Genomic DNA, 65,558 nt, shown 5'->3' on the forward strand with positions numbered 1-65,558 from the left:
TTGTAGATCCACAAATGTTACCATCATTTGTAGATCAGTTAACATATGCAGAAGCTTGCTAAAGCTGGCCCTAGTGAGCAAGCAGATGAGACTTCTATCTTCAAGAGGCAAACTACACCAGCCAATTAAACCTCACCAAAAAGGAATGGGTGCGTATTCAGTCACACAAGGAAGTGGATTTTGGTTTAATTCAGCTAGAATGTGTCACTCGTAAGCCTTTCATAAGGGGGTGGAAATGCACTTTGATCACGGCAGAATACTGCAGCAGTTTCCACAATGACCGGGACGGCTTGGTTCTGGGAAAACGGTTGTATTCATTCAGGAACGGATGCATGAGAAACATTGGTTTCTTTGAAAGAATTAGGAAGTAACGCGTCATTGAAAATCATCTGAGACTGATCAAGTTGCCCGAGTTTGATTATGCTCAAAACTCAAATGTAACGATCAAAGTACTTGGGCCTAGATTCAATCCGTACCGCGGAAGAGCTGTGTTATAGCGCGATTGACATACATTTCCGATTGAGCCGACATATGCAGCATTTACCACGAATGCGGTCTCCTCGAACACGGAAATATTGCCTTTAAAAAAAGGTGCATAGCCCGAAAAGGGGCGATGGGATTGAATCTAGCCCCAAATCAGTGCTTTATAGGTACTAATTAGAGTTGTAAATAATATATTCCCTCTCCACAAGGAGGGCGAGACTCACATCAAGAATATTACACATAGTGATAGTACATATATACATAGTAAGCTACAACATGAAATGTCAGGAAAAGCGAAACATTCATCACCATGAGATTTCGTCTTCTTCTACGGTAAGTTACATGTACCAGGGTGAGGTTTCACCAAGAGGAATCCCTGAGGTTAACCAGATAAACCACCGTAAATCAAGATAAAAAAAATCATGTAAAAATATGAACTTTTTTCAATCCCACCTGGTTGTCATGGTTACTTGTAGTCTAGGCGCATCCAACTCAGTTAAGAACACATTCTTATTTACAATGACGTCCTACTGGGGAAACAGTGGGTTACCTGCCTTGTCCAGGGGCAGGACAACAGATTTTTTTTACCTTGTCAGCTCGGGGATACGAACCAGCAACCTTTCGGGTTAGTGGCACAATGCTCTAACCACTAGGCTACCTGCCACCCCTTAATGGGTGACTCATTTCTTCAACCGTAGGAAGAAAGCTCTCTCTCTAAGTGTTTACCCACCTGGCTAACTCAAAGATCTTCCTTTGTGAAATCCCACCTAAATATGCATATCAGTGCCTTCAGGAAGTATTCATACCCTTTGATTTTGTCCACATTTTGTGTTACAGCCAGAATAAAACATTTATTAAATTGAGATTTGTTTGTCACTGGCTTAACCACAATACCCCAAAATGTGCAAGCGGAAATGTTTACAAATGAAAACTGAAATGTCTTGAGTCAATAAGCATTCAAACACTTGGTTTTGGCAAGCCTAAATACTTTTTAGGAGTAAAAATGTGCTTAATCATGTCACATAGTAAGTTGCATAGACTCGCTCTGTGTGCAATAAGTGTTTAACATGATTTTGAAATGACTACCTCATCTCTGTACCCCACACGTGCAGTGAATTTCAAACACAGATTCAACCACAAAGACCAGGTTTTTTTTTTCTAATACCTTGTAAAGAAGGGCACCTATTGGTAGATGGGTAAAAAAAAAAAGAGACATTGAATATCCCTTTGAGCACAGTGAAGTTATTAATTACATTCTGGATAGTGTATCATTACACCCAGTCACGAACTCAGTTGCCAGAGAGAAAGGAAACTAATCAGGGATTTCACCATGAGGCCAATGGTGACTTTAAAACAGTTACAGAGTTTAATGGCTGTGAGAGGAGAGAACTGAGGATGGATCAAACACATTGTAGTTACTCCACAATACTAACCTAATTGACAGAGTGAAAATAAGGAAGCCTGTAGATGATGCATGTTTTGGAAAATTTGTATTATGTTTGTAACAAGACACTAAACTAATTACCTGCAAAACATGAGGCTCAGCAATTACATTTTTGTCCTGAATACAAAGTGTTGGATTTGCCCCAAACATAACACATTACTGAGTACCACTCTCCATATTTTCAAGCAAAGTGGTGGCTGCATCATGTTATGGCTATGATTGTAATTGTTAAGGACTGGGGAGTTTTTCAGGATACATTTTTTTACAGAATAGAGCGAAGCACAGGCAAAATCCCAGAGAAAAACTGGTTCAGTCTGCTTTCCAGCAGACACTGGGAGATGAATTCACCTTTCAGCAGGACATTAACCTAAAACACAAGGCCAAATATACACTGGAGTTGCTTACCAATAAGACAGTGAATGTTGCAGTGAGTGGCTGAGTTAGTGTTTTGACTTAAATCTACTTGAAAATCTATGGCAAGACCTGAAAATGGATGTCTAGCAACGATCAACAACCAATTTGAGAGCTTGAAACATTTTGAAAATGAATAACGGGCAAATGTTGCACGATCCAGGTGTGGAATGTTGTTAGAGACGTACCCAGAAAGACTCACAGCTGTAGTCACTGTCAAATGGTGCTTTTACAAAGTATTGACTCAGGGGTGTGAATACTTATGTAAATTAGAAATGTCTGCATTTCATTTTATATTCGCAAACATTTCTAAAAACATGTTTTCACTTTAGTCATTATCAGGTATTGTGTGTAGATGTGTGTAAAAAAAAATATATATATATATTTAATCAATTTAGAATTCAGGCTGTAACAACAAAATGAGAAATAAGTCAAAGGGTATGAATACTTCCTGAAGGCACATATATATATATATATACACACTCCAAATTGATTCAGCTCAGAGGCACTCCCTATAGTTAGATTAGGTGGTGTTAGTTTACAATATTTATTTTTCTATGTATCTACCTATTGGAATTAACGCAATACGCCTTTAAAAAAAATAACCAGAATAATCGACCGATCATTGTAAATTCCACGGAAGACATCTTTAAAAAGCAACAAAAATACATTTCCCTGTTTGGTTCTCAGAGTAGCAGGACAACAAGGTCCAGGTGACAGTCTGTCCATCTGTCTGTCCTTTGGTAGTTGTTCAAGGATGGTCTCTAAGTAGTTTGTGTCAGAGAGGACATTGACTTCATTCATCGCTCCCTCCATCCGTCTTGTCGTTTCTAAGGCGGTCTCCCTCTCTCCATTGAGAGTCTATCAGCACTGGGTGAGCAGAGACACCTAACCTCCTCCTTCTGTCCATCCCCCCCTTGTCCTCCTGCTCCAGAAAATAAACACACGTCTGTCTGTAGGAGGAGTCTGGGTTAAAGGTCAGATCTTCTCATCAGTCATCTCCAGGAACTGGGCGTAGACGTCTCGGGAACACTCCCCCTTCGGGTTGAACAGGAACTTGTAGTAGCTGCCGTCAGCACAAATGGCTGATATGAGAGAGAGAGAGAGGGAGCGAGAGAGAGGGAGCGAGAGGGAGCGAGAGGGAGCGAGAGGGAGTGTCGCAATAAGAATATGTACATCAGCTATATCCTCAAAGTCAAAAAACTTTTTTTTCTTCTGGTTGGCACAAAAGTATGCACAAATCTAAGAACACAGTTTCCCGCTCAAAGTCTAAAATTATGTCAACAATATAACAATCAAATAAGTCGTGTCAGGTCAACAATCAAATGAGTCAACATTGAAGAAATGTCAAGCTGAATGTGTTTACAGACACTGGACAGGAAGCAGGAAGTAGCTGAAGTATGACTAATTTATGACTGCACTGGGCTCTGTTCCAGAGATGTGCCAAAGCAAACATGTACACACACACACATCTCACCTATGACAGAGTTGGGTTCTGTTCCAAAGGCACACACATCTCACCTATGACAGAGTTGGGTTCTGTTCCAAAGGCACACACACACATCTCACCTATGACAGAGTTGGGTTCTGTTCCAAAGGCACACACACACATCTCACCTATGACAGAGTTGGGTTCTGTTCCAAAGGCACACACACACATCTCACCTATGACAGAGTTGGGTTCTGTTCCAAAGGCACACACACATGGCGAATTTGATGGAACCTGGAACTTGGAGAAACTCCACTTGGAGCTGAAGTACTTAGGAAGGAAACTAGCCGAGGCTAAGCTAAGGATAAAAGGAAACAACAATGATTCAGGGATGGGTTTTGAATTTATAGGAAACAAAACAAGGATTCGGGAAGGGGTTTGGAATGGTGGCTGGTTTAAAGATTAACATTGGAAAACAAATGTGCTCACTTCAAAGTTACTCTTCCAAAAATGGTGTATATCACTGAACAGTCAATAATATAGATAGTTCTCTCAAAAAGAGCTTCATCACCACTGGCACCAAGGCAGTACTTTAATCTATGATCAATGTTGCAGTATTTGGACCTTTTAAGAGCTCCAGTCACAAAGTGCATAGAGAGGTGACAAATCAGACAGACCTGGACTGTTTGTTCCTCTTGGGGTCCTCTGCAGCGAATATGTGGACTGTACCATGGTCACTAGACAGACAGATGAGGGACGCGTCCTGGTTGAAGTTGATGCTGGGGAAAGGGGAACAGAGGGATACCAATCAGGACTAGAACAACAACAACTTACTATGACTAATATGAGGTCGTCGCACCGAACAACCTTTAGATGCACTCTGTAAGTCACTCTGGATCAGAACATCTGCTTAAATGACTCAAAATGGAAACGTTAGTTCATTTGTCACATCTAATATCAGGTGAAGAAGAGACCCAGGTGGGTTGGTTGTTCTCACCAGTAGATGTTAGCGGCCTGTGACCCCCGCCTCAACTCCTGAATCAGGTGACCTGCCATGGTGTCAAATATTCTGATCAGGGTTCCCTGGAGAGAAATAAAGAGAGATACGGTGTTGAGAGTTGGTACGCCTCGTCTACAAGCGACCATGACAACCAGTTGGGAGTTGGTATGCTTCGTTTACAAGCGACCATGACAACCAGTTGCGAGTTGGTATGCTTCGTTTACAAGCAACCATGACAACCAGTTGGGAGTTGGTTACGCCTCTTCTACAAGCAACCATGACAACCAGGTGGGAGTTGGTTACGCCTCATCTACAAGCAACCATGACAACCAGTTGGGAGTTGGATGCGCCTCGTCTACAAGCAACCATGACAACCAGTTGGGAGTTGGATGCGCCTCGTCTACAAGCAACCATGACAACCAGTTGGGAGTTGGATGCGCCTCGTCTACAAGCAACCATGACAACCAGTTGTAGAGACAAAAAGGTACCGTCTAAGCCCAGGAGTAGTGGTAAAAGGGTTAAGGGTTAATTCCACGTTAAGAGTGACACATACATTTTAAAGTAAAAATAAAAAAAAAGAGTATGTCAAACAAAAACCAATGATTGCAAAGTTAAACAAACCATACAGCTCTATGAACAAAGACTATCTACTGGCGAGAACTTGAATCCAAGATGGTGTAGCAGTCAGACACCTGTCTTCGTCTTGTCGTGTCCCGTGTATATATCTTTTTATATATCTTTTTTCTTTGCATATTTTTTTATATTTTTCTTAACCTCAACTGCAACCCGCCTCACCCAATGTGGTATGGATCTGCTATTTTCTTTACTTTAGAACCGGAACCCCCAACAGAAGCTAGCCAGCTAACTAGCTAGTAGTCAGCTAGCCACTGCTAGCGGTTATCAGCTAACCTTTAGCCTGGACAACTCCTGCCAATCTGCACAGCGCGATTCAATCCAGAGCATATCGGACTTCTTCTTCTCCATATCTCCAGATTCCTACGGCAAGCCCTGAACCTTTTCACCTGGATCATCGCAGCTAGCTAGCTGCAATCCGAGTTGCTACTCCTGGCTAACGTCTCTGTCCCGAAGCAAACACCAATTAGCCTGGAGCTAGCCCATGCTAGGCCCATCTCCCGGCTAGCTGAAGAGGTCCATCAGCCACTCCTTGGGCTACAATACCTATTTTGTCAAATGGCCTGGACCCCTTTTACTGCCGATACGGAGCCCCGCCGATTTATCACGACTGGACTACCAACGTAATCCGCCCGAGGGGGATTTTTTCAACAGGCTCCTCCGTCGCGACGTACCTTGAATGCCCATCTGCTAGCCACGGCCCACTAGCTGTCTAGAGCATATCGGACTGTTAGCTGAAGAGGTCCATCAGCCAATATCTTGGGCTAAAATACCTATTTTGCCAATTGGCCTGGACCCTTTTACTACACAGAGCCCTGCTGATCCATCACAACTGGTCTGCCGACTTAAACGCACGAGGGGGCTACGACAGACTTCTTCCGTCGCGATATCCCTCTAAGGCCCATCTGCTAGCCTGCTAGCCCCGGCCCACTAGCTGTCTGAATCGCCGTGTCTCCAGCCCGCCTAGCTATTCACTGGACCCTAGGATCACTTGGCTACGCAAGCCTCTCCCTAATGTCAATATGCCTTGTCCATTAGAATAGAGTTGAGTTGCAATCTACTGCAGAGATAGCCTGCAAAGTTCTGTCTTACTATCCAGGTCTGTGCACAAACAATTTGAGCTTCTACTTCTAAAAATCCACCTTTCCAGAAACAAGTCTCTCACCGTTGCCGCTTGCTATAGACTACCTTCTGCTCCCAGCTGTGCCCTGGACACCATATGTGAATTGATTGCCCCCCAATCTATCTTCAGAGCTCGTACTGTTAGGTGACCTAAACTGGGACATGGTTAACACCCCGGCCATCCAACAATCTAAGCTTGATGCCCTCAATTTCACACAAATGATCAAAGAACCTACCAGGTAAACACGGGCACCCTCATAGATATCATCCTAAAGAACCTGCCCTCCAAATACAAACCTCTACTGTTTTCAACCAGGATCTCAGCGATTACCACCTCATTTCCTGCGTACGTGGGTCTGCGGTCAAACGACCACCCCTCATCACTATCAAACGCTCCCTAAAACACTTCAGCGAGCAGGCCTTTCTAATCGACCTGGCCCGGGGTATCCTTGAAGGATATTGACCTCATTCTGTGAGTAGAGGACACCTGGTTATTCTTTAAAAGTGCCTTCCTCACCATCGTAAATAAGCATGCCCCGTTCAAAAAATGTAGAACCAGGAACAGATATAGCCCTTGGTTCACTCCAGACCTGACTGCCCTTGACCAGCACAAAAACATCCTGTGGCGTACTGCATTATCATCGAATAGACCCCGCAATATGCAACTTTTCAGGGAAATTAGGAACCAATATACACAGGAAGTTAGGAAAGCAAAGGCTAGCTTTTTCAAACAGCAATTAGCATCTTGTAGCACAAACTACAAAAAGTTCTGGGACACTGTAAAGTCCATGGAGAATAAGAGCACCTCGTCCTAGCTGCCCACTGTACTGAGGCTAAGAAACACTGTCACCACCAATAAATCCACAATAATTGAGAATTTCAATATGCATTTTTCTACGGCTGGCCATGCTTTCCACCTGGCTACCCCTACCCCGATCAACAGCCCTGCACCCCTCACAGCAACTCGCCCAAGCCTCCCCATTTCTCCTTCTCCCAAATCCAGATACCAGATGTTCTAAAAGAGCTGCAAAATCTGGACCCCTACAAATCAGACGGACTAGACAATCTGGACCCTCTCTTTCTAAAATTATCCACCGAAATGGTTGCATCCCCTATTACTAGCCTGTTCAAACTCTTTCGTATCATCTGAGATCCCCAAAGATTGGAAAGCTGCCGCGGTCATCCCCCTCTTCAAAGGGGAGACACTCTAGTCCCAAACTGCTACACCCCTATATCTATCCTACCCTGCCTTTCTAAGGTCTTCAAAAGCCAAGTTAACAAACAGATCACTGACCATTTCCAATCCAACCGTACCTTCTCCGCTATGCAATCTGGCTTCCGAGCTGGTCATGGTTTCCCCTCAGCCACGCTCAACGTCCTAAACGATATCATAACCGCCATCGATAAGAGGCAATACTGTGCAGCTGTATTCATCGACCTGGCCAAGGCTTCCAACTCTGTCAATCACCACATTCTTATCGGCAGACTCAACAGCCTTAGTTTCTCATATGACTGCCTCGCCTGGTTCACCAACTACAAATCAGACAGAGTTCTGTGTGTCAAATCGGAGGGCCTGTTGTCCGGACCTCTGGCAGTCTCTATGGGGGTGCCACAGGGTTCAATTCTAGGGCCGACTCTGTTCTCTGTATATATATCAATGATGTCGCTCTAGCTGCTGATAATGATTCTCTGATCCACCTCTACGCAGATGACACCATTCTGTATACTTCTGGCCCTTCTTTGGACACTGTGTTAACTAACCTCCAGACGAGCTTCAATGCCATACAACTCTCCTTCCGTGGCCTCCAACAAGTAAAACTAAATGCATGCTATTCAACAGATCGCTGCCCGCACCTGCCCACCCGTCCAGCATCACTATTCTGGACGGTTCTGACTTAGAATATGTGGACAACTAGAAATACCTAGGTGGCTGGTTAGACTGCAAACTCTCCTTCCAGACAAGCATCTCCAATCCAAAATGTAATCTATAATCGGCTTCCTATTTCGCAACAAAGCCTCTTTCACTCATGCTGCCAAACATACCCTTGTATAACTGACTATCCTACCGATCCTTGACTTCAGCAATGTCATTTACAAAATAGCCTCCAACACTCTACTCAGCAAATTGGATGCAGTCTATCACAGAGCCATCCGTTTTGTCACCAAAGCCCCATATACTACCCACCACTGCGACCTGTATGCTCTCGTTGGCTGGCCCTCGCTTCATATTCGTCGATAAACCCACTGGCTCCAGGTCATCTATAAGTCTTTGCTAGGATTCCTCTTTTGGCCGCCTTTCCTTCCAGTTCTCTGCCGCCAATTACTGGAACGAATTGCAAAAATCACTGAAACTAAAGACTCGTATCTCCCTCAATAACTTTAAGCACCAACTTTAAGCACCAGCTGTCAGAGCTTTTTGCTCCTTTGTACCCCAGCATCTCTACTTGCACATTCATCTCTGCACATCTATCATTCCAGTGTTTAATTGCTAAATTGTAATTATTTTGCCACTATTTATTTCCTTACCTCCCTTATCTTACCTTATCAAACTGTATGTTTGTTTATCCCATGTGTAACTCTGTGTTTTTGTTTGTGTCGCTCTGCTTTGCTTTATCTTGGCCAGGTCGCAGTTGTAAATGAGAACTTGTTCTCAACTGGCCTACCTGGTTAAATAAAGGGGACGTAAAGTAACAAATAAAATACTATTTCCACTCAACATTTTACAAAAAACATTTACTTGAGCAGTTCAAATGCAAAGTTTGGTAACAGAATGACGGTTGGTGTTGTTTGTGCCGTCTTTGTTTGTGCCGTCATTCTTACCAAACTTAGCATCTGCAGTGTTCTTCAAGTAAATGTGTTTTGTACAATTTGCAGTGGAAATAGTTAAAAGTAGTCCTTGCTCATAGACTTGTATGGTTTAACCTTGTAATCACTGGTTTTTGTTTGACATACATTTTAAAGTAAAAAAATCTGAGTCTCAGTCTCACTCTGTTACTGTGGAATGTCCCTTTAGTCAATGAGTATTTAAAAAAAAAAGGGTTGTATTACTTTCTCAGAGGCGGTGGCTATCCTGGTTCCCTGCAGGTTGAGGGCGATGCAGCACAGCGCCCCCTCATGGGCGGGGATGTCCACTGGAGGCTTCTCTGTGTTGGCCAGGTCTACGATCTGCACATGCCCAGAGTGGGTCCCCGGGAACGCCAGGAGAGAGTTGTTACTGTTGGGACACAGCACACACAGACCTGGGGAGAGTGTATTAAAATGGAGGGAGAGGAGAGAGAGAGAGCGAGGGAGGGAGAGATGAGAGGAGAAGCTACACATTACACCCATATAACACTGTTGTGAAGATTGTTTGTTAACTTCAATTAAGAGCATGTCTAATATTGTATTTAGCAGCCTGGTTAGGAGTCTGGAAGCTGCAGTAGACAGTAGTCGGTCCTTCTGTATTGTAGTACTGACCTTTGGGGTTATAGCAGGTCTCAAATACATGCAGCTGATGAGGGTTGTGGGTGAACGTGAACACTTTGATCATTGAGTCCAGGACCACAACGATCCTGAGGACATAAGAGAGATAGAGACATTAGGCTAAAGATTTCTGGCCCACTAACATACAGCAATCCAATGGGGAAACATTGGTAAGAAAACATTGGCTTTACTCATTTCGTATGTATATACTTTATTCTACTGTATTTTAGTCAATGCCACTCCTACATTGCTTATCATAATATTTATATATTTCTTAATTCCATTCTTTTACTTTTAGATGTGTGTGTATTGTTGTGAATTGTTAGATATTACTGTACTGTTGGAGCTAGGAACACAAGCATTTCACTACACCCGCATTAACATCTGCTAAATATGGGTATGTGACCAGTAACATCTGCTAAATATGGGTATGTGACCAGTAACATCTGCTAAATATGGGTATGTGACCAGTAACATCTGCTAAATATGGGTATGTGACAAATAAAATGTGATTTCTCCTGACACCGACATACTACCTTCTAACATTCCCCTTTAACGTTACCTAAAAAGGTGAACATCTTAAGTCATTGCTTTTCAGGCAATTCCAGCGTAGTCCTCTCTAAAAGCAACAAGGCCCTATACTGTGTTATACCATTACTGCAATGGGACCTAGTACTGTATAATTACCAACCAATTACTACTATGTAATGACTGCCAATCCAACAGGTTCTGGGCCTAAGAAGAGAGAGTGCAATCACAGCCTGCTATTACTGTACTACTACAGGCAGCAGGTAGTCTAGTGGTTAAGAGCGTTGGGTCAGTAACCGAAATGTTGCTGGTTCGATTCCACAAACCAACCAGGTGAAAAAAATCTGTTGATATGCCCGTGAGCAAGGCACTTATACAGGAACAATTAGGGTTGTCGCTCTGGATAAGAGCATCTGCTAAATGACTCAAATGTAAAAATGTAAATGCTGGTACCGTCTCCCACCCTCTCTGTCCTGTAACTAAAGCTAAATATCTAATTTGATTCCCAATACAGTGGCCTGCAGTACTTCCAACTAAATGAGTCAATGGGTGTTTCTCAAAATGCTTCCTACTGCGCTCTGAGCACGCAAACTGGAGCACGGGAGGGTTGGAGTAAGAGTCCAAATCCAAGTATGTGAGCACGGAGGGCACTTCTCTAATGCGTAATTGTACATATTTTGAAGCATGCATCAATGCAAGCTTCAATGGAATGTATGCACAGAAACATGACGCAACCCCATACAAATAACGCAAAATGTATTGAAATCAACGGCGGACATTATTGAGCAGGAGAAAATAAACTCCAACTTCGGAGTGAAATGTTGCCTATTCATATCTCATATGTTGCCTGACTATAATATTATTATTTTTTATCTTGATACATTAATACATGCTGTGTTAATTTTGACATGTTTACCTGCCTACGCAGCGTAGATCACAAGCCCATAATAAGTCAAGAATTGTTAGCTAGCTACCAACGAAGGTTTGACATGTATCTTGCATAATATTAGTTTTAGGAGATTTTGCCTGTTAAACTATCTACATTATTACAATTCACATATAGCTAGCTGATTGTTATGAAGTATACAGTACCAGTCAAACGTTTGGACACACCTACTCATTCAAGGGTTTTTCTTTATTTGTACTATTTTCTACATTGTAGAATAATAACAAAAACATCAAAACTATAAAATAACATATGGAATCATGTAGTAACCATGTAGTAAAATATATTATATATTTGAGATTCTTCAAAGTTGCCGCACTTTGACATTCTCTCAACCACCTTCATGAGGTGGTCACCTGGAATGCATTTCAATTAACATGTGTGCCTTGTTAAAAGTGAATTTGTGGAATTTCTTTCCTTCTTAATGTGTTTAAGCCAATCAGTTATGTTGTGCAAACGTAGAGGTGGTATACAGAAGATAGTCTTTTACCAAATAGGGCTGAGTCCAAATGATGGCAAGAACAGCTCAAAAAAGCAAAGAGAAACGACATTCCATCATTACTTGGAGAAACTTTAAAAGTGCAGTCGCAAAAACCATCAAGCGCTATGATGAAACTGGCTCTCATGAGGACCACCACAGGAAAGGAAGACCCGGAGTTCCCTCTGCTGCAGAGGACAAGGTCATTAGAGTTAACTGCACCTCAGATTGCAGTCCAAATAACTGCTTCACAGAGATCAAGTAACAGACACATCTCAACATCAACTGTTCAGAGACTGCGTGAATCAGGCCTTCGTGGTCAAATTGCTGCAAAGAAACCACTACTAAAAGACACCAATAAGAAGAGACTTGCTTGGGCCAAGAAACATGAGCAATGGACATTAGACCGGTGGAAATCTGTCCTTTGGTCCAAATTTGAGACTTTTGGTTCCAACCGCTGTGTCTTAGTGAGATGCAGAGTAGGTGAACGGATGATCTCTGCATGTGTGGTTCCCACCATGAAGCATGGAGGAGGAGGTGTGATGGTGTGGGGGTGCTTTGCTGGTGAAACTGTCAGTGATTAGAATTGAAGGCACACTTAATCAGCATGGCAATCACAGCGATACGCCATCCCATCTGGTTTGTGCTTAGTGGCACAATCATTTTTCAACAGGACAATGACCCAAAACACCTCCAGGCTGTGTAAGGCCTATTTGACCAAGACGGAGAGTGATGGAGTGCTGCATAAAATGACCTGGCCTCCACAATCACCCTTTCTCAATCCAATTGAGATGGTTTGGGAAGAGTTGGAACACAGAGTGAAGGAAAAGCAGCCAACAAATGCTGAGCATGTGGGAACTCCGTCAAGAATGTTGGAAAAGCATTCCTCATGAAGCTGGTTGAGAGAATGCCAAAAGTGTGCAAAGCCGTCATCAAGGCAAAAGGTGGCTACTTTGAAGATTCTCAAATATAAAATATGTTTTGATTTGTTTAACACTTTTTTGATACTATATTATTCCATATGGGTTATTTCATAGTTTTGACGTCTTCACTATTATTCTGCAATGTAGAAAATAGTAAAAATAAAGAAAAACCCTTGAATGGGTAGGTGTGTCCAAACGTTTGACTGGTACTGTATCTTGTTTTGTCGCCATTTTCCTGGCTGGAAGACGGTTCAGTGAATTGGCAAGTCAATAGTTCAATAGGGCTATCTAGCTGATAATTATGAAGTAAAACGTTTGCCTTGTGTATAACTTGTTTGGTCTCTATTGTTGCCATTGTCCTGGCTAGAAAAAGGTTCAGTGAATGGGGCGGAGCAGTGTGAGGTAATACAGTAGGGGGAGTGTGAGGTAATACCGTAGGGGGGAGTGTGAGGTAATACCGTAGGGGGGAGTGTGAGGTAATACAGTAGGGGGAGTGTGAGGTAATACCGTAGGGGGGAGTGTGAGGTAATACAGTAGGGGGAGTGTGAGGTAATACCGTAGGGGGGAGTGTGAGGTAATACAGTAGGGGGAGCGTGAGGTAATACAGTAGGGGGAGGAGCAGTGTGAGTTAATACCGTAGGGGGAGTGTGAGGTAATACAGTAGGGGGAGTGTGAGGTAATACAGTAGGGGGAGGAGCAGTGTGAGGTAATACAGTAGGGGGAGTGTGAGACAATACAGTAGGGGGAGTGTGAGGTAATACCGTAGGGGGAGTGTGAGGTAATACCGTAGGGGGAGGAGCAGTGTGAGGTAATACCGTAGGGGGAGTGTGAGGTAATACAGTAGGGGGAGTGTGAGGTAATACAGTAGGGGGAGTGTGAGGTAATACCGTAGGGGGAGTGTGAGGTAATACCGTAGGGGGAGGAGCAGTGTGAGTTAATACCGTAGGGGGAGTGTGAGGTAATACCGTAGGGGGAGTGTGAGGTAATACCGTAGGGGGAGTGTGAGGTAATACCGTAGGGGGAGTGTGAGGTAATACCGTAGGGGGAGTGTGAGGTAATACCGTAGGGGGAGTGTGAGGTAATACCGTAGGGGGAGTGTGAGGTAATACAGTAGGGGGAGTGTGAGGTAATACCGTAGGGGGAGTGTGAGGTAATACCGTAGGGGGAGTGTGAGGTAATACCGTAGGGGGAGTATGAGGTAATACAGTAGGGGGAGTGTGAGGTAATACAGTAGGGGGAGTGTGAGGTAATACAGTAGGGGGAGTGTGAGGTAATACAGTAGGGGGAGTGTGAGGTAATACAGTAGGGGGAGTGTGAGGTAATACAGTAGGGGGAGTGTGAGGTAATACAGTAGGGGGAGTGTGAGGTAATACAGTAGGGGGAGTGTGAGGTAATACAGTAGGGGGAGTGTGAGGTAATACAGTAGGGGGAGCTCGAGTGCTTCTCAAATGGAATGTTTTATGCATTCGCCACACTCTCGTCCACACAAGAACGTACTCAGGAAAACGTCTGCGGAGAATGCACTCGGGAGCACAGTAGTATGCGTATTGAGAAACGCCCAATGTGTGGTTGTGTTGGCACTCAACGCTGCTGATCGAAACACCCCGAGGGAAACACAAGTGTTCCTACCTGTCCCTTCGAAGCTTCACTGCTTTGACCTCCGTGGAGAACTCGATTTCTATAACAGTCTTTTTCTTTAGGTCATCCCAGATCATCACTAGAGGAAAACAGAGGACAGGGTGGGAATCAACAACAGTCAAGAAGACTAATGTGAGAGAGATGATGTTGTTTGTCTCTAGTTTCAGACCAAATGTAAAGAAACAACTGGATACGGTCAATCTGATGGAAAAGTCTACCACTATTGAGATAATTGCAAGGGAAACATTTCAAACAGATTTTTTAAAAAGTGTTATTTTGAGGGTTCCAAAATATATTGTTTGTTATGTTCATAGTACATAGACACAGGCAAGTTCAACACAAGCACCACACACACCGTAACCACCATACCTTTGTTAGGTGGATATTTGGGCTTCTTCCCTCCTCCGACCAGCGCTAGGTAGTTACACCTGAACAGCATCTCCACATGGCTGACCCCGCCCTCCATGAACTCTGGAAGACACACACAGAACCACCTCATTGGCCATTTTGCTGTCAATCTGGCAGGTGCCGAGTAAACCGAGCCAATGAGAATCAAGGATGTTGCCTCAAAAACCACCACAATTATCCAAAATATTATTTCCGACAAGATCTCTAAAATGTTACTAGAAAGATACACTCCTGATCAGGAGGATTTAAATAGTTTTAATATCTCAAAGGTTTTACTCGTTTTCAAGAAAGTAGCAGACAGAAAATAGCAGACAACTCATTCCATCTGCATATTAAAACAAGTCTTCCCAGCATGCACGATGCCTCACAGAAACCCAATATCCTAGCACCTGCACACATAGGTAAAGGTTGGACAATGAACAGAAAAAGTGTTTGTTTAAAATAACGCTGGTCTGGAACAAAAGCCTGCAGAAACCCAACAGGACCAGGTTATCCCTGGCCTATAGGCTCCCGAGTAGCGCGGCACAGCGGTCTAATGTATTGCATTTCAGTGCTAGAGGCTACAGACACCCTGGTTCGAATACAGGCTGTATCACAACCGGCCATGATTGGGAGTCCCATAGTGCGGTGCACAATTGGCCCAGCGTCATCCGGGTTTGGACTGGGTAGGACGTCATTGTAAATAAGAATTTATTCTAACTGACTTGCCTAGTTAAATAAAGGTTCAATTTTTAAAATATAAAATAATTTCCCTACAGTACTAAAGACAGTAAGCCGTTGTTTCCTATAGTGACTTTGGACCAGGTTATGTGCGGAGTGAGGAGTCACATGTGCAGGGCCGAGTGGCGGAATGATTAACTTTCTCATATGGCCCTCCTCATCCAACTAGAGTACCAATCCAGCCACAGACAGATCCATCTCGTCTCACACACAGCAGGAACAGGAAGGAAGTACGCTGGCTCTCGCTGTCACAATGCTGTGGCCCCGGTATGCAGCAAAAATGCCTCGATTTACTGCAAGCACTGCTACTCACCCATTGAGTTTCTTTACATATCAATAGAATGGTTACCCCATACCTTTTGATCAATAGTAAACTGTGGATAAAACACATTATGATGAATCATGACTTATTTATTTATTATAGACCATTAGGATTTTGTGTTTCATTTTTGCTGTACGGTCATTATCTTGTTTACCTTGTTTTTCTTTCTCTTTGAGTGGATCTGCATTGTACACTCTAAACCCATTCTCCATTCCACAAGCAAAGCATCCTGGGAGGAGCACAGAAAATACCATTGGTTAGAACAACCCTGATCGAAGCTTGGTCCAAACAAATTCACAGTGTATGAACAAACCCAAGATAATCACATTGTGCCGCAATGTGTGTCTGTCTTCGAAGACATCATGATTATATGGAAGGTCGACTATGGACAGACTATGGTTTCCATTCAGCCTCCTATCGGTTTCTGTTCTTTCGCTCTATCATATCAGAGTTGGAGTTTGTCCTCCTGCTCCAGTGACCAGATGCTGCCTGCGAGGAAGGCACACACACTGGGCATTGAACAGAGTGTTTGAATATTAGCTACCAGTCATTTCTTTGTTTGGAAGGAGACCCATTCATTCACTGCTCAGTGAAGAAAAGCTGGCTAGGGGCCACCTAGACCCACCCACCCTCACAACTTGAGCTGCCTAGTTAAAAACAGGTTCAATAAAAAATACCTAGCCATCTTTTGATGTAAACTATTTAGCAGTTGTCAAACTAACGTTATAACCACAGATAAAATGGGAACGTTATACCATCTTTGTTATAACCATCTGTGCTATACCGCTACTATGTAGCTAAGATAGTTAGCTTGTCAACGACAGAGACGCTAAAGATGAGGACATTTAACAACCCCTGCAAGTATATACGGTAAAGTGAAGAGTAACGTTATGTTGGCTATTTACAACATACATTTAACGAAAGTTTAGCAGATGTTTATTTGACAGCAGACAACATTAGTGGTACAAATGGAAGAGCCTAACAGATCCATAACATTTAACTCGCTCTGGTCATGATGTTACACCTAAATGTGTTACATGTAGAATTATTTTAGTTTTCTCAAATGACAATCCAATCTATGTCTAGAGAACAACTAGCCAGCTAGCTAACAAAGGCTGACAAAACGTTTAAAGTTAACCCCCGGCCTCAACACGTCGTCGGTAGCGTGGCATCGACGACAAAAACTGTCAACCAAAGACGATTTCGATGAGGAAACCATTTCTCACCATGGTCCTGGTTGAATCCCGCGTACAAGAGTCCGTTCCCATGTGCATTTGACAGTAATAAATTCATTACGTCGATCAGATAATCACAGGCGTACGTTAGCCGAATTTTAACAGAATGCTAGCTAGCGTTCCTCCTGTGCCACAGACAAGCAGCCAGGAAAAACAACACAGCCAGACACAGCTATTGGTTCCAGGACGCTCAAACGAGCACCGAGCGATCGATTGATTGATTGGGAGTGGGCGTTTCAGTACTAGTCCAAAGACTGAGAAAAAAAAACAATATACTGTATATTTGATATTTTATTTCACCTTTATTAAACAGTGAAAAATATTCAAACCTAGGTCTCTTTTTCTCTGTGTTATGATATGATAAAGTGTTGGTCCCATGTTTCATGAGCTGAAATAAAAGATCTCAGAAACTTTCCATATGCACAAAAAGCTTATTTCTCTCAAATGTTTTGCGCAAATGGGTTTACATCCTTGTTAGTGAGCATTTCTCCTTTGACAGGATAGTTCAACCACCTGAAAGGTGTGGCATATCAAGAAGCTTATTAAAAACAGCATGATCATTACACATGTGCACCTTGTGCTAAGGACAATAAAAGGTTACTCTAAACGTGCAGTTTTGTCACACAACACAATGCCACAGATGTGTCAAGTTTTGAGGGAGCGTGCAATTGGCATGCTGACAGCAGGAATGTCCACCAGAGCTGTTGCTAGAGAATTTAATGTTCATTTCTCTACCGTAAGCCGCCTCCAACGTCGTTTTAGTGAAACGTCCAACCAGCCTCACAACCCCAGACCACGTATAACCACTCCAGCCCAGGACCTCAATATCCGACTGAGTCATTTAAGGACAGATTGACATTTATAGGAGGGGGGCGCTACTTGGTACTGTTTTGGTACTTCCCTTGTGCACTCCGCTTTTCCGCGCGCTAACTATTACTATACCACAGGCCAATATCGACTACCAGTCTGTTCTATCCTGCCCTCCATCCACCATTCATAGTGACAATAGTCGTAGGTGGATAGTTTGTCCAGATCTGCAATAGGCTAACTAGCCATCATACCACACATAAAAGCAGTCAAAGATGCATAAATGTTCTATATGAATCCACAAGAACAAGGCCAGGTGCATCATTGCGCATGAAAATACAGTGGAGACTTGAAGTAGGCAGCTCAAAAATCTCCCCTATTGATTTTTGTTTAGGTACAATACAAGTATCCTACCTAGACTAGTCTACAACACCACAATACAATGAAAAATGTCAAGTGAGTACAAAATTCTGCTCTCGGCTGCAGTGAAAATGTCATTTGAATAGTGGTGCAAAAGCCCTGTGATTTGAATGTTTCATTCGATTTGGATCAGTTGTGGGTCGACTCTGGACAGTTCATAAGGTCTAGAAAGGCACAGTCGCAGACTAGTCTGGCTGTATTTTTTACTTTAGATACTGAGATGCGCTGTCTGTTTCAGATCATCATTCTCCCAAGTCATCCTGTAATAATGTGGCAACATAGGATCCCGGCAGGCCCGGTTATTCAGGAAAGCTTAAAACACTCTGCCTCCTCTGTTCCTCGCGCACCTAGAACCGAATTCTTCAAAATAGCATATTATCATTTAACTTTTAAACTGTATTACGTTTTATATGTGGCATAAACGCACCCAGTCACAATGTTTGAATATGATTAGGATACTTCAAACGTCTCCTGTAGGCATGGAAAATATACTTCCAGCATCCTCAAAATGGCTTTACATTAACCAGGTTTCCATCCAACCTTTTAATGCTAGTTAAGTACATTGGATAAAAAAAATATCTAAGACATCATGGGATGCAGTTTAATAGGCTACAGATGAAATGAGTTATTATGTACTTCACCGGGTGGTGAAAGAGCACGGTGATGAGCTTGATGCTCATTTCAATACATATCGAGGGTCTTATTCTGGTGACTTGATGATCGATGCTTCGCTACCGTTTGACAAATTAAAATAATTTAGCTTTTATCCATAATAATCTCATTATGTAGTTGGCTATACCCACAGTGTGTCTGTGAGCTGTTGGCTAGAACACACTTTATCCGCAATAAGTGAATTTGATGGAAACACAACTTTGATGGGAAAATATGCATATGATTTTATTGCAGATTTTAGAAAATTCCAGTGGAGGCTGGTGTGAGGAGCTATAGGAGGACTGGCTCATTGTAATGGCTGGAATGGAATAAATGGAACGGAGTTAAACACGTTTCCCTCTGTTTCCATTTATGCCATTCCAGCCATTACAATGAGCCCGTCCTCCTATAGCTCCTCCCACCAGGCTCTAATGGAATATTGACATAAAAACTGTCACCAATTGGGTGGAAACCTAGCTACAGACACCCTATAGGCTCAAGTGCGCTAGTCCAGTGTAACTTTGATTTTGCCTGTACGTCATGGTTCACCAGCAGCCCCAAACATCTAAAGAATAAGCTACAGACCAGCCAAAACAAGCTTGTAAGAATTGTACTTCAACCTCCCAGGCAAGTCAGCGAAGAACAAATTCTGATTTACAATGACAGCCTACTCAGGCCAAACCTGGACGACACTGGGCCAAATGTGCACCACCCTAGTGTACTCCCAATCACGGCCAGATGTGATACAGCCTGGATTCAAACCAGGGACTGTAGTGACGCCTCTTGTATTGAGATGCAGTGCCTTAGACTGCTGCGGCACTCGAGAGCCCAATGCCACAGTGTATCTCTGTAACGTGTCTGTATCGATGTAATTGCATATTTATTTATGTTAAAAAAATAGGGACCACAACGGAAATAAGTCCCCCACTTTATTGTGCAATCCTGGTCACTTTGACAAATCTTATATACAGTATGTCTTTTTTTAACTGACAAATAAAATCAATCAATTCAAACTGTGCAGCAGCCAATTGATGAATGGAAAGAGACATCTGTTACAAATCACCAAACGCTGGGCCAATTGTACAACGCTGGGCCAGTTGTACGACGCTGGGCCAATTGTACGACGCTGGGCCAATTGTACGACGCTGGGCCAATTGTACGACGCTGGGCCAATTGTACAAACGCTGGGCCAATTGTACAACGCTGGGCCAGTTGTACGACGCTGGGCCAATTGTACGACGCTGGGCCAATTGTACGACGCTGGGCCAATTGTACAAACGCTGGGCCAATTGTACAAACGCTGGGCCAATTGTACGACGCTGGGCCAATTGTGCACCGCCATATGGGACTCTCAATCATGGCCGGTTGTGATACAGCCTGGATCAATCAAAAAGTAACACAATAAATTGACATAACAATAACGAGGTGTCGTGGAATTTTCCTGTATTACCAAATCATGAGAGAGCAAACCACACACAAGTCAGAGTTATATCATAAAGTCCATATTTAATTTTATGAGCTTCACCATAGCCCTGTGACTCTCAGATCAATTCAGTGTCTATAAATTAATTATCTGAGAGTGCTTACAAAACAGTTCTTAGTATCATTTATAGCCAAGACACACCCATCTCAACTCACATGAGGGGTTCAGTGTAAATAGTCCGCCTGGCCATTTGATTAAATTAGTTGTTTAGGAGTCTTATGGCTTGGGGATAGAAGCTGTTTTAGAAGCCTTTTGGTCCTAGACTTGGCGCTCCGGTACCGCTTGCTGTGCGGTAGCAGAGAGAACAGTCTATGACTTGGGTGACTGGAGTCTTTGACAATTTTTTGGGCCTTCTTCTGACACCGCCTAGTAGGTCCTGGATGTCAGGAAGCTTGGCACCAGTGATGTACTGGGCTGTACGCACTACCCTCTGTAGTGCCTTCCGGTCAGATGCCGAGTGTTTGCCATACCAGGCGGTAATGCAATCGGTCAGGATGCTGTTGATGGTGCAGCTGTATAACTTTTTGAGGATCTGGGGACCAATGTCACATCTTTTCAGTCTCCTGAGGGGGAAAAGGTGTTGTCGTGCCCTCTTCACGACTGCCTTGGTGTGTTTGGACCATGATAGTTTGTTGGTGATCTGGACACCAAGGAACTTTAAACTCTCAACCTGCTCCACTACAGCCCCGTTGAAGTTAATGGGGGCCTTTTCCTATTGTCCTTTGACTTGCTCACAACGAGAGAGGTTCTTGTCCTGGCTCTACACTGCCAGGTCTCTGACCTCCTCCCTATAGGCGGTCTCATCGTTGTCGGTGATCAGGCCTACCAATGTTGTGTCGTCAGCAAACTTAATGATGGTGTTGGAGTCGTGCTTGACCACACAGTCGTGGGTGAACAGGGAGTACAGGAGGAGACTATGCACGCAACCCTGAGGGGCCCCAGTGTTGAGGATCAGCGTGGCAGCTGTGTTGTTGCCTATCCTTACCACCTTGGGGCGGCCCGTCAGGAAGTTCAGGATCCAGTTGCAGAGGGAGGTGTTTAGTCCCAGGGTCCTTAGCTTAGTGATGAGCTTTGTGGGCACTATGATGTTGAACGCTGAGCTGTAGTCAATGAACAGTATTTTCACAAAGTAGTTATTTTTGTCTAAGTGGGAAAGGGCACTGTGGAGTGTGATTGAGATGCGTCATTTGTGGATCTGTTGGGGTGGTATATGCAAATTGGAGTGGGTCTAGGGTTTCCGATATGATGGTGTTGATGTGAGTCATGACCAGCCATTCAACGCACTTCATGGCTACCGACGTGAGTGCTACGGGGTGGTAATAATTTAGGCAGGTTACATTCGCTTTCTTGTGCACAGGGACAATTGTGGTCTGTTTGAAACATGTAGGTATTACAGACTCGGCCAGGGAGAGGTTGAAAATGTCAGTGAAGACACTTGCCAGTTGGCCCGCGCATGCTTTGAGTACACGTCCTGGTAATCTGTCTGGCCCCGCGGCTTTGTGAATGTTGACCTGTTTAAAAAGTAATTTATATTATTAATTCAGAGGCAAGTTTATCACCACGATCTATAAGAGAATATAGATTATTTTGGCCTTTAAAAGCGCTTGCTGCAGTATGACAATATATACTTTCGCAAATAGCTAGTTAGCTAGCTGTCGCCAATGACTGACGGATGAAATAAATACAATTTTGTTTTTTTTTATTAAAAAAATAAAAAAAGAGGAAGATAACGTGCTTCTACACCTGCATTGCTTGCTGTTTGGGGTTTTAGGCTGGGTTTCTGTACAGCACTTTGAGATATCAGCTGATGTACGAAGGGCTATATAAATAAATTTGATTTGATTTGATTTGATAACCGCAACCAAGGGTATACAGACATAACTACATTGTCGGTCTCCACCAGAGATAGCTGAGGAAGTACACCAGAGACAGACATTGCTCCAGTCAGATGAAAGTTAGCTAGACAGGTCAGGTAGGTAGCTAGTTAGCTAAAATGCGACCACGTGCCCAGAATGATACGGTAGCTAGCTGGTTTGCTAACTCTCGCTAACCCATGCCATGTCCTTGGTAAAATTGTCCATCACGGTGTTGGCCTAGCGTGGCCTTCGTGAAAATATCTATGGAAATTGTAGTTTGAAAAGAATGCTTTTACACGACAGTACTAATATGAATTTGTAGGCCCTATAGTCATTCCGGCATATATATATTTTCTTAATGCACCCCAGTGGTCTATAATGGATAAGGCACTGGCCTCCTAAACCAGTGATTGTGTGTGCGAGTCCCTTTAATTTTGCTTGCACTACCCATTGGGAATGATAACAATCACATGTGGGGCATGATGTTCCATGAATCAATATCGACTGCCTCCCAAACAGCCAGCTGTCAGCTTCCTGGTTGTGTACAATGTATTTGCTATACATATAATGACGCACGAAATTCCAATAGTTCAAAATGTGTTGCAGAATGGAAAGCAAAATGTGGTTCTATGGTGTAATGGTTAGCACTCTGGACTCTGAATCCAGCGATCCGAGTTCAAATCTCGGTAGGACCTAATGTTTTATCACGATCATGACGAATTGTCACATGTATTCCACCGAACATTTGTCCGACCTAAATTTGCGCTGTGTTAATGCATGCGAGGTACTAGCTAACAAGTTTGATTTTCATAACCCGTGCATTTTCAAGACTATCCTATCAAAACTAAACGGTCTTTACCTTGGCAACCGAGAAAATATTCATAGCAAAATGTTGTTTTCAACTCTCACTGTTCAGGAATGATTCAGTCCATTACTCTACAAGGAAAATGGCCCCCTTTGTATATAAGAAACTGAAACCTCCTCAGTCAATGTCCAAGTTTTAGTTATGGAAACCGAGCATCTGACAACCATAGGAGCCCAGACAGGAAGATCATGTCAGTGACTCAACCCACTCAAGTGACGCACCCCTCCTAGGGGCTGCATGGAAGAGCACCAGTAAGCCAGTGACTCAGCCCCTGTAATAGGGTTAGAGGCAGAGAATCCCAGTGGAGAGAGGGTGAACCAGCCAGGCAGAGAAAGCAAGGGGGGTTCGTTGCTCCAGAGCCTTTCCGTTCACCTTCACACCCCTGGGCCAGACTACACTCAATCATAGGACCTACTGAAGAGATGAGTCTTCAATAAAGACTTAAAGGTTGAGACCGAGTCTGCGTCTCTCACATGGGTAGGCAGACCATTCCATAAAAATGGAGCTCTATAGGAGAAAGCCCTGCCTTCAGCTGTTTGCTTAGAAATTCTAGGGACAGTTAGGAGGCCTGTGTCTTGTGACCGAAGCGTACATAGTACGGCAGGACCAAATCGGAAAGATAGGTAGGAGCAAGCCCATGTAATGCTTTGTAGGTTTGCAGTAAAACCTTGAAATCAGCCCTTGCCTTAACAGGAAGTCAGTGTAGAGAGGCTAGCACTGGAGTAATATGATCAAAAAATGTGGTTCTAGTCAGTATATTTAGTTCGTAGATAGAATGTGAGATTCAAATATATACAGTGCCTTGCGAAAGTATTCGGCCCCCTCGAACTTTGCGACCTTTTGCCACATTTCAGGCTTCAAACATAAAGATATAAAACTGTATTTTTTTGTGAAGAATCAACAACAAGTGGGACACAATCATGAAGTGGAACAACATTTATTGGATATTTCAAACTTTTTTAACAAATCAAAAACTGAAAAATTGGGCGTGCAAAATTATTCAGCCCCCTTAAGTTAATACTTTGTAGCGCCACCTTTTGCTGCGATTACAGCTGTAAGTCGCTTGGGGTATGTCTTTATCAGTTTTGCACATCGAGAGACTGACATTTTTTCCCATTCCTCCTTGCAAAACAGCTCGAGCTCAGTGAGGTTGGATGGAGAGCATTTGTGAAGAGCAGTTTTCAGTTCTTTCCACAGATTCTCGATTGGATTCAGGTCTGGACTTTGACTTGGCCATTCTAACACCTGGATATGTTTATTTTTGAACCATTCCATTGTAGATTTTGCTTTATGTTTTGGATCATTGTCTTGTTGGAAGACAAATCTCCGTCCCAGTCTCAGGTCTTTTGCAGACTCCATCAGGTTTTCTTCCAGAATGGTCCTGTATTTGGCTCCATCCATCTTCCCATCAATTTTAACCATCTTCCCTGTCCCTGCTGAAGAAAAGCAGGCCCAAACCATGATGCTGCCACCACCATGTTTGACAGTGGGGATGGTGTGTGTTCAGGGTGATGAGCTGTGTTGCTTTTACGCCAAACATAACGTTTTGCATTGTTGCCAAAAAGTTCAATTTTGGTTTCATCTGACCAGAGCACCTTCTTCCACATGTTTAGTGTGTCTCCCAGGTGGCTTGTGGCAAACTTTAAACTACACTTTTTATGGATATCTTTAAGAAATGGCTTTCTTCTTGCCACTCTTCCATAAAGGCCAGATTTGTGCAATATACGACTGATTGTTGTCCTATGGACAGAGTCTCCCACCTCAGCTGTAGATCTCTGCAGTTCATCCAGAGTGATCATGGGCCTCTTGGCTGCATCTCTGATCAGTCTTCTCCTTGTATGAGCTGAAAGTTTAGAGGGACGGCCAGGTCTTGGTAGATTTGCAGTGGTCTGATACTCCTTCCATTTCAATATTATCGCTTGCACAGTGCTCCTTGGGATGTTTAAAGCTTGGGAAATATTTTTGTATCCAAATCCGGCTTTAAACTTCTTCACAACAGTATCTCGGACCTGCCTGGTGTGTTCCTTGTTCTTCATGATGCTCTCTGCGCTTTTAACGGACCTCTGAGACTATCACAGTGCAGGTGCATTTATACGGAGACTTGATTACACAGGTGGATTGTATTTATCATCATTAGTCATTTAGGTCAACATTAGATCATTCAGAGATCCTCACTGAACTTCTGGAGAGAGTTTGCTGCACTGAAAGTAAAGGGGCTGAATAATTTTGCACGCCCAATTTTTCAGTTTTTGATTTGTTAAAAAAGTTTGAAATATCCAATAAATGTCGTTCCACTTCATGATTGTGTCCCACTTGTTGTTGATTCTTCACAAAAAAATACAGTTTTATATCTTTATGTTTGAAGCCTGAAATGTGGCAAAAGGTCGCAAGGTTCAAGGGGGCCGAATACTTTTGCAAGGCACTGTATGAAAAAACTGCTATTTACATGGGATAAGACAAAGACAAACACACATCCGGCTGCTATGCCATCTTGGAAATAACTCGCCAATGTCCAGTCTCTAGATAACAAGGTAGACTAAATTATGGCAAGGGTTGCTTTCTAGAGAGACATCAGGGATTGTAACATACTCTGTTTCACGGAAACATGGCTCTCTCAGGATATGTTGTCCGAGTCGGTACAACCACCGGGATTCTTTATGCGTCGCGCCGACAGAAATAAACATCCGTCTGGGAAGAAGAAGGGCTGGGGTGTACGCTTCATGATTAATGACTCATGGTGTAATCGTAACAACATATAGGAACTCAAGTTTTGTTCACCTGACCTAGAATTCCTCACAATCATATGCAGACCATATTATCTCCCAAGACAATTCTCGTCGGTTATTGTCATAGTCGTGTACATCCCCCCTCAAGCCTATACCACGATGGCCCTCAACGTACTTCACTGAAATCTATGCAAACTGGAAACCATATATCCTGAGGCTGCATTTATTGTAGCTGGGGATTTTAACAAAGGAAATTTGAGAACAAGGCTACATAAATTGATTGTAGCACTCGGGCAATACACTGGATCACTGCTCTAACTTCCGCGATGCATACAAGGCCCCCCCTTCGGCAAATCTGACCACAACTCCATTTAGCTCCACCTGTCCTACAGGCAGAAACTGAAACAGGATGTACCCATGATAAGAACTTTTCAACGCTAGTCTGACCAATTCGAATCCACACTTCAAAATGGTTTTGATCACGCGGACTGGGAAATGTTCCGAGCACCCTCAGAGAATAATATCGATTTATACTATGATTCGGTGAGTGAGTTTATAAGGAAGTGCTTCGGAGATGTTGTACCAACTCTGACCATTCAAACCTACCCTAACCAGAAACTGTGGATGGATGGCGGCATTCGCCCAAAACTGAAAACGCGAACCACCGCATTTAACCATGGAAAGATGACTGGGAATACTTTCAAAAACAAACAGTTTAGTTATTTCCTCCGCAAGGCAATCAAACAAGCGAAATGTTGGTATAGGGACAAAGTGGAGAAGCAATTCAACGGCTCAGACATGAGACGTATGTGGCATGGTCTACAGGCAATCACTAACTACAAAGAGAAAACCAGCCACATCATGGACACCGACGTCTTGCTTCCAGACAAACTAAACACTTTCTTTGTCCGCTTTGAGGATAATACAGTGCCACCGACGTGGCCCGCTACCAAGGACTGCGGGCCCTCCCTCTCCTTCTCCGTGGCCGATGTGAGTAAGACATTTAAAAGTGCCAACCCTCGCAAGGCTGCCGGCCTAGAAGGCATCTCTAGCCGCATCCTCAGAGCATACGCAGACCAGCGGACATATTTAATCTCTCCCTATCCCAGTCTGCTGTCCCAACATGCTTCAAGATGGCCACCATTGTTCCTGTTCCCAAGAAGTCAAAGGTAACTCACTTATATCATCTTGAAGTGCTTTGAGAGACTAGTCAAGGATCATATCATCTCCACCTTACCTACCACCTCAGACCCACTTCAATTTGCATACCGCCATAATAGGTCTTCAGACGATGCAATTTGCCATCACACTGCACACTGTCCTATCCCATCTGGACAAGAGGAATACCTATGTAAGAATGCTGTTCATTGACTACAGCTCAGCATTCAACACCATGGTACTCTCCAAGCTCATCATTAAGCTTGAGGCCTGGTTCTTAACCCGGCCCTGTGCAATTGGGTCCTGGACTTCCTGACGGGCCGCCCCCAGGTGGTGAAGGTAGGAAACAATACCTCCACTTCGCTGATCCTCAACACTGGGGCCCCACAAGGGTGCGTGCTCAGCCCCTTCCTGTACTCCCTGTTCACCCATGACTGCGTGGCCATGCATGCCTCCAAGTCAATCATCAAGTTTGCAGATGACTCAACAGTAGTGGACTTGATTACCAACTACGAATAGACAGCCTACAGGGAGGAGGTGAGGGCACTCAGAGTGTGGTGTCAGGAAAACAACCTCTCACTCAACGTCAACAAAACAAAGGAGATGATCATGGACTTCAGGAAACAGCAGAGGGAGCTACCCCCCTATCCACATCGACGGGACAGTAGTGGAGAGGGTAGTAAGTTTTATGTTCCTCGGTGTACACATCACGGACAAACTGAAATGGTCCACCCACCTAAGGAGGCTGAAGAAATTTGGCTTTTCATCCAAAACCTTCACAAACTTTTACAGATGCACAATTGAGAGAATCCTGTCGGGCTGTATCACTGCCTGGTACTGCAACTGCACCACCCACAACTGCAAGGCTCTCCAGAGGGTGGTGCAGTTTGCACAACACATCACTGTGGGCAAACTACCTGCCTTCCAGGACACCTACAGCACCCGATGTCACAGGAAGGCCAAAAAGATCATCTAGGAGCCACTGCCCGTTCCCCCCGCTATCATCCAGAAGGCGAGGTCAGTACAGGTGCATCAAAACTAGGACCGAGAGACTGGAAAATAGCTTCTATCTCAAGGCCATCAGACTGTTAAACAGCCATCACTAACACAGAGAGGCTGCTGCCTACATACAGACTTGAAATCATTGGCCACTTTAGTAAACGGATCACTAGTCACTTTAATAATGTTTACATATCTTGCATTACTCATCTCATATGTATACTGTATTTTATATCATCTATTGCATCTTGCCTATGCCGCTCGGTCATCGCTCATCCATATATTTATATGTATATATACTTATTCCATCCCTTTACTTAGATTTCTGAGTATTATGTAGTTGTTGTGTAATTGTTAGATTACTGTTAGATATTACTGTGCTGTCGGAACGAGAAGCAGAAGCATTTCACTACACTCGCATTAACATCTGCTAACCATGTGTACGTGACCAATAAAATTAGATTTGATTATATTTGATGTAAGATATTGAATTCAGTATGTTTTTACTCTTTCTTCCACTGCAGAATAAAAACCATATCAACAAGGCAGTGAGCCTTGCTGGTGATGTCAGAGCAGAGCAGGAGCCAGCAGAGTAACCTCAGGGCCAACATTCAGAAGATATTGACATCATAGCAGAGACTATTGAGAAGCCCAATGAGTCTAATGAAAGGACATAGCCCTCAGAGCATCTAGGTAGTGAATGAGGCCTGCTTTGTGACAATTTTCTCACGTAATCAATACATTAGCATTTTTTGTTTGAAAGGATAAAACATCTATGTTGAGTTTTTGTAGATATGTTGACCTCATTTGAGTTGATTGCTGTTGCAGTTATTTTCTATAAAGTACAACTAAATGTTGTTCAATGAATGAGCAAAAAACATCGGATTCCGCGTGAACGGGAAGAAAAAATAGCAGAGGATGGTTTCGATCCATCGACCTCTGGGTTATGGGCCCAGCACGCTTCCGCTGCGCCACTCTGCTGTACAAGATTTCGTAGCGCAGTTACCATATTATACGTAGCTGAAAACGCCCACAACTGGAAAGCGAAGCGAACTGGTGCACTCGGTTCGGAAGTACTTAGCAACCCTAACTGTGCAAGAAGATGTAGAAATTATATGCGGTCGTGTACAGTATGAGAAATAAGAACATTTAACTTGTTTGCCTGTTAAGTTATGCTGAATCACGCAATTGTCAAATCTTGACACTTTCGCAATCCAATGAACGTACCTAGCTACAAATGTCACAGTAACCGTACGATTTAGCAAAAGACGACCACGAAGGGACTCGAACCCTCAATCTTCTGATTCGAAGTCAGACGCCTTATCCATTAGGCCACGCGGTCTATGTAGTTGACAACGTTTTAGAGATTTAAATTCTACTACTATACCACTACTATTTAACGTTGGATCATAGCTGATGTAATATGAAGATATAATTTAACGCTTTTTGTTGATGTCATGGCGACCTTAGCTAGCTGTGCTCATGCGCAGAAACACGCAATCGCAATTAGTCTTGTTATCAATGGCACTAATTCGATAATGTAAACGTGTCAGTTTGTCACTTTCACGAGGGTGGAGTAATAACAAGTTCGTTTACCTAAGACATTAGCTAGATAAGATTTCGAGAAAATTAAACGACGAAGGAATCATTTTTCACTTCTCTCGTTGAATTCTTAAACATCAAACCCTGTCTGTTCTACCGAGTCTGCTTGGCAAGCGTTCACGGACATCTCGCGATGTCGGGCTTCCGTTTACAAAACTCGGATTGAAAATGTGTTTTCTGCTTAGTGTCTCACCGTGCTGGAGTGAGTGTGTGCAGCTCAACACTGTAAATATAACTACACGGGTGAAATAATATAATTATACGTAAAGGGAGACGCCGTTGACCTGGTCAATAGCGCATCTTGGTGGAAGACCCGGGGATCGTCGGGGCGGGTGAATGAAAATCGGAGGAACTTGACCCCCCCTGTGTGCGTGTTTTTTTGGGGTATCTTTACGTTACTATTTATATGTTGGACAACTTTTTCTTCACTACATTGTTTTGAAAATAATGTACTTTCTACTCCATACATTTTCCCTGACACCAAAAAGTACTCGTTACATTTTGACTGCTTAGCAGGACATGCACATTGTCAATTAAAGAGAAGATCCGTAGTCATACCTTCTGCATCTGATCTAGCGGACTCACTAAACACAAATGCTTTGTTTGTAAATTATGAGTGTTGGAGTGTGCCCCGGGCTATCTGTAAATGGAAAAGAAAAAGATAATCGTGCCATCTATTTTGCTTAATATAAGGAATTTACTTCTACTTTTGATACTTAAGTACATTTTAGCAATTACATTTATTTTTTGATACTTAGTTTTTTTTTTTACCAAATACTTTTACTTAAGTAGTATTTTACTGGGTGACTAACTTTTATTCAAGTCATTTTCCATTAATCTCTTTACCTCAAGTATGACAATTGGCAACTTTGTCCACCACGGTGTCCTCCATTAATCATTCCACCAGCCAATTATTCAAATCATTAACCATCAATGTACATTTTCAGAGTAATATAACAAAATCCACAGAGACATATTTTCATTCCAATGCTTTAATTGCACAGAGCAGACATGTAAGTCAATGATACAGAGTGCCACAACAAGAGAGAGAGCTAATGTGGCTTGCCGCAATGACAAAACCTGTGATGCCAAAGGCTAATAACTAGGCTAACTCATAAAACTAATAATATGCTCATTCATCTGAATACATTTTTATTTAACTAGGCAAGTCAGTTAAGGCCAAATTCTTATTTACACTGACGGCCTACACCGGCCAATTGTGCACCACCCTATGGGACTCCCAATCATGGCTGGTTGTGATACAGCCTGGAATCAAACCAGGGTGTCTGTAGTGACATCACTAGCACTGACATGCAATGCCTTAAACCGCTGCGCCACTCAGGAGCCCAAAAGGTTGAGTAGATAAATAAATAAACAAATATGACTTGATTTTCATTCTAAAGATGCAGCCTATCAATAATGAATACAATCACATATAGGCACCTTGGCAGATAAGTGTCGTTATCATGAATCAATGCTCACAGAGACACACAATAATGGAATAAATACACAAGCAATACTAAGTAAATATCCATGTATAAATACGCAATGCGTGTTTTGTTTTTTGAAGTGCAATCAGTAAAACATTACAGTGCAGAGAAAGCCAAGGAGCCTTCAAAAAGGACATTGTCAGAATGTTCCATAAGAATGGGATGTCCCCTTATGAGTGGCTCCCTGTTAGGAAAGATTTTGTTCTCTCTTAATAGCATATAGAACATGTTCCGTTACCATTGCTATGACACAGTGTCATTATCTCCTTGCACTGAAGCACTTCAGGCCTGCGCAGGCCTTTTTTTCCCCCCCAGCCCAGCAGTAAACCTGAATGCTGGGCTGGAACAAAAGCCTGCACATGCTGCGACCCTCCAGAACCAAGAGGGAACACTGCTATGACAGACTGACAGTTAGCCTCCACAAGACGTCATGCCCTTTTTCTTCCCTCAACAACACTTGAGTGACCTTGGGAGGAAAATTAGCCTCTGCTTGTACCTGGCACATACCACTCATTATAAACTGGGTGGTTTGAACCCTGGACGCTGATTGGCTGACAGCCGTGGTATATCAGACCGTATACCACTGGTGTGACAAAACATTTATTTTTACTGCACTAATTACATTGGTAACCAGTTTATAATAGCAATAAGTTACCTTGGGGGGTTTGTGATATATGGCCAATATACCACGGCTGTATCCAGGCACTCCGCTTTGCATCGTGCATAAGAACAGCCCTTAGCTGTGGTATATTGGCCATATACCACACCACCTCGTGCCTTAATGCTTAATTATAACACTGTGGAGAAAACAATAACCCATTTCTGGTTGAAATGATTCAGTTGATTTCTCTGTAACGACTTCTCTTTTCTCAATCCATAGTTTTCACAACACCACTGATCTCACGCCAAATCCTGTGTCTGCTATAAAGGTTTGAAGCTCCAGTCGAGTTTAAGACCTCGAGTTAGATAGCTCTAAATCAAATGGCATTCGTCACATGCGTCGTAAATGACAGGTGTGGACTAACAGTGAAATGCTTATTTAACAGACCCTTGCCAACAACGCAGAGAGAAAGAACAGAAATAATAGAAAAGTAAAATACGTAATAATACAAGGTATAATCGATTATATTTCCTGTATACTGCAGGTTCATTGTTGTGTACATTTTCTCCTGCCATATGGTATGGCATTACAACGTGAGTATTTCACACACACAAGTCAAAGTAATGCAACATACACTATAACATTCATGATAATAAGGAAAAGGTGGTTGGAGTTAAGGACCATGCTGGAGTGGCTAAAGCCTAAAAATGTTTACCCCTGGCTAAACGCGGGGGTGCAACATCAGGAAGTTGCATTAGTCACTCGAGGTGGTGGTGGAAAATGGTGTTTCATAAAGAAAGTTCCACCTTAAATGAAAATGGAGTTGAGTAGGAGAATGGAGAACGTACGAACTGGTCGTCAGGGAACAAGAGTGTATTACCAGCTGGGTATATCAAGCCCAGACAATAGTGGAGTCCAAGTTGTGGGTGACAGTTATCATACCTGTGTGACCTGTGTAACGGTAGCAAAAGGCAGCTGTGTTAGATCTCACTGGCAAAGCTAGGCAGGTGCTAATAGCATTAGTAGTAGATTGGTTTAAGTGGCGTATTGTTTGATCGGTAACTATAGTAACAGAAGCAGTCCACAGGAGGTTCCTTAGGTTTGTGAAAACTGTCTTGTTTGATCTAATGGCTGGAGCGGAATCATTTGGAATGGTATCAAATACATCTAACACATGGTTTCCAGTAGTATAATGCCATTACATTTGCTCCGCTCCCGGGCATTGTTATGAGTCGTTCTCCCCTCAGCAGCCTCGTGTGAAGCAGACAGGAGACCAGACCCCATACAGAAGTACTCATGAGTGCTACACATCGGTAGAGTACGAGGCAAATTCCTCCTCTAATCTCAAGCGCTTTGAGCATGGAAAAAGCACTGCACTACCAAACCAATCCAGTATCAGAATTTATTTGCTGGACTTGCCAGACTTGCTGGCTTTGGTGGCTTTGGTAGCTTTGGTGGCTTTGATGTCCATCTTGGTCTTCTGAATACGAGAAAAGATCTCCTTGAACAGAGCTTTGTACTCTGGCGTGCTCTGGCCCAGTCGTTTATCTACCGCCTCCACCTGCTTACTGATGCTCTCCATCACCTCGGGGGTGGAGGGGGACTGGGTGGGGGAGGGCGGGGGTGCAGGGGTGGGGCCCATGGCACAGTCCTTCATGGAGGGGTCCCTGGAGACGGGCCGCGAGGTCTGCACCCCCGCGTGGCACAGGGACTCCTCGTGGCGCCGGCACTTCCTTAACAGCTCCTCATACTTCTCCAGCAGAGCGTGGTACTGCTCGTCCACCTCCCTCAGGATGGACATCCCTCTCTTACGGACGCTGTTGGCGTGGATCGCGTAGCTCCCTCTTCTCCTCCCGGTTGCGTCCCTGGCCACGATGGCGTTCAGCGCCGTGTCGCTGCAGCTCTTCCTGACAGGGCTGGAGGAAGGTAACGACTCTCCACCTAAGCCTCCTCCCCCCTCGCCCTCCTCCCCTCGCCCTCCACCCACTTCTCCTCCCTCCCCCTCCAGGGTGTCTGTCTCGGGGGTGTTGTTGAGGAGGGTCTGGGTGAAGCCCACACCGTCATCTTCGCTGCTCAGGAGGAGGGTCCTCGCCCGTCGGAGCTGCTGGAGTTCCTGGAGCTCTGCCTCTAGTTCACGAACCCGTGCCTGGCAGCTCTCTGCACCCTGTCAATCAATCAATGAGTCAATCAGTCAGTCAGATAGTCAATAAACCAATCACTCAATATTTTTTTATTCTTCCAGAAAAGAGGGAGAGTTAGGAGCCCTACTATATTTAAGTTAGGAACAAGTATCAGTATCACTCATTGGATTGAACCAACTTAGTAGAACATGTGTCAGTATCACTCATTGGATTGAACCAACTTAGTAGAACATGTGTCAGTATCACTCATTGGATTGAACAGACTTAGTAGAACATGTGTCAGTATCACTCATTGGATTGAACAGACTTAGTAGAACATGTGTCAGTATGACTCATTGGATTGAACAGACTTAGTAGAACAAGTGTCAGTATCACTCATTGGATTGAACAGACTTAGTAGAACATGTGTCAGTATGACTCATTGGATTGAACAGACTTAGTAGAACATGTGTCAGTATGACTCATTGGATTGAACAGACTTAGTAGAACATGTGTCAGTATGACTCATTGGATTGAACAGACTTAGTAGAACATGTGTCAGTATGACTCATTGGATTGAACAGACTTAGTAGAACATGTGTCAGTATGACTCATTGGATTGAACAGACTTAGTAGAACATGTGTCAGTATGACTCATTGGATTGAACAGACTTAGTAGAACATGTGTCAGTATGACTCATTGGATTGAACAGACTTAGTAGAACATGTGTCAGTATCACTCATTGGATTGAACAGACTTAGTAGAACATGTGTCAGTATCACTCATTGGATTGAACAGACTTAGTAGAACATGTGTCAGTATGACTCATTGGATTGAACAGACTTAGTAGAACAAGTATCAGTATCACTCATTGGATTGAACAGACTTAGTAGAACATGAAACCATTAAAAAAACGGAGTTACTCCTTTTGGAATGAATATTAAATGGAGTTGAAATAGGATTCTGACCAGCACACGTGACTCCAGACGAGAGAACTCCCCCAGGAGGACGTGACACTCTCTCTCCGCCCCCTCCCTGCGACCCCGCTCCGCCCTCACGGCCGAGCGCAGCGCCGACACCGCCTCTCTCAGACGCTCGTTCTCCTCCTCTGCTGGCTGGCGCTTAGTCTCTGAGGTGAAGCTGTCTGAGCGGCCCACCACGAACCCATCCTCATACCTGACGGACAGACAGAGAGCGAGAGACACACAGTTCCACACAATATCAGCTAAAATCCTAACATCGCTGAGCCTCTCATATTGAAACAAACATCTTTCCTGTAGTTTTTTTTTGTCTTGCCAACTTAACGATGTGGCACAGACAGGGGTTCACACACTAAAAGATTCTTTACTTGGTCGTGAGGATTTTCGATTACCAACACACCGTCTCGCGAAAAACAATGATGGTGATTAGATTGTTAACGTAGCTAGAACAAAGCAGCCTCAAACGTTTCCAGTCAGACATTCACACCTGCTGTGCAGAGTTGAAATATTTAGCCAACATATTTTTTTGAGTTGAATAACATGAACTTCAGAGCTGTAACGATTTGACACTTTGGTTTAAAAGGCAAGTACAAAACACCTAATACTAGTAGTCATGGTTCCTGCTGGAGAATCTACACATTCTGGGTGATGTGATACGACGTCATCATCATCATCTCGCTGGCTTCTTCTCTGGCGAGCTCTCATTGGTTATTGATGATCGCCGCACTCACACTACAAGAGCATTGCAGATTTTGTGCCGATAAAATCAAACGTCTGAGAATCTCGGGACGTCTGGTACGGCTCAAAGACGGGATCGGTAGCTCTCAGATTGTGTCTCTGACCCGCTTACATTAAACGATCTGCGGTGATGGCCGGCCGCCCGCCCCGAGTAGGCAACGACATGGGGATTTTGTCTCCGATCACAAAAACTTGTCTGGGACAGCTAAATCGGAGCGAAAATTGTGTAGAGTCCACCTGGCTTTACTTGTACCTGCCACAGACAGACAAGCTCAATATATAGTCTAGGGACCTTGAGATCCAGTAACCAATGACGTGAGTGTGACTGCTAGGAGTCCTCACTTGGGTGCGGTGCAGAGTTCCCTAAGGCAGGGGAAGGAGGCGATGGTTTTGCGTCGTTCCCTCTTCTCCCTCCGGACCCTGAGTAGCTCCAGGGAGTGGAGCTGTTCCACCTGCCCAGAGAGAGACTCCACCTGGGTCTGCAGGGTCTCGATGGTCCCAGTCAACCTGGGAGAACCAGGGAAGAGAGACATGGGGTTAGTGTGTTTGTGTACGTGCGTTTGACGATGTGCGTCCGTCCAGCTCACCTCTCGATCTTGTGTTGTGAGGCCTTGCTGTCCAGTACCAGGGTACGGTTGGTGAGCTCCAGTTCTCTGGCTGTCCCATCTAGCTGCTCGTACACCTTAGCATGCTGCTCATTCATTTCCCTCAGCACCTCCAGCTGCTTAGCCAGGTACTGCACAGAGAGAGACATACTGTATAATAAATATATATATATAAATATATGGTGGCACCTTAATTGAGGAGGACGGGGGGTCGTGGTAATGACTGGAGCAGAATGTTCTCACTTTGTCATTATGGGGTGTTGTATGTAGATTCATGCGGGAAAAAAACCAATTTAAATCCATTTTAGAATAAAGCTCTAACGTAACAAAATGTGGAGAAAGTCAAGGGGTCTGAATACTTTCCAAAAGCATACAATACAGATGGGGGCATGTTGGGGGCATGTTCCACTACCCCTAAGCCATTAGGGGGATGGATGCTTTCTGGCAATTGCTGATTAAGGGCAACACTTCTATTCCCTCCCCTGGTTACTCGAAAACCCCTTGGTCGTGAACTCCGTGAACCATTTCACTAGATTAGGATCAGCCAGCAGGGTCAAAGAGTTACTGAGGCATTAGGTAGGCCACAGCACTATGGCCAGCCATCACAGCAGAGAAGAGCCAACTTCCTACGACTCTGCTCAGTCAACAGGTAGATTGTCATCCAATCTACACCTAACTTATGGGTAGAGGTTACGTTAGAGTTTAGACAGTCAGGGAAAAGGGGGGATACCTAGTCAGTTGTCCAACTGAATGTATTCAAGTAGAATGTGTCTTCGGCATTTAACCCAAACCCTCTGAATCAGAGAGTTGCGGGGGGCTGCATTAATCAGCACCCATGGCACAGTGGGTTAACTGCCTCAGCTCAGGGATTCGATCCAGAAACCTTGTGGTTACTGGCTCAACGCTCTAACCACTAGGCTACCTGCCGCCCCAGTTGAGATGTGGGTAGAGGTTATGTTAGAGTTTAGATTGTTGAGAGGTGGGCAGGGTTTGGAACCGGTTCAGCGAACAGAAAATATTAAATGTTTTCGAGGAACAGAACCAGAACAAAAGTGATATATACTGTTCCGGAACATAACCTTAATTTTAAAAAGCATGGGAACCGGTTAATAATTTTATTTTATGTTCTGGGCATTTTTTTCCAGTCCCACAAAAACGCAACAAAGAGCCTATGCAAAGCCCTCACTGTCACTATGAAACTTATTCTAGTGTCTTCCTGAAATCTTTGCCAGTGTGTACCTTCCCCTCCCACTCCCCCCAAAGAATACATAATCTACAGTAGCTACTGGCGTTACAGGCAGAAATTAGGGAGAGAAGAATGGATTAACCTTTTCAATGCTATTTAAGGATATTACAGTTATCACGTTTCACATTTATTAACTACAGAAAGGTAAGACGTGTTTTTACTTGAATTCTGGTGCCGCTCTGCACACACAAGCTAGTTTGTTAGCTAACTCTGGCCTAGCTCACGATGGGCTGTTCACAGATGGGCTATGTACAGGTGCAGTGATCTGTGAGCTGCTCTGACAGCTGGTGCTTAAAGCTAGTGAGGGAAGTAAGAGTCTCCAGCTTCAGTGATTTTTGCAGTTCGTTCCAGTCATTGGCAGCAGAGAACTGGAAGGAAAGACGACCAATGGAGGAATTGGCTTTGGGGGTGACCAGTGAAATATACCTGCTGGAGCGCGTGCTACAGGTGGGTGCTGCTATGGTGACCAGTGAGCGGAGATAAGGCGGGGCTTTACCTAGCAGAGACTTGTAGATGACATGGAGCGAGTGGGTTTGGCGACGAGTATGACGAGAGGGCCGACCAACGAGAGCGTACAGGTCGCAGTGGTGGGTAGTGTATGGGGCTTTGGTGACAAAACGGATGGCACTGTGATAGACTGCATCCAATTTGTTGAGTAGAGTGTTGGAGGCTATTTTATAAATGACATCGCCGAAGTCGAGGATCGGTAGGATGGTCAGTTTTACGAGGGTATGTTTGGCAGCATGAGTGAAGGATGCTTTGTTGCGATATAGGAAGCGGATTCTAGATTTAATTTTGGATTGGAGATGCTTAAAGTGAGTCTGGAAGGAGAGTTTACAGTCTAACCAGACACCTAGGTATTTGTAGTTGTCCACGTATTCTGGACAGAGTAGTGAGGCTGGACGGGCAGGCAGGTGCGGGCAGTGATCGATTGAATAGCATGCATTTAGTTTTACTTGCATTTAAGAGCAGTTGGAGGCCACAGAAGGAGAGTTGTATGGAAGCTTGTCTGGAAGTTAGTTAACACAGTGTCCAAAGAGGGGCCAGAAGTATACAGAATGGTGTCGTCTGCGTAGAGGTGGATCAGCGACGTCATTGATGTATAACAGAGAAGAGAGTCAGCCCAAGAATTGAACCCTGTGGCACCCCCATAGAGACAGCCAGAGGTCCGGACAACAGGCCTTCCGATTTGACACACTGAACTCAATCAGAGAAGTAGTTGGTTAATCAGGCGAGGCAGTCATTTGATAAACCAAGGCTGTCGAGTCTGCCAATAAGAATGTGGTGCTTGACAGAGTCGAAAGCCTTGGCCAGGTCGATGAATACGGCTGCACAGTAATGTCTCTTATCGATGGCGGTTATGATGTCGTTTAGGACCTTGAGTGTGGCTGAGGTGCACTCATGACCAGCTCGGAAACCAGATTGCATAGTGGAGAAGGTACGGTGGGATTCGAAATTGTCAGTAATCTGTTTGTTAACTTGGTCTGTAGCAGTTTGGGTCTAGAGTGTCTCCCCCTTTAAAGAGGGGGATGACCGTGGCAGCTTTCCGATCTTTGGGAATCTCAAACGATACGAAAGAGAGGTTGAACAGGCTAGTAATAGGGGTTGCAACAATTTCGGCAGATCATTTTAGAAAGAGAGAGTCCAGATTGTCTAGCCCGGCTGATTTGTAGGGGTCCAGATTTTGCAGCTCTTTCAGAACATCATCTATCTGGATTTGGGTGAAGGAGAAATGGTGGAGGCTTTGGCGTGTTGCTGTGGAGGGTGCCGGGCAGTTGACCAGGGTAGGGGTAGCCAGGTGGAAAGCATGGCCAGCCGTAGAGAAATGCTTATTGAAATGCTCAATTATAGTAGATTTATCAGTGGTGACAGTGTTTCCTATCTTCAGTGCAGTGGGCAGCTTGGAGGAGGTGTTCTTAATCTCCACAGACTTTACAGTGTCCCAGAACTTTGAGTTTGTACTACAGGATGCAAATTTCTGTTTGAAAAATCTAGCCTTAGCTTTCCTAACTGCCTGTGTATATTTGTTCCTAACTTCCCTGAAAAGTTGCATATCACGGGGGCTATTCGATGCTAATGCAGAATGTCACAGGATGTTTTTGTGCTGGTCAAGGGCAGTCAAGTCTGGAGTGAACCAAGGACTATATCTATTCCAAGTTCTACATTTTTTGAACGGGGCATGCTTATTTAAGATGGTGAGGAAGGCACTTTTAAAGAATAACCAGACATCTACTGACGGGATGAGGTCAATGTCATTCCAGGATACCCGGGCCAGGTCGATTAGAACGGCCTGCTCGCAGAAGTGTTTTAGGGAGCGTTTGACAGTGATGAGGGGTGGTTGTTTGGTCACAGACCCATTACAGATGCAGGCAATGAGGCAGTGATCGCTGAGATCTTGATTGAAAACAGCAGAGGTGTATTTGGAGGGTGAGTTAGTTAGGATGATATCTATGAGGGTGCCCGTGTTTACAGATTTGGGGTTGTACCTGGTAGGTTCATTGATAATTTGTGTGAGATTGAGGGCATCAAGCTTAGATTGTAGGATGGCCGGGGTGTTAAGCATGTCCCAGTTTAGGTCACCTAGTAGCACAAGCTCAGAAGATAGATAGGGGGCAATCAATTCACATATGGTATCGAGGGCACAGCTGGGGGCAGAGGGTGGTCTATAGCAAGCGGCAACAGTGAGAAACTTGTTTCTGGAAAAGGTGCATTTTTAGAAGTAGAAGCTCGAAGAGTGAAGATCAAGGGCTAGCTCTGGTCCAACGTTAGTTAAGCCAACTCTCTGAAGTTCAAAGACATTCAAAGTTCTTTCATAGAAGCCGCTCCTCTGTAGGTATAATTATGTGGGCCTAATTCAGATAATGCATGTCATCACAAGTTGCCCAGTGCTCTCCTCACCCGCAAAATTTCAATGCATGTACATAGCTTGCCTGCTCCATGACAAGCTGCTTTAGCCATGGGTGAAGTCATTTAGTGTCGAGCTAAATGTCAAAATAAAAATAATGATTTCCGAGGTTAAAAAGGAACAGAAGGGAAATTGTTTCGGGGTTTGAACCGGTTCAAAACTGTATTTTGCTGAGGAACGGATTGAAAAAAACAAATGGTTTTGTGCAGAAAGAAACGATTAGAAAATAATTTAGGTTCCAACCCCTCGATGTGGGTAGAATTTAGACTATTGATATGCATCCATGGAGCTTTTGAGACTTGGCCCTCCTACCTCAATCTCCTGCACCTGCTCCTCATTGGTGATGTATATCTGCTGTAGAGAATCCTCCAGCTCCTTGTTCCTCTCCAACAGAGTCTTCCCAAGCTCTGCTGCCAGGTGGAGGTCTAGAGAGAGAGTTGGAGAGGGGAGAAAGAGCAAGGAGAGAGAGAAAACAAAAAGATAATTATTTTCAATGTGTCAAATAATGAACAAAAAAAACTGAGCAAACTAGAATGCTATTTGGCCCCAAACAAAGAATACACAGTGGCAGAATACTTGACCACTGTGACTGACCACCGTAGGCAGACCTGGCTCTCAAGAGAAGACAGGCTATGTGCACACTGCCCACAAAATGAGGTGAAAACTGAGCTGTACTTCCTAACTTCCTGCCAAATGTATGACCATATTAGAGACACATATTTCTCTCAAATTACACAGATCCAAAGAATTTGAAAACAAACCCAATTTTGATAAACTCCCATATCTACTGGGTGAAATACCACAGTGTGCCATCACAGCAGCAATATTTGTGACCTGTTGCCACAAGAAAAGGGCAACCAGTGAAGAACAAACACCATTGTAAATACAACCCATATTTATGTTGATTTATTTTCCCTTTTGCACTTGAACTATTTGCACATGACATTTGAAATGTCATAATTATGTTGGAACTTCTGTGAGTGTAATGTTTACTGTTCATTTTCTAAATTGGTTATTTAACGTTTGTTTATTATCTATTTAACTTGCTTTTGCAATGGAAACACGTTTTCCATGCCAATAAAGTCCTTAAATTGAAATTGAGATAGAGAGAGGGAGGGGGGGAAAGAGATGGAGGGGGGTGGATGGGAGGGGAGAGAGAGGAGATGGGATAGAGAGATTAGAGATGGGAGAGGGCCATGGGAGACAGGTTGGAGGGAGAGAAAGAGATTTTACATTTTGAGAGCAACAAGCTGTAACAAACTGTCTAAATAAGAGAGCGTCAGGAACAGGTTTTGCTGGTCCAAAGATGTGAGTGATGTCAGTGAAGATACTAAAAATAGTCTGCACTCGTCCCTATGACAGCCACAGTAGAAAGCGTTGTTCATACTGTAACATGATGATTCACTTAAGCAATAAGGCCAGAGGAGGTGTGGTATATGGCCAATATACCACGGCTAAGCGCTGTTCTTATGCATGACGCAACCTCGGAGTGCCTGGATACAGCCGTGGTATATTGGCCATCACAAACCATCGAGGTGCCTTATTGCTGTTATAAACTGTTTACCAACGTAATTAGAGCAGTAAAAATAACTTTTGTCATACCCATGGTATATGGTCTGATATACCACGGCTGTCAGCCAATCAGCATTCAGGGCTCAAACCACCCAGTTTATAATTTGGAATACATCACAGTTCTATGTTCCGCAGGCTTCTAAGAGTATCTTCAAACAGAACATTCAAACATTAAAACATTCCACCTTTGACCTCTGCACCACTCGGGAGACCTAAGGCACTGCATCATAGTGTTGCGGCATCACTACAGCCTTGTGTTCACAACCGGCTGTGACTGGGAGTCCTACAGGGCGACGCACAATTGGCCCAGCGCTGTCCGGGTTAGGGGAGGGTTTGGCTGGGGGTCTTTACTTGGCTCATCGCGCTCTAGCAACTACTTGTGGCGGGCCGGTGCCTGTTGTCAGTTGAACAGTGTTTCCTTCGATGCATTGGTGTAGCTGGCTTATGGGTTAAGTGTGCAGGTGTTAAGAAGCAGAGTGGGCTTGGCGGGTCATGTTTCATAGGACGCATGACTCGACCTTCGCCCTCTGTTGGGGATGACGAGACCTTCACCCTCTGTTGGGGATGATGAGACCTTCACCCTCTGTTGGGGATGACAAGACCTTCACCCTCTGTTGGGGATGACGAGACCTTCACCCTCTGTTGGGGATGACGAGACCTTCACCCTCTGTTGGGGATGACGAGACCTTCACCCTCTGTTGGGGATGACGAGACCTTCACCCTCTGTTGGGGATGACGAGACCTTCACCCTCTGTTGGGGATGACGAGACCTTCACCCTCTGTTGGGGATGACGAGACAAGATCGCAATTGGATATGAAAAAGGGAGTTATTTTTTTGTAAACAAAATTATCATATTCCACCTTCATTCCTCCCTGAGGTACACATAGATGAACAAGCTCATTCTGGAGAGAAAGAGAGGGAGACAAAGGGGGAGAGAGAGACAACACTAGAAAGAAAAGGTATCTCAGTCAGTGAAGATCTGCGATCTTTGACCCTTGTATCTCAGTCAGTGAAGATCTGCGATCTTTGACCCTTGTATCTCAGTCAGTGAAGATCTGCGATCTTTGACCCTTGTATCTCAGTCAGTGAAGATCTGCGATCTTTGACCCTTGTGTCTCAGTCAGTGAAGATCTGCGATGTCTGCCAAGATCATCAGAAGACAAGACACCGCTTCTCCACAGAGTCTATATATTATGCAGTGTGTCTCTCTGCAGCATGGCGGAGGGGATACTAATGTCTAAAGTAGAAAGTGACAGGATATGAAGATGCTGTCAGATTAAGCATTTTATTCACATGCAAGCAGAGTGTGCCCTCAAACAAAAGCTTGTAGACATGTACACCCTGGAACAGGAATGAAGAACACTGTTCTAGTAGTGATGCAATACAAGACACTAACAATAAGTCTAGACTAGAATACTTCTCGCTCGCTCTCATTTTATGGTAAAATGGTGCAGAGTAGGGAAAAAACCTAATTGACAGATATTCTCATCAATCAGGAGTCGAACAGAAGTGGAAGGGACTGTATTCTGCCTTCAGACTGAATCAGTCGGATTCATAGTCTTTATTTTCAGGTCTGACACAGCAGCGAGATATGTTTGGTGTTTTGGGACCTGTGGTCAAATATGAGAAGGGAAAACACACAACAACAACTCAATGGAAACACCATCACTCTCATTGTAGAGACTGAGATGACAGTAAAAACTCTGGAGGTTGAGAGTGATGAACAATGGGATCACTGATCGACACTTCAGTTATTCGATAACCAGAGTTCATTCTAATCAGAATCTGATCTTCAACGAGAGAGAACACAGTATGTTGGTTGTTTTGAAGAGTGTTCAGAAACAGAAAGAACAGACAGGAGAGATGGCAAGCTCACGCTCACACCCACACAATGCTGTTCCAGTGCTTGCTTTTCAACCATGCGGTCTCCTCTTTCTTATTATCTTGTCCTGTCCTGTCTTGTCTTGTCGTCTTCCCTCAATTAAACTAATGAGGAGAAAAGCAGGCTGCTACCAGCTCCTCTCTGACATGGGCTTTATACATAGACCTGCCTGCTGCACAGCTAATTATCTCCTGTGGGGCCTCTGCTACTACACAGGTATCTGTGAATGGGTGTTGACCCTTCCGGCACTATGCACAGCACATTCAACCCTACGTTGAATGTTACTTAACCAATTCCTATTTCACGACTGCTTAATTTCCATTCCAATTTCAATTCTATGGCCGATCCAATCCTCACGAAACAATTTAACGTTCAGGAAGAGAACACTGAGAAGTCACTCCTCAAAGGGTTAAACTCGCTAACAACGAGGAGGCTGCTTCCAGTCATAGAAATAGAATCTGATTCTAGTTCTGTGGATTCAGTGCTGTTCCACTGCTCCGTTAGAATAAGGCAGTGGGACAAGGGGGGCCGAGTCCCACAGTGGGTGTTGAGAGGGGGACCGAGTCCCACAGTGGGTGTTGAGAGGGGGACCGAGTCCCACGGTGGGTGTTGAGAGGGGGACCGAGTCCCACGGTGGGTGTTGAGAGGGGGACCGAGTCCCACGGTGGGTGTTGAGAGGGGGACCGAGTCCCACGGTGGGTGTTGAGAGGGGGACCGAGTCCCACGGTGGGTGTTGAGAGGGGGACCGAGTCCCACGGTGGGTGTTGAGAGGGGGACCGAGTCCCACGGTGGGTGTTGAGAGGGGGACCGAGTCCCACGGTGGGTGTTGAGAGGGGGACCGAGTCCCACGGTGGGTGTTGAGAGGGGGACCGAGTCCCACGGTGGGTGTTGAGAGGGGGACCGAGTCCCACGGTGGGTGTTGAGAGGGGGACCGAGTCCCACGGTGGGTGTTGAGAGGGGGACCGAGTCCCACGGTGGGTGTTGAGAGGGGGACCGAGTCCCACGGTGGGTGTTGAGAGGGGGACCGAGTCCCACGGTGGGTGTTGAGAGGGGGACCGAGTCCCACGGTGGGTGTTGAGAGGGGGACCGAGTCCCACGGTGGGTGTTGAGAGGGGGACCGAGTCCCACGGTGGGTGTTGAGAGGGGGACGAGTCCCACGGTGGGTGTTGAGAGGGGGACGAGTCCCACAGTGGGTGTTGAGAGGGGGACGAGTCCCACAGTGGGTGTTGAGAGGGGGACGAGTCCCACAGTGGGTGTTGAGAGGGGGACGAGTCCCACAGTGGGTGTTGAGAGGGGGACGAGTCCCACAGTGGGTGTTGAGAGGGGGACGAGTCCCACAGTGGGTGTTGAGAGGGGGACGAGTCCCACAGTGGGTGTTGAGAGGGGGACGAGTCCCACAGTGGGTGTTGAGAGGGGGACGAGTCCCACAGTGGGTGTTGAGAGGGGGACGAGTCCCACAGTGGGTGTTGAGAGGGGGACGAGTCCCACAGTGGGTGTTGAGAGGGGGACGAGTCCCACAGTGGGTGTTGAGAGGGGGACGAGTCCCACAGTGGGTGTTGAGAGGGGGACGAGTAGAGGGGGACGAGTCCCACAGTGGGTGTTGAGAGGGGGACGAGTAGAGGGGGACGAGTCCCACAGTGGGTGTTCAGAGGGGAATGAGAGACGAGACAGAGAGCGAGAGACAGAGAGGGACAGAGAGCGAGAGGGACAGAGAGCGAGAGGGACAGAGAGCGAGAGAGAGCAAGGTGAGCACTGCGTTTCTCTGCAACATTAAAACATCCTAATCAATACCCTCCACAGACCACTGTCTCCAAACAAGGACACCAGGAAGTCAACTTCCCCATGAAGGACGACATCACCACCCAGACCCAGTGACTGACACCTAATGGAATGGATTGTGTGCATTTCCTGCATAGGCTATCAGGCCAATTCTACGGTTTTCTTTTGTGATGTTTTAGCAAATCAAATCAAATGTATTTATATAGCCCTTCGTACATCAGCTGATATCTCAAAGTGCTGTACAGAAACCCAGCCTAAAACCCCAAACAGCAAGCAATGCAGGTGTAGAAGCACGGTGGCTAGGAAAAACTCCCTAGAAAGGCCAAAACCTAGGAAGAAACCTAGAGAGGAACCAGGCTATGTGGGGTGGCCAGTCCTCTTCTGGCTGTGCCGGGTGGAGATTATAACAGAACATGGCCAAGATGTTCAAATGTTCATAAATGACCAGCATGGTCGTATAATAATAAGGCAGAACAGTTGAAACTGGAGCAGCAACACGGTCAGGTGGACTGGGGACAGCAAGGAGTCATCATGTCAGGTAGTCCTGGGGCATGGTCCTAGCAGTGTCAGATACACTGACATATTGTCCTCAGGGGAAGATTCACACTCCTGTCACAAGCAACTGACACACACGTACACACACAAACAGTCTGGGTATCAGAGCCCCTGTCTCTGAGCCCTGTAATCAGATCAGTTGGGGCTTAGTGCTGAGGAGTCAAACATTGAAACGACACAGAACTGTTGGCTGCAGAAATACATGTTAAACAACTGTAACCTGTGTGCGTTCGCATGTGTGTGTGCGTTCGCATGTGTGTGTGCGTGTGTGCACACGTGAAAGGAAACACCCCTGGTTTGGAATGTGCCCAGCCTTTCTGAGCAGTGTGTTGTTTTTATAGTTACACATCTCCCATAGGAGTCACAGGAATATGGAAAACAGGACCTCTCCCTGTTTTGTCCTCCTTCTCTCCTTCCTACTTTCCTTGTCTGCAGAAAAGCTGTGAAGCAGGCCAACCCCCTTCAGTACGACTTCACCTGCAGTCTTCAGTCAATCCCATAGTAAGCTCACATTCGGTGTACAAATGATGCATCCGCAAATTGTTATCTGCAGGATAACAAGGAAAGAAAGTGTGTGTCTGGAGACGTAGAGAGGTGGTTGTTGAAGAGATGGTTGTTGAAGAGATGGTAAAGCTGTAATAACAGCAGGTAGGCGGTGTTACAACCCAGTCATTAGATGTGAAGTCCAGCTCTGCTAACCAATCAGGTCCCAACAGCTGGTCTGGGCACATAGCTTCAGCTCAGAGTTTGGTCTAGAGACAGCCTTGGGTCTGTTTTACAGAGGATTCCAAGCATGATCGTTGATATGTTTTTCTCCTCGCGTTGTGTTTATAGAATGCATGGAAATGTCTGCGTCTGTATTGTAGATGGAACACGTTTGCTGATCCCTTACGGTACAGAACAGCAGGTTGCCTCATTGCATCAATAAATGCCTGCTTTGATGCTAAGCATGGAATTTCTCTTCTTCATCTGATTATTACCACATCTCAATCTGCCAAACCTTCTGGCTAAATAGCACCTCTGATGAAAACAGGATGCACCAGAGAGATGTGAAGAGAGGAAGGCTGGGTGCAGAGAGGAAGACTGGGCGCAGAGAGGAAGACTGGGCGCAGAGAATGAGAGAGAGAAATGGGGCTTGTTCTCTTCTGATCTTTCTCCTCTCTCCTTCATGTCTCATCCTGTCTTCCTCCTTTGATCTTCTACAGTCTCTCTTTCTCCAACACTGTATTCTCCCTTTCCCTCACTCTTCTTCTTCTTTCTGAATAAGGTGGAGATACATCAGCCTTTATTTATATCCTCATCAGTTCTACTGATGTGTCCACACACTCCGTTCCCCCTCCTGCCCGCTCTCAGCAGCTACTCTTCCTGGGGTCCAGCCAAATTAAGGCAGTTTAAACAATGTTAAAAACATTACAATACATTCACAGAGTGTGTGCCCTCAGGCCCCTACTCCACCACATATATACAGTAGAAAATCCATGTGTACATGTGTGTATAGTGTGTGTGTGGGTATGTATATAGTGTGTGTGTGTGTGTGTGTGTGTGTGTGTATATATATAGTGTGCACAGGAGGCTGGTGGCACCTTAATTGGGGAGGACAGTCTCATGGTAATCCACGCTGTATCACATCCAGGAGTCCTGTAGGGCGCATTGGCCCAGCGTTGTCCAGGTTTGGCCGCCATTGTAAATAAGAATTTGTTCTTAAATGACTTGCCTAGTTAAATAAAAGGTAAAATAAAGACAAATATTTTAAGAAATGGCTGGAGCAGAGTAAGTGGAATGGTAAACATGGTTTGATGCCATTCCATTTGCACCATTCCAGACATTATTATGAGCCACCCTCCCCTCAGCAGCCTCCACTGGTGTATGTATGTATGTATGTATGTATGTATGTATGTATGTATGTATGTATGTGTATATATATATATATATAACCAGATCAAGAGCAGGGTCAAAGCATTACCTAGTTCGAATCCCCGAGCCGACTAGGTAACTACTTTGTCGATGTGGCCTTGAGCAAGGCACTGAACTCTAAATTGCTCATGTAAGTTGCTCTGGAAAAGAGCTTCTGCTAAATGACTCAAATGCAAATGCATCATCTGCTCTCGGCCTGTGGCAGATATCCTAATAATTGGAACAAAGAGATGAAGTGATGGAGAGATTAGGAATGAGTGATGCACAGCACGGAAGGGAGAGGCAGGGAGCGAGGGAAGAGAGAGATCCAGGGAGCGAGGGAAGAGAGAGATCCAGGGAGCGAGGGAAGAGAGAGATCCAGGGAGCGAGGGAAGAGAGAGAGGCAGGGAGCGAGGGAAGAGAGAGAGGCAGGGAGCGAGGGAAGAGAGAGAGGCAGGGAGCGAGGGAAGAGAGAGAGGCAGGGAGCGAGGGAAGAGAGAGAGGCAGGGAGCGAGGGAAGAGAGAGGCAGGGAGCGAGGGAAGAGAGAGGCAGGGAGCGAGGGAAGAGAGAGGCAGGGAGCGAGGGAAGAGAGAGGCAGGGAGCGAGGGAAGAGAGAGGCAGGGAGCGAGGGAAGAGAGAGGCAGGGAGCGAGGGAAGAGAAAGGCAGGGAGCGAGGGAAGAGAAAGGCAGGGAGCGAGGGAAGAGAAGCAGGGAGCGAGAGGCAGGGAGCGAGAGAAGCGAGAGGCAGGGAGCGAGAGGCAGGGAGCGAGAGGCAGGGAGCGAGAGGCAGGGAGCGAGAGGCAGGGAGCGAGAGGCAGGGAGCGAGAGGCAGGGAGCGAGAGGCAGGGAGCGAGAGGCAGGGAGCGAGAGGCAGGGAGCGAGAGGCAGGGAGCGAGAGGCAGGGAGCGAGAGGCAGGGAGCGAGAGGCAGGGAGCGAGAGGCAGGGAGCGAGAGGCAGGGAGCGAGAGGCAGGAGCGAGAGGCAGGGAGCGAGAGAAGCGAGAGAAGCGAGAGCCAGGGAGCGAGAGAAGCGAGAGGCAGGGAGCGAGAGAAGCGAGAGGCAGGGAGCGAGAGAAGCGAGAGGCAGGGAGCGAGAGAAGCGAGAGGCAGGGAGCGAGAGAAGCGAGAGGCAGGGAGCGAGAGAAGCGAGAGGCAGGGAGCGAGAGAAGCGAGAGGCAGGGAGCGAGAGGCAGGGAGCGAGAGAAGCGAGAGGCAGGGAGCGAGAGGCAGGGAGCGAGAGGCAGGGAGCGAGAGGCAGGGAGCGAGAGGCAGGGAGCGAGAGGCAGGGAGCGAGAGGCAGGGAGCGAGAGGCAGGGAGCAAGAGGCAGGGAGCGAGAGAAGCGAGAGCCAGGGAGCGAGAGAAGCGAGAGGCAGGGAGCGAGAGGCAGGGAGCGAGAGGCAGGGAGCGAGAGGCAGGGAGCGAGAGGCAGGGAGCGAGAGGCAGGGAGCGAGAGGCAGGGAGCGAGAGGCAGGGAGCGAGAGGCAGGGAGCGAGAGGCAGGGAGCAAGAGGCAGGGAGCAAGAGGCAGGGAGCGAGAGGCAGGGAGCGAGAGGCAGGGAGCGAGAGAAGCGAGAGCCAGGGAGCGAGAGAAGCGAGAGGCAGGGAGCGAGAGAAGCGAGAGGCAGGGAGCGAGAGAAGCGAGAGGCAGGGAGCGAGAGAAGCGAGAGGCAGGGAGCGAGAGAAGCGAGAGGCAGGGAGCAAGAGGCAGGGAGCGAGAGAAGCGAGAGGCAGGGAGCGAGAGAAGCGAGAGGCAGGGAGCGAGAGAAGCGAGAGGCAGGGAGCGAGAGAAGCGAGAGGCAGGGAGCGAGAGAAGCGAGAGGCAGGGAGCGAGAGGCAGGGGAGCGAGAGGCGCGAGAGGCAGGGAGCGAGAGACGCAGGGAGCGAGGGAAGCGAGAGGCAGGGAGCGAGAGGCAGGGAGCGAGAGAAGCGAGAGGCAGGGAGCGAGAGAAGCGAGAGGCAAGGAGCGAGAGACGCGAGGGGCAGGGAGCGAGAGACGCAGGGAGCGAGGGAAGCGAGAGGCAGGGAGCGAGAGACGCAGGGAGCGAGAGGGAGGGAGCGAGAGGCGCGAGAGGCAGGGAGCGAGAGACGCGAGAGGCAGGGAGCGAGAGACGCAGGGAGCGAGGGAAGCGAGAGGCAGGGAGCGAGAGAAGCGAGAGGCAGGGAGCGAGAGAAGCGAGAGGCAGGGAGCGAGAGGCAGGGAGCGAGAGGCAGGGAACGAGAGAAGCGAGAGGCAGGGAGCGGCAGGGAGCGAGAGGCAGGGAACGAGAGAAGCGAGAGGCAGGGAGTGGCAGGGAGCGAGAGGCAGGGAGCGAGAGGAGCGAGAGGCAGGGAGCGAGAGGCAGGGAGCGAGAGGCAGGGAGCGAGAGGCAGGGAGCGAGAGGCAGGGAGCGAGAGGCAGGGAGCGAGAGGCAGGGAGCGAGAGAAGCAGGGAGCGAGAGAAGCAGGGAGCGAGAGAAGCAGGGAGCGAGAGGCAGGGAGCGAGAGAAGCAGGGAGCGAGAGAAGCGAGAGGCAGGGAGCGAGAGGCAGGGAGCGAGAGAAGCAAGAGGCAGGGAGCGAGAGGCAGGGAGCGAGAGGCAGGGAGCGAGAGGCAGGGAGCGAGAGGCAGGGAGCGAGAGGCAGGGAGCGAGAGGCAGGGAGCGAGAGGCAGGGAGCGAGAGAAGCGAGAGGCAGGGAGCGAGAGAAGCGAGAGGCAGGGAGCGAGAGGCAGGGAGCGAGAGAAGCAAGAGGCAGGGAGCGAGAGGCAGGGAGCGAGAGGCAGGGAGCGAGAGGCAGGGAGCGAGAGGCAGGGAGCGAGAGGCAGGGAGCGAGAGAAGCGAGAGGCAGGGAGCGAGAGAAGCGAGAGGCAGGGAGCGAGAGAAGCGAGAGGCAGGGAGCGAGAGAAGCGAGAGGCAGGGAGCGAGAGAAGCGAGAGGCAGGGAGCGAGAGAAGCGAGAGGCAGGGAGCGAGAGGCAGGGAGCGAGAGAAGCGAGAGGCAGGGAGCGAGAGGCAGGGAGCGAGAGGCAGGGAGCGAGAGGCAGGGAGCGAGAGGCAGGGAGCGAGAGGCAGGGAGCAAGAGGCAGGGAGCAAGAGGCAGGGAGCGAGAGACGCAGGGAGCGAGGGAAGCGAGAGGCAGGGAGCGAGAGGCAGGGAGCGAGAGGCAGGGAGCGAGAGAAGCGAGAGGCAGGGAGCGAGAGGCAGGGAGCGAGAGGCAGGGAACGAGAGAAGTGAGAGGCAGGGAGCGGCAGGGAGCGAGAGGCAGGGAGCGGCAGGGAGCGAGAGGCAGGGAGCGAGAGGAGCGAGAGGCAGGGAGCGAGAGGAGCGAGAGGCAGGGAGCGAGAGGAGCGAGAGGCAGGGAGCGAGAGAAGCGAGAGGCAGGGAGCGAGAGAAGCGAGAGGCAGGGAGCGAGAGAAGCGAGAGGCAGGGAGCGAGAGAAGCGAGAGGCAGGGAGCGAGAGGCAGGGAGCGAGAGGCAGGGAGCGAGAGGCAGGGAGCGAGAGAAGCGAGAGGCAGGGAGCGAGAGAAGCGAGAGGCAGGGAGCGAGAGAAGCGAGAGGCAGGGAGCGAGAGAAGCGAGAGGCAGGGAGCGAGAGAAGCGAGAGGCAGGGAGCGAGAGGCAGGGAGCGAGAGAAGCGAGAGGCAGGGAGCGAGAGGCAGGGAGCGAGAGAAGCGAGAGGCAGGGAGCGAGAGGCAGGGAGCGAGAGAAGCGAGAGGCAGGGAGCGAGAGGCAGGGAGCGAGAGGCAGGGAGCGAGAGGCAGGGAGCGAGAGGCAGGGAGCGAGAGGCAGGGAGCGAGAGGCAGGGAGCGAGAGGCAGGGAGCGAGGCAAAGAGAAAAAGAGCGATGTAGTGAGGAAGAGGGGAGAGATATGAAATAGCACTAATGCTGGCAAGAAGTACAAAGTTGTTTGACAAGGCTACAGCTCAGCAGATACATTCTCAGCAGCTTGGGATATGCATTTAATGATGTACTGTTTCATATTTTGTTTTATGTGTAATATAAGTTGTCTTTATGTGTTTGGACCCCAGGAAGAGTAGCTGCTGCCTTGGCAGGAACTAATGGGAATCCCTAACAAACCCCAGGAAGAGTAGCTGCTGCCTTGGCAGGAACTAATGGTGATCCCTAACAAACCTCAGGAAGAGTAGCTGCTGCCTTGGCAGGAACTAATGGGAATCCCTAACAAACCCCAGGAAGAGTAGCTGCTGCCTTGGCAGGAACTAATGGGAATCCCTAACAAACCCCAGGAAGAGTAGCTGCTGCCTTGGCAGGAACTAATGGGAATCCCTAACAAACCCCAGGAAGAGTAGCTGCTGCCTTGGCAGGAACTAATGGGAATCCCTAACAAACCCCAGGAAGAGTTAGCCGCTGCCTTGGTAGGAACTAATGGTGATCCCTAACAAACCTCAGGAAGAGTAGCTGCTGCCTTGGCAGGAACTAATGGGAATCCCTAACAAACCCCAGGAAGAGTAGCTGCTGCCTTGGCAGGAACTAATGGTGATCCCTAACAAACCTCAGGAAGAGTAGCTGCTGCCTTGGCAGGAACTAATGGTGATCCCTAACAAACCTCAGGAAGAGTAGCTGCTGCCTTGGCAGGAACTAATGGGAATCCCTAACAAACCCCAGGAAGAGTAGCTGCTGCCTTGGCAGGAACTAATGGGGATCATAATAAACCCCAGGAAGAGTAGCTGCTGCCTTGGCAGGAACTAATGGTGATCCCTAACAAACCTCAGGAAGAGTAGCTGCTCCCTTGGCAGGAACTAATGGGAATCCCTAACAAACCCCAGGAAGAGCAGCTGCTGCCTTGGCAGGAACTAATGGTGATCCCTAACAAACCTCAGGAAGAGTAGCTGCTCCCTTGGCAGGAACTAATGGTGATCCCTAACAAACCTCAGGAAGAGTAGCTGCTGCCTTGGCAGGAACTAATGAGGATCCATAATAAACCCCAGGAAGAGTAGCTGCTGCCTTGGCAGGAACTAATGGTGATCCCTAACAAACCTCAGGAAGAGTAGCTGCTCCCTTGGCAGGAACTAATGGTGATCCCTAACAAACCCCAGGAAGAGTAGCTGCTGCCTTGGCAGGAACTAATGGTGATCCCTAACAAACCCCAGGAAGAGTAGCTGCTGCCTTGGCAGGAACTAATGGGAATCCCTAACAAACCCCAGGAAGAGTAGCTGCTGCCTTGGCAGGAACTAATGGGAATCCCTAACAAACCCCAGGAAGAGTTAGCCGCTGCCTTGGTAGGAACTAATGGTGATCCCTAACAAACCTCAGGAAGAGTAGCTGCTGCCTTGGCAGGAACTAATGGGAATCCCTAACAAACCCCAGGAAGAGTAGCTGCTGCCTTGGCAGGAACTAATGGTGATCCCTAACAAACCTCAGGAAGAGTAGCTGCTGCCTTGGCAGGAACTAATGGTGATCCCTAACAAACCTCAGGAAGAGTAGCTGCTGCCTTGGCAGGAACTAATGGGAATCCCTAACAAACCCCAGGAAGAGTAGCTGCTGCCTTGGCAGGAACTAATGGGGATCATAATAAACCCCAGGAAGAGTAGCTGCTGCCTTGGCAGGAACTAATGGTGATCCCTAACAAACCTCAGGAAGAGTAGCTGCTCCCTTGGCAGGAACTAATGGGAATCCCTAACAAACCCCAGGAAGAGCAGCTGCTGCCTTGGCAGGAACTAATGGTGATCCCTAACAAACCTCAGGAAGAGTAGCTGCTCCCTTGGCAGGAACTAATGGTGATCCCTAACAAACCTCAGGAAGAGTAGCTGCTGCCTTGGCAGGAACTAATGAGGATCCATAATAAACCCCAGGAAGAGTAGCTGCTGCCTTGGCAGGAACTAATGGTGATCCCTAACAAACCTCAGGAAGAGTAGCTGCTCCCTTGGCAGGAACTAATGGTGATCCCTAACAAACCCCAGGAAGAGTAGCTGCTGCCTTGGCAGGAACTAATGGTGATCCCTAACAAACCTCAGGAAGAGTAGCTGCTCCCTTGGCAGGAACTAATGGTGATCCCTAACAAACCCCAGGAAGAGTAGCTGCTGCCTTGGCAGGAACTAATGGTGATCCCTAACAAACCTCAGGAAGAGTAGCTGCTCCCTTGGCAGGAACTAATGGTGATCCCTAATAAACCCCAGGAAGAGTAGCTGCTGCCTTGGCAGGAACTAATGGTGATCCCTAACAAACCTCAGGAAGAGTAGCTGCTCCCTTGGCAGGAACTAATGGTGATCCCTAACAAACCTCAGGAAGAGTAGCTGCTCCCTTGGCAGGAACTAATGGTGATCCCTAACAAACCTCAGGAAGAGTAGCTGCTCCCTTGGCAGGAACTAATGGTGATCCCTAACAAACCTCAGGAAGAGTAGCTGCTCCCTTGGCAGGAACTAATGGTGATCCCTAACAAACCTCAGGAAGAGTAGCTGCTGCCTTGGCAGGAACTAATGGTGATCCCTAACAAACCTCAGGAAGAGTAGCTGCTGCCTTGGCAGGAACTAATGGTGATCCCTAACAAACCTCAGGAAGAGTAGCTGCTCCCTTGGCAGGAACTAATGGTGATCCCTAACAAACCTCAGGAAGAGTAGCTGCTCCCTTGGCAGGAACTAATGGTGATCCCTAACAAACCTCAGGAAGAGTAGCTGCTGCCTTGGCAGGAACTAATGGTGATCCCTAACAAACCTCAGGAAGAGTAGCTGCTGCCTTGGCAGGAACTAATGGGGATCCATAATAAATACAAATACAAAATGAATTCAGACTGATAGCGGTTCCGCTGAATGATGGTGTTCACACAATCTATATGGCCCAGGTCAAGTAGGTTATCTTTATGTAAATATAATATATGGTCGCATAGAATGAATGTGAAACGGAAGTGATACACAAGGCCTGGACCGTAGTTGACAAGCCTACTGCAAAAATATATATTTGGGGAATAGCCTAGTGACTTAAAACAGAACACTGTAACAAATGGCTGTACATTTACAGCAACACATTCAGTTAGCTACTGTAATTATATTACAGTACAGTACTGTAAAGAGCAATGTATTATCAGGGCTCAATGGTGCTCCGCTACACTGCTGTACAATTGTACAATACAATTTTACAGTAAATACTGTATTACCCTGTATATTTACAGCAGCATACTGTGAATTATGCTGCATTGTGGGAAAATGATGTGGGCACCGAAATAATCTCTGGCTCATTAACTATTCTGGTGGATCTGCAAGTCTGCAAATCAAGCATGTGTCATGGCTTTTTTTTTGGCCCATGGATGCTCTTTGTCTCAACCAATCACTTCCTTATTGATTATGTTCAACTGACACGTTCAGTTCTTATTGCATTATGGGCACATGGACATGACAGTCTACAGGCCTTGAAAGGCACCACATTCTAAAAGGAAAACATCATATGTATTGCTTGAATGAGGAAATCAACAAAAACCCAATTGACTGCATAAACAAGGTTAAGTGATCCCTAATCATTATTACAACCTGTAAAGAACAATTGTATTGCTCGGATGACAGCCGAAATCTCCTAACTTCTATTTATGGTTAATTTATTAGATAGTAATATTATAATCCATTGTTTGCAATCACCAACAGACCACTGCAGAGTATTTGGTTTTTCTTGCAATATTGTGACAACAGCAGAGAAATGATTTCCCCAATCCACGTCAGAAAGGCCTTTGAAGGAATCCCTTCAATAACTTGATGTCAGAAAGAAGCAAAATATTAAACTGCGGCTGCAGATTTCGAAGAGCATTGCCATTACTATTTGTCAAGATGCACGGACAAATGTACCTTCGCAAACTGATCTCTAGAAGCCTTCGATCATAAAGGCCTTTGTTTGGGAAGAACATCTGAGCTCGCCAATAACGAACCGCTACCCGGTGCATTGACATACGGGATGCGGTTGGCTGCAAACGGCGTTCTCATATGCGTCGTTACTTACCCGATTCGAGATCTTGCTGGTCGTACCATGGCTCTTCCTCGTCGGTGACAAATTCCTCCATTCCTAGCATCGAGACACGGATACCACCATCCGCCTTGTCCTGGAACCCAGCAAAGACGTGCCTACCAGCCGGCTACACAATCAGGCACACACGCAATTTCGCTGTCCGCCCGCTTCTGGAATAACGTGAGCTCATCTTCCTTCAGATTCTGAATGAGGAAAGAGCTGTAACGTTAACCGATGAAGCAGGCTAAATATATTTTTTTTTCTTGGCTACAGATTAATCAAAATGACACATAAAGTCAAGAGACTCGAACACTGTTTTAAAACCATGCCGTGTGAATTGGCCAATTATTGTTTCTTATAGAGACCCCTTTCCAGTACACGACACGCTGACGTCATGCACAGATGCGCGAGACTCTTGGCTGCAGTAAGAAAGCCAATGGCCATCTGCGCCCGTTCAACATCGCCTAGATATACACTTCTATTTCCTCTTAACAAAATCACTTTTTGGGGGGGATGTTCTCATACGCTTACACTGATGTTTTGATTCCAGCTTGAACAGTCTCTAAGATGATTTGGTTGTGATCTTTGCAAAATAACTATTTTGGATGCATTAGTTGTTAGCTAGAATGCTAACGCTCATTGACAAAGCTAGCCAAAGAGCCATTTTAGTGGTTGGTGGTGAACTGTCTCTTAAGTATAATGCAGTTGATTTGAGATGATGACACAAACATTATATTAAGCAGGACATTCATACGATTCCAATTATAATCCCAAAGTAGTGTGAAATGCACTCATAAGCAACATGTGAATAGATAGACTTTTGTTGTTTTTGCCTTCACTCTAAGAGGTGGATGTTCTGCCACCAACCTTGCGCGCATCACCCTCACGCGGCAGTGTGAAACGGAAACTGGTCTGTTGGGGTCTTTAAAACAGGGTTGTGTTTCTGTCTCTGTTACTCCCACCTCTCGCTCTCTCTCAACCCCCCTTCCTATCCTGTTCCAAGAACCGCTAGTGGACCGAATGTGTAGTTTACAGACGTGGCAGATGTCTCAATTGTCTCTCCCTCTTCCTCCTTTCCTAAAACTATTACAAACGGGGGGCACAGCAGATTTGAGATCGGAATTTTAACACAGACGGTTTTACATTTGAACACTTTCTTAGAAATGAAATGTGTTCAACTAACACTTTTCAAAGTGCTGATAGACTAACACCCTGAGAGTGTGGGTCCCTAACTCTGACTTAAATTAACACTTTTTATGAATTTATGCTGTTACACTTTCTCAGTGTTAGAGAATGAGCAACTATGGCATTACAGTAACTTGTTTTTGGGGTGTTGTTTTAACACTGTAGGGTGTGAAGCCTTATTTTCTATATTGATTTCCCAGGGTGATTTCCCAGTAAATGTTTGAGTTACCAGTAACACCTATGACTGTGTTTGCTAGTCACACAGCATTGTTGTTGCTTTTCAGTCATGTAGCCTTGACCAAGTGACCAAGTGAGTGACCGAGTCTTAATGACAGTACATGACATATATCATAAAGCCATACTAAATTTAAAACCCACTGGTGTTAACCCCACTAGAATCAACACTCAGATATAACAGGCCTACACATACACTATTATGCAAGAAAGTCATGCATTGAAATACTTCACTTTGTAGCTGTGTTGCCTGAGGGACAATTGAGTAGCAGTGAATCACGCTATTGATCATCATCCCCTGAATTACCCCCCAGGAGTGCAGCAGAGCAAACAATATTTAATGTCACGTTTGAGTCTTTTTTGGTTCTTTCTTTCTTTTTTGACCTTTATTTAACTGGGCAAGTCAGTTAAGAACAAATTCTTATTTTCAATGAGGGCCGAGGAATAGTGGGTTAACTGCCTGTTCAGGGGCAGAACGACAAATGTGTACCTTGTCAGCTCGGGGGTTTGAACTTGCAACCTTCCAGTTACTAGACCAACACTAACCTCTAGGCTACCCTGCCCTATATGTTTTACACACATATATAACCACCAGGGGGCAATCCAACCTTTCAGTTCCACCAACCACCACCAAAACAGCTTGATGTGGTTCTCTCTCAGGCTCTGAGCAGTAATTACTCAGATCACTTTGCCCAATGAAAGTCTGAGCCTTGTGGGGGGTGTAACGGTGGGCAGGATTGTATTGATGTAGAAGAGCCAGCCACAGCTAAACTAATCTTGCTTTGTGACATAGGAGGATGTAAATCGCTCCGCTGATCTAAGGTCAGCTGTTTGGTGTTCTCCCCAGTGCTGGAGAGGATGAGCTGGTCCTAGATCTGTGCATATGGGCCTTCTCCTACTCCCTAGGTCAGGGTGAAGACAGGACATTATACACAGTATTAGAATAGAGATCTGAGGATCCTGTCTGTGGGGACGTCACCCTATAGGTCACAGCATTGGCTGACAGAGGGACGCGACATCAGAGCCATTAGATCCCCATTGTGCCTACAGTGATATGCATGGTGGGAAATAGCGCACATTGTTTTCATTACACAAATCATTTGAATTGCAAAGCTGCTAAAGCTCTTCTCTACTGTTGTCAACAAAGCCAGTCTGAATCCAGCTGCTCTGATTTATAAAAGGAGGGGGGGGGGGGGGGGGGGGGCTGGTATGAATCAAGCCTTTCTGCTCTCGTCTCGTTTCGTCTCTCTCTTCTCTGGAGGGAGGGAGGGGGGACGGGGACGTGGCACCTCCCCATACAGCACCAACACTCTACGTGACTCCTACAGTAAACGGCTGGTCGACTGTAGCACACAGGATTAATACATTGTACGACCACTGACCTGCCGGACGATCAGTCCTGTCCGAACCCTGAGTGTCATCACAGCATCATTTACAACATCAGCTGAAGCTTTACTAAGTACCTAAGTACCCTGCCCACTCTGCCGGTGGGAGAGGAGTGATATAATAGTCAGCAATGGTTTTGTGATGAATCCTTCCTACTATTATATGTGATGCGGTACAGTGTGTACACCTGATCATACTATTACATCCCTCCTTATTCCATGAAGAGCTTCTGGCCTGCAGTGTGCTGGGTGTGTCTGGTCCCAAATCATCCTCACCACTTTGTGTGAAGCCTGAGCGCTGAATCTATCTGGTTCTTTACCCTAAATCACCGCGATGGCTAGAGATGGAACCTCAAGTTCAATGCTCTGCTCAGCCTGGCTCACACAGACCTGGCAGCTTCCAGTAGCAGTATCACAGTACAGCAAACAGCATGGTACAGTGCAGACTCAGGACAGGAATCAGCCTCTGGATACAGAGAGAACATTCTAGGTCTCAGGCTCAGGAAACAGAGAGAACATTCTAGGTCTCAGGCCTCTGTAAACAGAGAGAACATTCTAGGTCTCAGGCCTCTGGAAACAAAGAGAACATTCTAGGTCTCAGGCCTCTTGAAACAGAGAGAACATTCTAGGTCTCAGGCCTCTGGAAACAGAGAGAACATTCTAGGTCTCAGGCTCTGGATACTGAGAGAACATTCTAGGTCTCAGGCCTCTGGATACAGAGAAATAGAGAGGGACAGGCTTTATACAACTCTACCCCCCACAGGGCCCACAGCTCTCCCCCCCACCACGCCCCCCTCCCACACACACATACACATACAGAGAACCCCCCAGTACCCTCTCCATTACCATACACACACACCCAGCCTGGGCAGTCCGTCTCAGAAGCCCAGTGTGTTTGACATCATCAGAGGTTAAAGGGTTAATTAAGATGATATCGTCTAACCGCCACAGTCTGGCCCAGACAAAAGCCTGGATGATACTGATTCAACTCAACAGGCTGCTGCTGCTGTGGTCTATTCACCCTGCCCCAAACTGACCTGATCCCACAGAGGTCAGTGCAGATCAGCCCATTGTTGCTCTGCATTCTTATGGGTTCTGTATCTTCATTGTTACCTCTACTGAAACGTTTCAACTTTCACCCCACTCTCCCCAGTGTACATTCTTCCAACTTTCATTCTTTGAATTTGAATCCTGTTTCACTATTTAACTTTACCCCGAATCTCTCTCTGTCTCTCTCTCTCTCTCTCTCTCTCTCTGTCTCTCTGTCTCTCTGTCTCTCTGTCTCTCTCTCTCCCTCTCTGTCCCTCTCTCTCTCTATTCTATTCTGTATTCGGTGAGAAGTGTTCCATCTATTCTTTCCACTGAGCTGTGGTGTCTGTCTTCCAATGAGTTATGCAACAGTACAGTGAGTAGGCCAGAAGAATTGAGAACAGCCTTTCACATGAAGGATGGCAGAAACATACACAGTTAGTTTTCCATCTTTGGCATACCCACATTCACACCACCTCTCCCTGTTCTATCTGTCTGTCCTGTCTGTTCTGTCTGTCCTATCTGTCCTGTCTGTTCTGTCTGTTCTGTCTGTTCTGTCTGTCCTGTCTGTTCTGTATGTTCTGTCTGTTCTGTCTGTTCTGTCTGTCCTGTCTGTCCTGTCTGTTCTGTCTGTCCTGTCTGTTCTGTCTGTCCTGTCTGTTCTGTCTGTTCTGTCTGTCCTGTATGTTCTGTCTGTTCTGTCTGTCCTGTCTGTTCTGTCTGTTCTGTCTGTTCTGTCTGTTCTGTCTGTTCTGTCTGTTCTGTCTGTCCTGTCTGTTCTGTCTGTTCTGTCTGTCCTGTCTGTTCTGTATATTCTGTCTGTCCTGTATGTTCTGTCTGTCCTATCTGTTCTGTCTGTTCTGTCTGTTCTGTATATTCTGTCTGTCCTATCTGTTCTGTCTGTTCTGTCTGTTCTGTAATGTTCTGTCTGTTCTGTCTGTTCTGTCTGTTCTGTGTGTCCTATCTGACCTATCTGTTCTATTGGATGACAGTGGGCTTGACAATGAAGTAATAATATTACACGATGAGAGGATGAGAAGGGGACGAGACGAGGAGAGGAGGAGAGGAGGAGACGATTAGAGGAGGAGATGAGGAGAGTAGGAGACAATGAGAAAGGGAGGAGAGGAGGAGAAGAGGAGGAGAGGAGGAGACAAGGTGAGGAAGAGACAACGAGAAAGGGAGGAGACGAGGAGTCGAGGAGAGGAGGAGACGAGGAGAGGAGGAGACGAGGAGAAGGGGAGGAGAGGAGGAGACGAGGAGAGGAGGAGACGAGGAGAGGAAGAGACGAGGAGAGGAAGAGACGAGGAGAGGAGGAGGAGATGATGAGAAGGGGAGGAGACGATGAGAAGGGGAGGAGAGGAGGAGTCGAGGAGAGGAGGAGAGGAGGAGGAGAGGAGGAGACGATGAGAAGGGGAGGAGAGGACGAGACGAGGAGAGGAGGAGATGAGGAGACAAGGAGAGGAGGAGACGAGGAGAAGGGGAGGAGACGATGAGAGGAGGAGAGGGGTGAGAGGAGGAGAGGGTGAGAGGAAAAGAGGAGAGGTGAGAGCATTATTCACTGTGGCTTTGCCAGTAAATATGTAATACGTCGATAAGTACCGTGGTCATGTAATCCTGTGTATAAAGGGAAATGCAGGGAACCATGGAGACATTCTAAAAGAATATAGGGAATTCGTTACTGCACAACATTCTTTCTCATTTTCCTGCATGCACCAACAACAGAAAGTCAAATGAGATGGAAAATAAACATTTGCATTCACCCGGTTGAAAGATCACTCTGACTGACCGACACACAGGCCCCACTCCCTGTACCTCAGGGTTCTTTTACAGAGAACACACACAAACAGACCGGAGGAGAAGCCACATTGTTCTCTGTTTCGTTGTCAGGAACCGTTCCGTAGCGAAGGAGACCCCATCTCCAATACATCCGATGGAACAACAAGGAAAGGAAGAACACAAGCCTTTTAATTCAGTGGGAAAATACACATTTATCTTCAAAACAGTTCCAGCTCTACTGTACCTCTTGACTTGGGTGTTAGATTCATGGTCGTAGACTGCAGTACACGCTTTAGTATCATGGTGACATTGAGAAGTGCAAGAGATCTAATACGCTAAGACACACACATCCTATGTCCCACTCTTCAGGAATACGTGTGTCAGCTGGCAGACGAGCAGACGGATGGAGCATGCACACACACACACACACACACACGCACACACACACACGCACGCACGCACGCACGCACGCACGCACACACACACACACACACACACACGGTCTCCACGGTGACCAAAGACAAAAAAAGAACAGCTGGCCTCCAGAGAAGAGAGAGAGAGAGAGAGAGAGAGAGAGAGAGAGAGAGAGAGAGAGAGAGAGAGAGAGAGAGAGAGAGAGAGGAAGAGAGAGAGGGAGGGAGGGGGATGTAGAATGAGAGAGTGTGTGTAAGGAAGAGAAAACAGAGAGAGTGAATGAGTTTGGAAAGACGGCGCCAGGAGAGAGCGAGAGAGAGAGGGGGAGTAGAGGCAGAGAATCGGGAGAGAGTTACTGCAGGATACTACAAAGAGAGAGGGGGAGTAGAGGCAGAAGACGAGTGCAGCACAAAGAATTAGAAAGTGAACACAGACGTTTAAAGAGAGGAAAACTGCTGTGAAGACTGACAGACAGACAGACAGACAGACAGACAGACAGACAGACAGACAGACAGACAACCCAGAGAAATACAGACACAGAGACGTCAAAGAACAAAAGACAATATTTTAGTCCAACTGGAAAACTGGAGCAAGTGAATTATTAGGTGAAGAGCCAGAACAGCGGAGATGAGACCACACGAACGAGAGGAGTAAGAAGACGGGCAGGGTGAGAGAGAGAGAGAGAAAAGACAATCCATCCCAGAGCTTTAGGGAAACCATTTGTTGTTGCTTTGACTCTGTTTGCCAGGGTTTTTAATGAGAAACTTTGGGAGAAGTAGATCCAATCTGTCCTGAAGTTGGAGAGGCGGACTTGTCAAATTCCACATCTAAACTCATTCACTACAAAGGTAAGATTTGTAATACAGTGAAGTTGCCCCGTCAGTGATGTTTTGTTGTTTGTGTGTATATTATTTACACTCATGTCTATCGGACATGGACACGCTCAGTTGTTATGTAATAAGACAAAACATAGTGGTTGAAAATGGCTTGTTTCTTTGTTTGTTACATAAACACTTCAGCATGGCAGATATTCAAAGTTAAAGTAGACTTTCAGCAACACCTTTAGGGTCTCTTTGGGCATTCACATAGATAACACAAACCAGGAGAGGAGGAGAGGAGAGGGGACAAGGACAGACAGAGAAGGGGGAGATAAGGGGGGAGACAGAGAGATAGGGGGAGATAAGGGGGAGACAGAGAGAGAGGGGGAGATAAGGGGAGATAAGGGGAGACAGAGAGAGACAGAGTGGGGGGAGACAGAGAGATAGGGGGAGATAAGGGGGAGACAGAGAGAGACAGAGTGGGGGGAGACAGAGAGTTAGGGGGAGATAAGGGGGGAGACAGAGAGATAGGGGGAGATAAGGGGGAGACAGAGATAGACAGAGTGGAGGGAGACAGAGAGATAGGGGGAGATAAGGGGGGAGACAGAGAGAAGGGGAGATAAGGGGGAGACAGAGAGAGACAGAGTGGGGGGAGACAGAGAGTTGGGGGGAGACAGAGAAATAGGGGGAGATAAGGGGGAGACAGAGAGAGACAGAGTGGAGGGAGACAGAGAGATAGGGGGAGATAAGGGGGAGACAGAGAGAGACAGAGTGGGGGGAGACAGAGAGAGTGGGGAGATAAGGGGGAGACAGAGAGAGACAGAGAGAGGGGGGAGACAGAGAGAGGTGGGGAGATAAGGGGAGACAGAGAGACACACACACACACACAGAGAGAGACAGAGTGGGGGGAGACAGAGAGAGTGGGGAGATAAGGGGGAGACAGAGAGATAAGGGGGAGACAGAGAGAGACAGAGTGGGGGGAGACAGAGAGAGTGGGGAGATAAGGGGGAGACAGAGAGAGAAGGGGGAGACAGAGAGAGACAGAGAGAGGGGGGAGACAGAGAGAGTGGGGAGATAAGGGGGAGACAGAGAGAGAAGGGGGAGACAGAGAGAGACAGAGAGAGGGGGGAGATAAGGGGGGAGACAGAGAGAGGTGGGGAGATAAGGGGGAGACAGAGAGACACACACACACACACAGAGAGAGAGACATACACTTAATCACAGTCCCCTCCTTCACTATGACTTTGAGGCAAACAAAGCAAAATGATGGAAAACTTAACGATGAAGGGAATACAACTGATTGATTGTATCAGAGGATAGTGAATCATGAAACAATGAGGGAGATCACAAGACCAATCTGCCCGGACAGAAATAGACCACAGGGACAGACCAGACCACAGGGACAGACCACAGGGACAGACCAGACCACAGGGACAGACCAGACCACAGGGACAGACCAGACCACAGGGACAGACCAGACCACAGGGACAGACCACAGGGACAGACCACAGGGACAGACCACAGGGACAGACCACAGGGACAGACCAGACCACAGGGACAGACCAGACCACAGGAACAGACCACAGGGACAGACCAGACCACAGGGACAGACCACAGGGACAGACCAGACCACAGGGACAGACCAGACCACAGGAACAGACCACAGGGACAGACCAGACCACAGGGACAGACCACAGGGACAGACCAGACCACAGGGACAGACCAGACCACAGGGACAGACCACAGGAACAGACCACAGGGACAGACCACAGGGACAGACCACAGGATAAGACCACTAGATAAGTACAAATGTAACACACACACACGCACAATCTTGTACAGCTAACCCACAATTTAGTCCCATTCAAAATCCTATTTTCCCTAACACCTAACCCTAAAACCTAACCTTTAACGTAATTCTGACCCTAACACTAATTCTAACCGTAACCCTAAACCCACTAGAAGTAGCATTTGAACTTGAGGGGACTAACAAAATGTCCCCAGTTGGTCAAATTTTTGTTTGTTTACTATTCTTGTAAGGACACACACACATTTGAGTCCAGTGTGATAGCCCTCACACAGCAGCTGCTCTAGCTGATGACAGGGCCCAGTCCGAAAAGACCATCCTGAAATAGTACAGGCAGGTTATAATTAAACAACAGAATGACTGTTCCAGCTACACCAGGTCTCCTTACTCCCAGGAAACACCAACACACAGGTTTTTAATCTTTATTTAACTAGTTAAGTCAGTTTAAGAACAAATTCTTATTTTCAATGACGGCTTAAGAACAGTGGATTAACTGCCTTGTTCAGGGGCAGAACGACAGATTTTTACCTTGCCAGCTCGGGGATTCAATCTTGCAACCTTCCGGTTACAAGTCCAATGCTCTGACCACTAGGCTACCTGCCACCCAGAGTCGTCCATAAATACACACCAACACATGAAGTAAATCAGTATGGATGAAATGAAGGAGCATATACGAAATACATATAGTGTGAAATAAATATACATAAAATATATTGGATAATGTCAATATGCATTAAATATATAGTATAATATAAATATATAGTATAATATAAATATAATATAAATATATAGTATAATATAAATATAATATAAATATATAGTATAATATAAATATAATATAAATATATAGTATAATATAAATATATAGTATAATAT

General features: G+C 46.2%; 2 protein-coding genes and 2 non-coding genes across 4 annotated transcripts in view; 1 reads left to right on the plus strand and 3 right to left on the minus strand.

The window, feature by feature from the left end:
* The window catches only part of LOC109866021 (WD repeat domain phosphoinositide-interacting protein 3-like), a 17,772-nt gene extending 375 nt beyond the window's left edge, over positions 1-17,397 (minus strand). Inside the window, exons 1-10 of the mRNA XM_020454558.2 lie at positions 17,174-17,397; positions 16,102-16,176; positions 14,867-14,968; positions 14,489-14,576; positions 9,979-10,073; positions 9,571-9,761; positions 4,765-4,850; positions 4,445-4,546; positions 4,004-4,125; positions 1-3,423 (exon numbers count right to left, since the gene is read on the minus strand). The exon at positions 1-3,423 is cut by the window's left edge and continues 375 nt beyond it. Coding sequence (XP_020310147.1) covers positions 3,317-3,423; positions 4,004-4,125; positions 4,445-4,546; positions 4,765-4,850; positions 9,571-9,761; positions 9,979-10,073; positions 14,489-14,576; positions 14,867-14,968; positions 16,102-16,176; positions 17,174-17,240 — 1,035 coding nt within the window. The 5' untranslated portion in view covers positions 17,241-17,397 and the 3' untranslated portion in view covers positions 1-3,316. The remainder of the gene's footprint in view (positions 3,424-4,003; positions 4,126-4,444; positions 4,547-4,764; positions 4,851-9,570; positions 9,762-9,978; positions 10,074-14,488; positions 14,577-14,866; positions 14,969-16,101; positions 16,177-17,173) is intronic.
* Positions 17,398-23,022: 5,625 nt separating this feature from the next.
* trnaq-cug (transfer RNA glutamine (anticodon CUG)) lies at positions 23,023-23,094 on the plus strand. Its single transcript has one exon. It is a non-coding gene; the product is annotated as a tRNA-Gln (tRNA).
* Positions 23,095-29,416: 6,322 nt separating this feature from the next.
* On the minus strand, positions 29,417-29,489 carry trnar-ucg (transfer RNA arginine (anticodon UCG)). Its single transcript has one exon. It is a non-coding gene; the product is annotated as a tRNA-Arg (tRNA).
* Positions 29,490-30,725: 1,236 nt separating this feature from the next.
* Positions 30,726-56,459, minus strand: LOC109865847 (cerebellar degeneration-related protein 2-like). Its single transcript, XM_031799844.1, has 6 exons — positions 56,029-56,459; positions 40,748-40,860; positions 36,267-36,415; positions 36,022-36,186; positions 34,930-35,137; positions 30,726-34,004 (listed from the first exon to the last, which is right to left on the minus strand). Exons 1-6 carry the CDS (start codon positions 56,096-56,098, stop codon positions 33,243-33,245), a joined length of 1,467 nt encoding a protein of 488 aa, XP_031655704.1. The 5' UTR covers positions 56,099-56,459; the 3' UTR covers positions 30,726-33,242.
* Positions 56,460-65,558: the final 9,099 nt, after the last annotated feature.

Source organism: Oncorhynchus kisutch, linkage group LG20 (assembly GCF_002021735.2).
Source record: "Oncorhynchus kisutch isolate 150728-3 linkage group LG20, Okis_V2, whole genome shotgun sequence".
In the NCBI taxonomy this organism is placed as follows: Eukaryota; Metazoa; Chordata; class Actinopteri; order Salmoniformes; family Salmonidae; genus Oncorhynchus; species Oncorhynchus kisutch.

Excerpts from the sequence above, each read along its gene's own strand:
- LOC109865847 (XM_031799844.1), bottom strand. The coding sequence starts at position 56,098 with ATGCTAGGAATGGAGGAATTTGTCACCGACGAGGAAGAGCCATGGTAC. Across the intron at positions 40,861-56,028 it reads CCAGCAAGATCTCGAATCGG|ACCTCCACCTGGCAGCAGAG; the intron begins GTAAGTAACGAC and ends CTCTCTCTCTAG. Across the intron at positions 34,005-34,929 it reads GTCTGGAGTCACGTGTGCTG|GGTGCAGAGAGCTGCCAGGC; the intron begins GTCAGAATCCTA and ends ATTGATTGACAG.